Source organism: Microcaecilia unicolor, chromosome 2 (assembly GCF_901765095.1).
Source record: "Microcaecilia unicolor chromosome 2, aMicUni1.1, whole genome shotgun sequence".
Taxonomy (NCBI): Eukaryota; Metazoa; Chordata; class Amphibia; order Gymnophiona; family Siphonopidae; genus Microcaecilia; species Microcaecilia unicolor.
This window is the reverse complement of record NC_044032.1, coordinates 59822709-59894797: the sequence shown is the minus strand read 5'-3', so window position 1 is coordinate 59894797 and position 72089 is coordinate 59822709. Positions and strand designations below refer to the sequence as shown.

At 42.9% G+C, this 72089-nt stretch overlaps 1 long non-coding RNA gene across 1 annotated transcript; it reads left to right on the top strand.

Moving 5' to 3' along the window:
- Window positions 1-44875: 44875 nt before the first annotated feature.
- On the top strand, window positions 44876-45205 carry LOC115462026. The gene is made up of 2 exons (XR_003940786.1): window positions 44876-44965; window positions 45155-45205. It is a non-coding gene; the product is annotated as an uncharacterized LOC115462026 (long non-coding RNA).
- Window positions 45206-72089: the final 26884 nt, after the last annotated feature.

The following is a 72089-nucleotide window of genomic DNA, read 5'->3' as shown; positions in this document are numbered from 1 at the left end:
TATTTATAATTCCTGGGGTATTTACATATTTACACCCTTCTCCAGTTCATTAACCATCCCTTCTGGGTGAACAATCTAAGGGTGTGCCTGCAGCATTGGTGCAGCAAGCTATTTCCACTATGGATCAGACCTCCATGTCTGTCTGCTTTCTCCCAAAGATGTATCTTTCAGGGCTACTGTCTTTGGCTCCGAATAGGATCCTTCCCTGTTCGTGCTCTCAGGCTGGGTTCCACTGCTTCCCACCTGGAGCACTCCACTTCACGGTCAATGCTTGTACAGGCAGAAACCTTCACTTAGTTCAGCCTTGGTTTATTGAGCCCATCCAGGACACCCCTTCTGCTCAAGGGTCCCAGCGGGGATAGAGGCAACCAAAAACCATGTGGTCTGCAGATCAACAACTTTTATTAACTTCAAACTGCAACCCTACTGTCATTCAATAACCAGAAACATTTCCCTCAGCACTTTCCCATAAACACTCCTCTTAGGCTTGGACTTCTCACTCTCCCTTTCCAACTCACTTCCCTCCCCCCAGTGACTCTAGAGAGGGGTTTCTCAACAGTTTAGTAATCTCCATTATAATGGGAGATTACAGTAGCATCTACGAATGAGGAATTACCCCCTGCAACAGAGCTTGCTACATATTTTGAACAGAAAGTAGTCACTAATAGGTCAGGTGTTCCCAAACCAGGAGGCAAATTGAATACTATCTAGAATCAGGGGACCGGCAAAATGACCCAATGCATGCAGATAGATCTTGCACTTTTTCTCTACCATAAACTCTAGAAATCCAAATATGCAAAGTCACATTGCACACTGGATGAATGCCCCAATGCCATAATGACAAAAACACCGAATTGGTTTATAATGCTATTAACAGAAGGCTACTATGAGAAGGCCATTTCCCCCAAAACAAAGGCAGTATAATACTAACATCAATCCCTAAAAATGTCATGATTGGGGAGGAAGTGACATCACGGACCGGGATGGCTGCTTGAACGGGGAGCTCCGTCAGGGCTCTCATGAATGCAAACAAAACCCATGGAATTCAGCAGCACCTTGAGGCGTGGATTGTGGGGGAGAGGTCCCAGAGTTATGCTGCCGAAGAAGGGGCTGGAACGATTCCGTTTCGCACTGGAGCAAAGCAGGAAAGCGCCGGCGGTTGTGGCGGGGCCAGAGCGGAGCGAGGCAAAGATGGCAGCGGCCCCAGCGGCAGTCGAGGAGGAGCATGTCGCTGCAGGCTCAGAGGAAGCCGGCGAGATTACTAATTGCAAAGGACTTAAGTACAAAACATATTACTCATCTAACTTCTTCGTTATAGGCAGCCAAATCTGGAACTCCTTACCAAGATCCATTCGAATGGTCAATGACCATCTACCCTTCCAGAAGCTACTAAAAACTTACCTCTTCAAACAAGCCTACACAAATGACCCGACTTAAGCTATGAGCCCTTCTGCACTATCCAGATCAAACTATTTTTTTTTGTTAAATTTTTACCCCGCGCTTTCCCACTCATGGCAGGCTCAATGCGGCGGGCAATGGAGGGTTAAGTGACTTGCCCAGAGTCATAATGAGCTGCCTGTGCCAGGAATCAAACTCAGTTCCTCAGGACCAAAGTCCACCACCCTAACCACTAGGCCACTCCTCCACTCCAATGAAGGCAAAACCTGGAATTTGCCCCCCTATTTAGCCTTTCTAAGTACATCCCTCCTCATACCTTTCCAATATACTCTCCCATACTAAACAATACGCTAATCCCATAACACACCCCTCTCCCTCTCCCCTACCTCTACCATTCTCCTTCCTTACCCTTCTTACCTACCCACATCTAAACGAACACCTCTTTATTCACTTTATTACAGCTGTATCCATTCTATGTTACTTTTTAAACCTATTGTACCATGTAAGCCGCATTGAACCTGCTAATGAGTGGGAAAGTGCGGGGTATAAGCATTACAAATAAATAAATAAATAAATAAAATAAATAAGGCGGATGTAGTGGGCTGGTTCCAGGACTTGAAGGCCAATCTGGTAGGGGTCCGAAAGGATGTACAGACCGCCCTGAGAAAAATTAGGGCTGAACTCCGCAATCTGGGTGCACGTGTCAGAGAGGTGGAGGAGGGGATGGTGCTCTTCAACAGGACATGGGGAAACTCCATAAAGTAGTGGATACCGATGTGATGGAATTGCAACAAGTTAAGGAGCAGGTGGAAGACCTGGAGAATAGGTTGCGCCGAAATAATATCTGCAAATGAATCACACACATAAGTAACTAAGGGGCCCTTTTACAAATCAGTGGTAAGCCCAATGCGGGCTTACAGCTTGCTCTTTCAGGATTACTGCTGGCCCAACATGGCCGCCGGCAATAGTCCCATTCCGAGTGCACGCCATTTCCAGGGGAAAAAGAAAACCACCGGAAATGGCTTGCACGGTGGTAACCCGCGGTAATCGGGCATTGCCGCATGCTTTAGCTCGAGAGCCCTTAGCGCTACCTCAGTGGGTGGTGGTAAGGGCTCCCTGTTACATGGCCTTGTGATAAGAGTTCTCATACCGCATGGCCATGTGTGCCTGGGGTCTTTTTACCCGTTGCGGTAAAAGTGCCCTGGCGTGTGAGAAAAACAGCCAGCGCAGGGCCCTTTTTCCTGCAGCTTGGCCGCTCAATCTAAATGGTGCCCCTGTACATGAGTAGGTTGCAAGGGGGGTCCATTTAAAATTCAGATTATCCAGAAACATCTTCAACTCACATTAGAATCTTCTAATACTTCTAAATTTAAATTCACACCATCCAATAACAGAGTATAGGATGAGTTCAGAACATTTTTCTTTACTGAAAGAACTCAAACATGAAATTGATTATCTGCTGTTAGTGATCTGTAACACTTAGTTAAAATCGTCCATAGTACCTGAAGATTGGAGGGTGGCAATTTAACTCCGATTTTTAAAAAAGTTTCCAGGGGTGATCCAGGAAATTACAAACCGATAAGCCTGACGTCAGTGCCCAACAAAATAGTGGAAACTATTATAAAGAATAAAATTATGGAACACATAGACAAACATAGTGTAATGGGACAAAGTCAGCATAGATTCAATGAAGCCTTGCCTCACCAATTTGCTTCATTTCTTTGTTGTGAATAAACATATGGAGAAAGGTAAGCCAGTTGATGTAGTCTATCTAGATTTTCAGAAAGCTTTTGACAAAGTTTCTCATGACAGAATCCTGAGAAAATTAAAATGTCATGGGATAGTTGGCAATGTTATGTTGTGGATTAGGAATTGGTTATTGGAAAGAAAACGTGGAGGGGCATAATCGAATGCAAACGCCTATCTCCATGGGCATTTATCTCCGAGAACGGGTCCGTGAAGGGGCGGGCCGAACCGTATTTTCGAAAAAAAGGACGTTTTTGAGCTGGGCGTTTGTTTTTTTTAGCGATAATTGAAACTAAAAACGCCCAGCTCAAAAATGTCCTAATCCGAGCCATTTGGTCATGGGAGGGGACAGGATTGGTAGTACACTGGCCCCCCTGATATGCCAGGACACCAACTGGGCACTCTAGGTCAGTGAGGTGGACTTCAGAAAAAGCTCTCACATGCATAGCTCCCTTACCACAGGAGCTGAGCTCCCAACCCTCCTCCCCCAAAACCAACTACCCACAAATGTACAACACTACCATAGCTCTTAGGGGTGAAGGGGGCACCTACATGTGGGTACAGTGGGTTTTGCAGGCCTCCCATTTACCAGCACAAGTGTTACAGGTGGGGGGGGGGATGGGCCTGGGGTCACCTGGCTGAAGTGCACTGCGGTACCCACTAAAAGTGCTCCAGGGACCTGCATACACGCAGGCCTCTAGGACTTGTTGCTGCTGTATAACATTGGCACACCAGTTGATACCTGAAGACTAATCTCTCCGAAAACGTCCTTTATTGGAATAACCGCTTTTACTCACAGTTAACTGCAGATCAGAGGTTGTGCCCCACTGGCAATGAGTCTCCCTGGTACTGAGATTAGCAGTAGGTCAGAGCTGGCAGAATGCTGTACAATGCCCTCTTTCAGCCACATTCAAGGTAAGAACTAAGTTCTCTAACGTGGCTAACACAGGAAAGGGAACTAAAACTGGCTTACAAAAATGGCCACTACCGCATGGACTACAACAGGAAACACAACAGGGCACACTCTGACCCAGTAGGCAGGGGGAAAAGCACCATGGGAGAAGAGCCTACCAACTACCAACATCGTGAGACTGTAACACAAGCTAATGAAATCACGGAGCCCAATACCTTACACCCACCACAATGCAATGCTGATGTGACCCTGTACTGCACCCGAGAGCCACATCTGACCCAGGGAAAGGCTGTGACAGGATCGAACACATTCTGCTGTCATGGAGGTGGGTACGGCATTTGAGGCTTTCATACAGGCTGGAAAAAAAGTTTTTAAAGTGGTTTTTTTTGGTGGGAGGGGGTTAGTGACCACTGGGGGAGTCCGGGGAGGTCATCCCCGATTCCCTCCAGTGGTCATCTGGGCAGTTGGGGCACTTTTTTGGGACTTGTTCGTGAGAAAAAAGGGTCCAAAAAAAGTGACCCAAAATCGCGGTCAAAACGCCTTTTTTTTTATTATCAGCTATAGACGCCCATCTCTCCTCAGCTGATAACCACGCCCCATCCCGCCTCCACCACGCCTCCGACACACCCCCATCAACTTTATTCGTTTCTGCGATGGAGTGCAGTTGGAAACGCCCAAAATCGGCTTGGGCGCCTTTGCGAGGAAAACGCCCATCTCCCGATTTGGGTCGAAATATAGGCATTTTTCTTTTTCAATTATAAGCTGGATAGTGTAGGATTAAATAGCCATTTTTCTCAATGGAGGAGGGTGAACATTGGAATGCTGCAGGCATCTGAATTGGGACTAGTGCTATTTAAATAATTTGGAAATCAGAATGACAAATGAGGTGATTACATTTATGGATGACACAAAAATTTATGGATGACACAAAAATATTCAAAGTTGTTAAAACACATGTGAACTGTGAAAAATTGCAGGAAGACCTTAGAAAATTGGAAAACTGGGCATTTGAATGGCAGATGAAATTTAATGTGGACGAAAGTAAAGCACATTGGGAAGAATAATCCAAATCATAGTTACCTGATGCTAGGTTCCACCTTAGGAGTCAGCACTCAAGAAAAAGATCTATGTGTCATTGTAGACAGTATACTGAAATCCCCTGCTTGGTATATGGTGGCAGCCAAAAAGCAAACAGGATACTAGAACTTATTAGGAAAGGGTTGGTAAATAAGACCAAGAATATTAGAATGTCACTGTATCACTCCATGGTACTTTTTCACTTTGAGTATTGTGTTCAGATTTGGTCACAATATCTCAAACAATATATAGCAAAATTAGAAAAGGTTCAAGGAAGAGCGACCAAAATCATAAAGGGGGTGGAACTCCTCTCATATAAGGAAAGAGGTTAGGGCTCTTCAGCTTGGAAAAGAGATGGCTGAGGAGGGATGTGACTGAGGTCTTCAAAATCCTGAGTGGCTTAGAATGGGTAAAAGTGAATCAATTTTTTATTCTTCCAAAAAGTACGAAGACTAGGGGACACTCAATGAAGTTACATGGAAATGCTTTTAAAACAAGTAGGAGGAAATATTTTTTCACTCGACTAGTTAAGCTCTGGAACATGTTGCCAGAGGATGTGATAACAGTGGTTAGCGTATCTTGGTTGAAAAGAGGTTTGGACAAGTTCATTGAAGAAAAGTCTGCTATTGAGATAGACATGGGGGAAGTCACTGCTTGTCCTGAGATCAGTAGCATGGAATGTTGCTGCTATCTGGATTTCTTCCAGGTACTTGTGAGCTGGATGGGTCACTGTTGGAAGCAGGATACTGGGCTAGATGGATCATTGGTCTGACCCAGTATGGTTATTCTTATGTAGGTTACTTAAGTGGTGAAAGTTATGACAGTAAAGTGATGGTCCTAACTTTAGCTGCCGAGCTAACAGGGCATTAGCACTAAATATTGACTAATGCCTAGTTTATGTCCAGGTATGGTCTGAGGTGTTTGTTGGACCCCTTTTCTCCCACCTCCAGAATCTACTTTCCCCCTCCCTTTCTCTCCCCTTAATGGATCACAGTACCCAAGCCATAACCCTCCCCCCCCAGTAGATCCCCCAAGGTACAACAGGCAGGAATGATGCCCACACACTCCTGCCCCTTGTGGCTCTGGCCTGAAAATGACTGCCATGACCTCTAGAGGCAGACTTGCTCCTGCCCATTGTAGACCTGGGGATGGGGAGGGAAGAGATCTGGCTGGGGGATCACAATTCCTTCTGAGGGGAGGGAGGGGGGGGGAAGTAGATTTGTTGAGGCAGGAGGGAGGGTACTTTGGAATTGGGGGGGGGGGGGGGTAGGAGGACTTATTTCTTCTTGTGCAGATCCTGGCTGATATTCAGCTGTGGCCTATATAAGTGTCTCATTTGGGTCCCCAATGAATATCAGCCAGGACTCCCATAAGCTCTTACGGACAGCACATACCAAATTAGCCCTGGATATTCAATGCCGGAGCTATGACGTGGCCCGGCATTGAATATCTGGGACTAATTCTGCACCTAGCAATCAGCGTTTAAAAAAATGCTGACTACCACAGGCTGAATATTGACTGGTATATTTTCATTTTGCAAACACAGCCATTAAAATACTGTGTTATTGATAAAAATCAGTAAGCAATATAACTGTGCCATCTGCCTAAACATTTTGAAGAGAGAGAGTGAATGTGTATGTGTCCTGGGGGAGATAAGGCTTGGAATTAAATAAATATATAAATAAATGGTACAGGAAATGATTAAATGCAGCTTTAAACTGATCTCTTTTGTTTGAATATACTATTCATTAGCAGTGTATGGTTTCAGGTGACATCTTGAACAATATGTTGAAATCTTTTGCTCAGTATGCAGTGGCAGCCAAAAAAGCAAAGAGAATGTTAAAAATTACTAGGAAAGAAATAGAAAATAAAATATAATATCCACGCATCACTCTACGGAGAGACTGCACCTTGAGTACTGTGTGCAATTCTGGTCATTGTATCTAAAAAAAGATATAGTGGAAATGGAAAAGGTACAGAGAAGGGCAACCAAAATTATTAAGGGGATAGGACGATTCTCATAGGAGGAAAGTCTAAAAAGATTAGGGCTCTTCAACTTGGAGAAGAGACAGCTGAGGGGAGATATGAAAGAGGTCTATAACATTCTGAATGCACTGGAACAGGCAAATGTGAATCAACTGTTTACTCTTTCAAAAGTGCAAAAACTAGGAGACACTCCTTGAAATGACACAGTAGTACATTTATAGTTTATAGCTTATTTGGATTTCCTAGACTGCTGTCGCTGCTAAAGCAGTATAGAGCGGTGTACAGGTAAAAAAAAAATAGAAACAGGAAAGGAGCTCCAATTAAAAATAGTAAAGTTCAACATTCACAACGTACAGTTTAGACTGATAAGCAAGGAGAACAGTAAAAGAAGGTCTCTAGCTGGTAATCAGTCTGACCCTGCGAAAGCCTGCCTAAAAAGCCAGGCCTTCAGGTTGGCCTTGAAGTTTTAAAGGAAGATTCACTACGAAAGGGAAGCGGAGAAATAGGAGAAAATATTTTTTTCTCTCAATGTTAAGCTCTGGAACTCACTACAGCAGCAAGTGGTAAAATTTAATGTAGCTAGGTTTTAAAAAATGTTTGGACAAATTCCAGGAGAATAATAAGTCCATAAACCGTTATTAAGGTAGGTCTGTGGAAAGTAAGCATAGAATCCTACTTTTTGGGACTTTACCAAGAAATTGTGTCCTGGACTAACCACCTGGAAACAGATTACTGGACTAGATAGACCTTTGGTCTGTCTTAGTAGGACAGCTCTTCAGGCCCGCCGAGGAGGGGGGGGGCAAAATTCCCCAGTCCGGCCTCCAAGGGGGGGCCTGGCGCCGGTCTTTCTCTCTCTCCTGCTCCTCACAGGTCCTGAGTGATTGGGTCCCAACAGGAGCTGGAGAGAGAAAATTCCAGCGCTGGGGCCCGCTGTAGTGCTGCTCTTCACTCGCTTCTACTACCGTGCCGAGTAGCTGCTTTTCCCCCTCAGGCGCATGCTCGATTTTGAAACCGAGCATGCGCGATGAGAGAAAAAAGCAGCTGCAGGGGCAGGGCAGGCATGGACTGAAGAGCAGTGTTGGATTCTTCCGCTGGTGGGGTCTCGGGATCCCCGCCAGCTCCAAGGTACCTCAGTTGCGGTAGCGGCGATCCTGGGGGGGCAGTGATTGGGGGGCAGCTGCCCTGCCCTGGGCCCGACTCTGTCTCTTGGCGGACCTGCAGCTCTTATGTTCTTATACTATGAAACAAGCAGTAAGGTTAAAAAATGTTTTGAAAGATGTTTTCAATTGTGTACATAATGAGAGAATTTTAAAAAGGAGGGACCAAACTCTATTTTCTTAGTTATGAAAAACACTAATAGTACATCTTTGTTGACTTGATATACAACACATATCCACAGAAAATAATACTCCACACAAACTATCATGAATGAGTCATGTATCCATCTATCATGTAAGTCCCATTAATGATATGTTTCTTGTTAGTGTTTCATACGATGGGCAGTCATAGCAAGATTACCCACCCCTTTAACTTTATTACATGCTTATCTACCCTTTCTTCATCTCCTTCCTATGACTGAATTAAAGTTAATTAAGATAGAATTAATTAATAATGGAAAATAGATTTGGATTGTGAATTAAATGTTTTTTTTCTGAAGCCTGATGCTAATGCCAATCACTCTCTGGCTATGAACTGTGTTCTACTAAGACATTATGTTCTTGGAACCAGTGAGGCATTTTGGATAAGTGAGTTGCTGAAGAAAAAGAAATCATTATTAAGTATGAATGTATATTAACCATGCACTGCTAATGTTTTCTGTGATAATTTTCCAAAAAAGGAACAAAACACACAATTGCACTTCCTGTTCCTCAATTCAATTCTAATACATGTAGGAACTACTTGTAGGTGTTCTAATAGTAACGCTTAACAAAATAAATCCTAAATAGGCTACCTCTTGGACTAGCAGTGTCAGTTCTATCCCTAATTCCATGAACTTTTTTGAAGGCTTAGAAATTGGATGGCAAGAGTAGAAAAAGGCAGAAGAGAGAGGAAACAGGAGGACACATCAGTGCCACAATTTAAGAAACATTTCATAAAGGCTTCTTTCACACATAAATGCCTATATAAAATTCCTTGGACACAATAACAAAAAGGTGCATATTTTTATGTGAACTGATTGTAGGCTTAATATTGGGGGGGGGGGGATTGTTTATAACACGAGTGCTTATGCACTTGTACTTATAAACAAGTGCTTATAACAAGTGCTTATAACACAAGTGCTTATGGGAAGTAGGGGCTTGAGGGAGAGGTGCCGAATTGTGGACAGGGAGGAGTGGACTGGGGAATCCGAAAGAGAGAGGGAGAGATGCCCCCCCTCCGAATATGTGTAAAAGTGTTTTTTTTTTTTGATGGGGTGCAGTACTAATTGATAAGAGGCATTATCAAGATGGCCGTTACCTAAGGGTCACTTACTCCGGCGACCCTGGACGGTACCCTGACGACGCTGGGAGTCAGCGGGAAACAGGCCACACAACCCAGGGGGACTGCGGAGACTATGGTATCTGGCAGACTTGAATCCGTCCGCTACCAGGACTCACCTGGAAGGCTGAGAATGCTGCTGAGGTGAGTCTCCCCACATGTGCTCCCCGAGGACGAGTCGCCGAGAGCAGCCGAGATCAGACCGTGGCCTCCTTCTAGCCTCAGATGCATAGCGTTGTCCTACTGGGCACTAGTACCCACTACCTCCGCTGCACATCAGGGGAGTACCGGCCAGCTGAGTGCCGCCAGGCACAGCAGGGCGAGTGAGGGAGCGGCGTGAGGTGACTGGACCATGGAGTCAGCGAGGACCGGAGAGAGGAGCAGCATCAGTGGTGACTCCCGATGTGCAACGTGTGGACCTGATCATCAAAGCGCCCGACCACGGTTCTTGCACTGACCCCGGCAGCGGGAGCTGACGTGATTACCGGGAAAACTGCCGTAATGACCATTGGATTGCTGACTCTCCCAGGGAGGCGGGGATAGAAGGCCACTGACCTGTGGGTTACGAAGCCGCTGCCCCAGTGACCCCGAGTAAAGTGCGACCACAGACGGGATTGGTCGACTACCTATCCCGCATACGCGTGGACCCGATTGCGGGCTATCACCGCGGCATCCAGGAACTTCTGCGCGCCGAATCCAGATCTGGTGGAGGAGCTAAACACGTCTCCCTAATCACCTTGTGGTGCGACGCCACCCAAGCCAGACCTGACAACTGCACGGAGCCACAGAAACTCTACATCAGCAGACCCTATATTTGCTGTTCCCCAGGCAAGCACCGTGTAAAAATCCATCTTAGCCAGAACCTATCCAAGTTAGGTGCTATGATCTCCTACCGACCAGCCCTAAGTGCCCCCACCTACTCCACCAATAAGCCCATCCTGGACCACAACCATTGCCCCGAAGACTATAACCTCCGACTGTGGATACAGCTCTAGATCCGCACGTCTAACTGTGAGTAAACCAATCATCTCAACTAACCAACTCGCTCACCATCACCATAGAACATCTAAACCACTTCAGACCACATAAACACCATTCCATTAATGAAGACAAATAACACAATCATCAAACCCGATTACCCAATAGTCCAAAGCGAACTAACACCAAAATGAAAACCAAAATGAACTCCGCTGAACTGCTCCTAATAATCTACTCCTTATCCTTAATTCAACATACACTGACCACCCTTCGCATAAATATCAACAATATACCCACAATACACATCCTCAACAGACTACCCAGATACAATACACCTCACCAAAAGAACAATAATCAAAATTATGGAAGAATTACTCTACGCGAACAAAATCGACACAAAGGAAAGAAAGGACACAATAATCCCATACCACAAGAGAATAGACAATTAACAAAAATCAGCACATCCCTGAACTCAACTGAACCCTACCAAACAATTCTAATGGGATACATAAACGCCAGATCTGTAGTCAACAAAACAACAATAATAACAGATTGAATCACGACAGAAAACCTTGACTTACTATTTATCAGTGAAACCTGGATCCATGATCACAAGGATCCTATAATTTTAGATCTATGCCCCCCAGGCTACAAAATCACTCACTGGACAAGGAAAGAAAAAAGAGGGAGAGGTATAGCACTCATTCATAGATCCAACTTCACCGTAACAAAAACAGCCGAATCCATAACACCCCAACTTGAAATCGCCTCAGTTAGAATCCATCATACAACCTTACTTGACAACCTAAATGTTATCCTGTTTTACAGCAAAACAGCAAAAGTAGAGGCTGACAAATGCGCAAACCAATAGGGAGATAATCTCAAAAACCAGTTTATTCAGAATATTCATATCAATATCAAGGACCCGACATGGTCCGTGTTTCGGCGCCAATGCGCCTGCCTCAGGGGTCACAATCAACTTTCTCTGAGAAGAAGCTGATAGGCTTGAATTCCTTTATGTATGCAAGTTAATCCTTGTCACATGGTGTTTGCTGATCGGTTGGCTGTTCTTTTGTTCTCTCTGTGGATTAACTTGCATACATAAAGGAATTCAAGCCTATCAGCTTCTTCTCAGAGAAAGTTGACCCCTGAGGCAGGCGCTTTGGCGCCGAAACACGGACCGTGTCGGGTCCTTGATATTGATATGAATATTCTGAATAAACTGGTTTTTGAGATTATCTCCCTATTGGTTTGCGCATTTGTCAGCCTCTACTTTTGCTGTTTTGCTTTGACTTTCCGTGGAGGCTCCTCCTGTCTTCTTGAATTTGATCCTGTTTTACAGACCACCAGGCAACTGGCATGAATCCCAACCATACTTCATGGACTTCATATCGAACACTTGTGTATCTAACTCCAACCTACATATAATAGGGGACATAAACCTACACCTAGAAGACCCTAACTCAACCAATGCACCTGAATGCAAAGATTTCCTCCAACTGTGGAACCTCAACTGGCCAAACGTGCAAGCAACCCATGCCAAAGGACACACGCTCGACCTTAACACACACAAACTGTCCTCAGACTTAAACCTAACACTAACAAATACAAAATGGACAGACGTACCATGGTCAGACAACCACAAATTAAACCTTTCCCTACAATGGCAAAAAAAGGATCATACCACAAGCAGGAACACACAACCTATACCACGAGAGGCCAAATTGACCCTGCAACATTCTGGTAACAGATCTACAAGAACGAATGGATAGCACATACGGACTCGAAACACTATCTCCAAGATTGGGACAATAGATGCAGAAGCATACTAGACAAAATAGTACCATTACAAACAAGAACCTCACAAAGACATAATTCGATACCATGGTTTAATGAAGAACTGAAAAAACTAAAAACACAAGTTAGGAGGCTTGAACGAGCATGGAACAAAATAAAAGATGAACCCACACTCAACGCGTGGAAACAACTGCAAAGAAAATACAAATATGCAATACGACAAACTAAAAGGTCATATTACAAAACCAAAATAGGGCCAGACTACAAAGACACGCATAAATTATTCCAACTCATGAACAAACTAATGGATACCACACCGGTAACCAAAACCAACACAGACACCCCATCAGCAGACAACCTTGCTAAATATGTCAATGAGAAAATTAATAAAATTATGAATCACGTTGCCAACTAATGCCTCTGACCACGAAAAATTCTTGGACTGTTTGGACCCACACCCCAATGAATACCCAGCAGACCGACTCTGGACAAACTTCGCTCTACTAACTGACGTAACCATCTCCCAAGCGATCAACAGGTTCACCAAATCCCATTGCAAACTGAACATATGTCCCAATAACCTAATAAAATCGGCCCCTCAACGCTTTATAGCAGATCTCACGTTACACTTAAACTTCATGCTACAATATGGAATCTTCCCTAAGGATAAAGGAAACATACTACTAACCCCAATACCCAAAGACTCAAAGAAAAAAGCAAATGACATAACCAACTACCACCCGGTAGAATCCATTCCTATGGCAGTCAAACTAATGGAAAGCATGGTAATGAAGCAGCTCACCGACTACTTAAACAAATTCTCAATACTTCATGAATCACAATCAGGATTCCGATCCAATCACAGCACCAAAACAGTACTAATCACTTTACTAACCAAATTCAAACAAGCAATTGCAACTGGCAACAATATACTTCTCCTACAATTTGACATGTGCAGCTCGTTTAAATATCTTAGAATACTTCGGGATCAGAGGAAGCGTACTTAGTTGGATCAAAGGCTTCCTAACAGCAAGAACATACCAAGTGACATCAAATTCGAACACATCAGCACCATGAAAACCTGATTGTGGAGTACCCCAAGGATTACCGCTTTCACCGACCCTTTTCACCCTAATGATGACACCCCTAGCCAAATCATTATCCAACCAAGGCCTCAACCCCTACATCTACGCAGACGACATCACGATTTACATCCCGTTCAAACATGATCTAACAGAAATCACAAATGAAATCAAACACAGTCTCCATATCATGAATTCCTGGGCGGATGCATTTCAATTAAAACTCAACGCAGAAAAAACACAATGTCTCATCCTCTCATCACAATAAAACACATACAAACCCATCACTATAAACACCCCAGACTACACCCTTCCTGTTTCGTATAGCCTGAAAATTCTTAGAGTTACAATTGACCGAAATCTTACACTAGAAAGCCATGCGAAAAATACAACGAAGAAAATGTTCCAATCAATGTGGAAACTCAAAAGACTAAAACCTATCTTCCCAAGAGCAATATTCCGCAGCCTGGTACAATCAATGGTACTAAGTCATGTGGAGGGGCATAATCGAACGCGAACGCCCATCTCCATGGGCGTCTATGTCTGAGAACGGGTAAGTGAAGGGGCGGGACAGACCGTATTTTCGAAAAACATGGTCGCCCATCTTTTTTTTTCGATAATACGGTTTGTGCTCGGCAAATGCACCGGATTTGTGCGGATTTGAGCTGGGCGGTTTTGTTTTTCAGCGATAATGGAAACCGAAGGCGCCCAGCTCAAAAACGAACAAATCCAAGGCATTTGGTTGTGGGAAGGGCCAGGATTTGTAGTGCACTGGTCCCCCTCACATGCCAGGACACCAACCGGGCACCCTAGGGGGCACTTGTAACAATTAAAAAAAAAAGTAAAATACCTCCCAAGTCCACAGCTCCCTTCCTTTGGGTGCTGAGCCCCTCAAATCCCCCCCCCAAATCCCACTGCCCACAACTCTACACCATTACCATAGCCCTTATGGCTGAAGGGGGGCACCTACATGTGGGTACAGTGGGTTTTGGGGGCGGTTTGGAGGGCTCCCATTTACCACCACAAGTGTAATAGGTGGGGGGGGGGGGATGGGTCTGGGTCCACCTGGGTGAAGTCCACTGCACCCAATAACAACTGCTCCAGGGACCTGCATACTGCTGTGATGGAGCTGGGTATGGCATTTGACGGTGGCATACAGGCTAGAAAAAAAAGTTGTTAAAGTTGATTTTTTTTGGTGGGAGGTGGTTCGTGACCACTGGGGGAGTCAGGGGTGGTCATCTCCGATTCCCTCCGGTGGTCATCTGGTCATTTAGGGTACTTGTTTGGGACTTGTTCGTGAAAAAAAGGGTCCAAAAAAAGTGACCTAAATTTGTCCTAAAAACGCCTTTGTTTTTTCGATTATTGGCGCCCAACTCTCCTCGGCCGATAAACACACCCCAGTCCCGCCTTCACCACGCCTCCGACATGCCCCCGTCAACTTTGTTCGTTCCCGCGATGGAGTACAGTTGAAGACGCCCAAAATTGGCTTTTGATTATACGATTTGAGCACCTTTGCGAGATGGGCGCCTATCTCCCGATTTGGGTCGAAATCTGGGCGCCCATCACTTTTGAAAATAAGGCTGTTAGACTACTGCAATGCAGTCTTTTCTGGATGCAAAGAACAAATCATGAAGAAACTCCAAACTGCCCAAAATACAGCAGCTAGACTCATATTTGGAAAAACGAAATATGAGAGCGCCAAACCCCTAAGAGAAAAATTACACTGGCTCCCACTTAAAGAACGCATTGCGGTCAAAATTTGCACCCTGGTTCATAAAATCATTTACGGCGAGGCCCTGGTCTACATGTCAGACCTCATAGACCTATCAACCAGAAACACAAGAAGGTCATCACGCACATTCCTGAATCTCCACTACCCCAGCTGCAAAGGACTGAAATATAAATCAACATATGCATCCAGCTTCTCCTACATAAGCACACAAATATGGAATGCACTACCAAATGTCATAAAAACAATACACGACCTAACAAACTTCCGAGAATCACTAAAAACTCACCTGTTCAAAAAGGCATACCACAATCATCCATCCTAAATACCAAAAACTGAAATTTATACCAGACCTGGACGAAACCAAAGTTCTACACCTGATTGCCTGAACTACTTTGATTCCCCAGTCTCATGTGGCTTGTTTTTGAGATTGATTTTTTTTCCCATGTCGAATTTGATCCTACTTTCTTAAATTTTTGGAGAGTTATTTTGAGCCCTAACAAACAGATGAACAGGCAGACATTCTCTGCCCCCTATATATAATTGCTTTCCAAAATCCATCAGGTTGTAAAGAGGAAAAAGACAAGCAGATCAAATATTTGTTGCTTATCCTCGTCCTTTCTGAAGAAACATATTCTGCAATATGTAGGTAAATATAGGTCTCATATCATCTGGAAGCTCCATAGAGGTTGAGTGAAACACATTTACTACACACTGCATAACACTAAACGTAGAGATGTGTGTGTGTCTTGAATAACAAGATTCTCCCACTTATTGTAAACAAATCCCTTTCCATTCCATAAGGGAGATATTTGAGTTTAGAAAATAACCTTTATTCACTGAAGTTTTGTTTAGCTCCGACTTGAATGAAGATTTATATAGAGGGAATTGGTGTATATCCTTGGATTCCCAACTGGATAGAACATTTTTGGTTCATTATTCACTCTAAGAAACACAAGGGATGTGAAAGCTAGTCCAGGACATATGGCAGATGCAGCACTAAACCTAATATTCCCCTAGGTTTAAGGTACATAGTAGGATTGATTACTTTCTTGTGCCTTTTTGTTGTGGCCTGGACTATATTTAAAAGTAATAGTTTTGCTAGTCTGTAAGATTATCATCCTGTCCTGATATCACTGAATTTTAAGGCCAGAATGACACCCTTACTTGGAGACATGGAGGGTAACTTCATAGCAGGTCACTTAGGTAGGGAATGCACATAATCTAGGTGCCTGCATTTATATACTCCTTGTGCGTGTAAATATGTAGAACTACCAGTTATGCATGTAAGTGTACACTTACCTATTTATTTATTTGTTACATTTGTATCCCACATTTTCCCACCTATTTCTAGGCTCAATGTGGCTTACATAGTACCGGAGAGACCTTTGCAGGCTTCGGTATGATGTGGTAAGATCAAGTTCATGTGGCACAGAAGTCCTGGATTTCAAGCGTGCTGACTTTAGTAAAATGGGGGAATACCTGAGGAAGGAGCTGATGGGCTGGGAGGACGTACAAGAAGTGGAAGGACAGTGGTCCAGGCTGAAGGAAGTAATAAATAGGGCCACAGACCTTTATGTAAGGAGAGTAAATAAAAGCAAGAGAAAAAAGAAAATGATATGGTTCTCCAAGAAAGTGGCTGAGAAAATAAAGGCTAAAGAGTTAGCGTTCCAGAAATATAGAAAATCTCAAGAAGAGGAACACGGGGAGGAATACCGGGTGAAACTGAAAGAAGCCAAGAGAGAGATACGTCTGGCGAAGGCGCAAGCGGAAGAACAAATAGCTAGAAATGTAAGGAGGGGAGACAAAAATTTCTTCAGGTATATTAGTGAAAGGAGAATGACTAAAAAGGGAATTGTGAGACTAAAAGATACAGCAAAACGCTATGTAGAAAATGATGAAGAAAAAGCCAATTTGCTAAATAGATACTTTTGTTCTGTTTTCACTGAAGAAAATCCTGGAGAAGGACCACGAGGGACTGGCAAAAGTATACCTGAGAATGGAGTGGATAGAGCACCGTTCACGGAAGAGAGTGTGTATCAACAACTTGGAAAGCTAAAGGTGGACAAAGCCATGGGACCGGACGGGATCCACCCCAGAATATTGAAGGAGCTCAGAGAGGTTCTGGCGGGTCCTCTTAAAGATTTGTTTAATAAATCTTTGGAGACGGGAGAGGTTCCGAGGGATTGGAGAACGGCGGATGTGGTCCCTCTTCACAAAAGTGGTGATAGGGAAGAAGCTGGAAACTACAGGCCGGTAAGCCTCACTTCGGTTATTGGAAAAGTAATGGAAGCGATGCTGAAGGAAAGGATAGTGAATTTCCTGGAAGCCAATAAGTTGCAAGATCCGAGACAACATGGTTTTACCAGAGGGAAATTGTGCCAAATGAATCTCATTGAATTCTTTGATTGGGTAACTGGAGAATTGAATCATCAACGTGCTATAGACGTAATCTACTTAGATTTTAGCAAAGCTTTTGACACGGTACCCCACAGGAGGCTCTTAAATAAACTCGATGGGCTGAAGATAGGTCCCGAAGTGGTGAACTGGATTAGGAACTGGTTGACGGACAGACGACAGAGGGTGGTGGTAAATGGAGTTCGCTCGGAGGAGGGAAAGGTGAGTAGTGGAGTGCGTCAGGGATCGGTGCTGGGGCCGATTCTGTTCAATATATTTGTGAGTGACATTGCCGAAGGGTTAGAAGGTAAAGTTTGCCTATTTGCGGATGATACTAAGATTTGTACCAGAGTGGACACCCGGGATGGAGTGGAAAGCATGAAAAAGGATCTGAGGAAGCTAGAAGAATGGTCTAAGGTTTGGCAATTAAAATTCAATGCGAAGAAATGCAAAGTGATGCACTTAGGGAGTAGAAACCCAAGAGAGACTTATGTGTTAGGCGGAGAGAGTCTGATAGGTACTGAGGGGAGAGGGATCTTGGGGTGATAGTATCCGAGGATCTGAAGGCAACGAAACAGTGTGACAAGGTGGTGGCTGTAGCAAGAAGGTTGCTAGGCTGTATAGAGAGAGGTGTGATCAGCAGAAGAAAGGAAGTGTTGATGCCCCTGTACAAGTCGTTGGTCAGGCCCTACCTGGAGTATTGTGTTCAGTTTTGGAGGCCTACCTTGCGAAGGATGTTAAAAAAATGGAAGCGGTGCAAAGAAAAGCTACGAGAATGGTACGGGATTTGCGTTCCAAGACGTATGAGAGACTTGCTGTCCTGAACATGTATACCCTGGAGGAAAGGAGGAACAGGGGTGATATGATACAGACTTTCAAATATTTGAAAGGTATTAATCCGCAAACAAATCTTTTCCGGAGATGGGAAGGTGGTAGAATGAGAGGACATGAAATGAGGTTGAAGGGGGGCAGCCTCAGGAAAGATGTCAGGAAGTATTTTTTCACGGAGAGGGTGGTGGATGCTTGGAATGCCCTCCCAAGGGAGGTGGTGGAGATGAAAACGGTAACGGAATTCAAACATGCGTGGGATATGCATAAAGGAATCCTGTGCAGAAAGAATGGATCCTCAGAAGCCTAGCCGAAATTGGGTGGCGGAGCAGGTGGGGGGAAGAGGGGTTGGTGGTTGGGAGGCGAGGATAGTGGAGAGCAGACTTATACGGTCTGTGCCAAAGCCGGTGATGGGAGGTGGGACTGGTGGTTGGGAGGCGGGAAGCACTGCTGCGCAGACTTGTACGGTCTGTGCCCTGAATAAGGCAGGTACAAATCAAGGTAAGGTTTACACATATGTTGTCTTGTTGGGCAGACTGGATGGACCGTGCAGGTCTTTTTTTTTCCGTCATCTACTATGTTATGTTACTATGTTACATTAAGGAATCGGAGAATGGAAGAGTTGTGTTATGTCCATTACGTGCCAGCAAGTGTGAGTGATGGAAGGAGGGGGCAGCAGTGCCTTCTCCTGCAAGGTGGGAGGCCACACTACTTCTCAACCTTCACACGCAAAAACTTACCCATTGAAGGATACAAAATAAAACTTACTTTCTTACCAATTATTATACCAAAATTACCTAGTAACTTAGAAATAAAAAAAGAAAAATATTACAAAGCTGAAATAAGCAAATGCTTCTGTAGCTTACTGCCCCTTATCTGGTTCCAGTGGCAAACAGGTCACTCTATATACAAGGCAGCTTGGTACTCTTATGAGGGACTTTGCCAAAATCTTTCTGAAAATCTAGATACACTACATCAGCTAGCAACCCAACCCATTATCTACATGTCTATGCATGCCTTTAAAAGATTATTTCTTCTACTCCATTCATCATAGGTCTTACTCCAGAATAGATTTTTAAAAATTTCTAACCAGTTAATATCTGTAATTCGTGATACCAGTGTTAAGGTTATAATAATGTCCCACCATGCAGTGATGCAGTTGGTAATATACCGCCCTATTTTCAAAGTGGTTTAAATGGCTCAGAGAGGGCAAACTCAATGAAATTACATAGAAATGCTTTTAAAATAAATAAGAGGAAATATTTCTTCACTCAAAGAATAGTTAAGCTCTGGAACTCATTGCTGGAGGATGTGGTAACAGTGATTAGCATACCTGGGTTTACAAAAGGTTTGGATAAGTTCCAGGAGGAAAAGTCCATAGTCTGTTAATGAGATAGACAAGGAGAAGCCACTGCTTACCCTGGGATTGCTAGCATGGAGTATTGCTGTTAATTGGGGGGTCTTTTTACAAAGGCATGCTAGCGTTTTTAGTACACACTAAAAACAAGCACACACTAAACATTAGAGATGCCCATATATTTCTATGGCCTTCTCTAGCGTTTAGTACGTGCTATTCATTAGTGTGCACTAAAAATGCTAGCGTGCCTTTGTAAAAAAACCCTGGGTTTATTCCATGTACTTGTGACCTGGATTGGCCACTGTTGGAAGCAGGAATCTGGGCTAGATGGACCATTGGTCTAACCCAGTATGGCTATTCTTATGTTCTTCTTCAGGAGCACTTAACTGGTTAGTGCCAACGAATATGCACAGCTATAGTCTAACCCGAAACTAGCTAACTTGAAGGTGACAACCACACAAAGTGGAGGAACACACAGTCCCTATGTACACCTGGAAGAGAGAGTCCAAGGAGTAGGGTAGATAGGCTCCTCCAAAAAACCAAGGGAAAGTCGGCTTAACAGCGTGATCTTTATTGAAACAAAATGAAAGACTCGATACAGCAGCTGGCGTTTTGCTGACAGAAGCTATTGCACGTTCACAGATTTTGGATCAAACTTGCTGATTTAAAGTTGCATGTTATTTTGGACACACTGCCTACCTGTGTTCAACAAACCACATGAAACTCCTGACACAGTCATTTTGACGCTGAAACACAGCTGCCTGTGTCAAGTCTTTCATTTTGTTTCAATAAAGATCACGTTATTAAGCCATCTCCCTTGGTTTTTTTGGAAGAGCCTATCTACCCTACTCCTTGGACTCTCTAAAACTTGAAGGTGATCTAGGAGATGTGTCTACACTTATGCAGTTAAGCGCCAATATTTAACCCTTAACCACATAAGATAACCACATAAATTGGGAAGTCCATCTTTATGTGGTTCATCTTATGCAGTTCAGGGCTGAATATTGCAGTTAACCACAAAAGTTTTAATCAGCAGCATGCAGCCAGATATTCAATACTGGTACCTGGCATAGAATATCCGGGAACACAACTGTTGCTGGATATAGAAATGCTGATAGCTGCCAGCTGATTACTGGCCAGTGACCAGGCCCAGAATGACAGACCAACTTATGGAGATTCAACTTGATACTGTTAGAGGACAAAGTCTATGAAGACCTATTTCAATATAATCAATTGGTGGGATGCCTTTAAGGCCACTTTACGGGGCTGGACTATTAGCTGTTCAATGGGTAAGGCAAAATCTAGGAAGCATGACTTAGAGGAATTGGAAAACAAAATTGGAGGCTTTGAGCATAAGCACAGAGCAACAAATGAGGTCAGGTGTTCCTAGAATTACATCAACTTAAAAACAAATACAACTTCTTAGGTAGCCAGCAGGCAGGGACCTTGCTATTTTCTGCTAAGGCCAGGTATTATTACAATTACAACAAATCTGGTCATATGTTAGCCAAATACTTAAAGGGTGGGCAAAACAGAAATCATATTCAATGTATTACCAGCCAGGAAAAATTATCCCCAACAGCTGGTGTGTATGAGAACGTTTATTTATTTATTTTTTAAAAATAACCTGGACCATTTATTCTCACCAAGAACATAAGTACTGGGACAGACTGAAGGTCCTTCAAGCCCAGCATCCTGTTTCCAACAGGACCAATCCAAGTATCTGGCAAGATCCCAAAACAGTATAATATATTATATGCTGCTTATCCTAGAAATAAGCAGTGGATTTTTCCCAAGTCTATCTTAGCAATGGCTTAGAAACTTTTCTTTTGGGAAGCTAGCCAAACCTTTTTTAAACCCCACTAAGCTACCTGCTTTTACCACATTTTCTGGCAATGAATTCCAGAGTTTATAATTACACGTTGAGTTAAGAAACATTTTCTCTGATTTGTTTTAAATTTACTACTTTGTAGCTTCATTGCATGCCCCTAGTCCTAGAATTTTTGGAAAGAGTAAACAAGCGATTCTCATCTACCAGTTCCACTCTACTCATTATTTTATAGACTTCTATCATTTCTCCCCTCAGTCATCTTTTCTCCAAGCTGAAAAGCCCTAGCCTTTTTAGCCTTTCCTCATAGAGAAGTCGTCCCATCCCCATTATAATTTTCATCGCCCTTCTCTGCACCTCTTCTAATTCCACTATATCTTTTTTGAGATGCGGCGACCAGAATTGAACACAATATTCGAGGTGCGGTCGCACCATGGAGCGATACAAAGGCATTATAACATCCTAATTTTGGTTTTCCATTCCTTTCCTAATAATACCTAACATTCTATTTGCTTTCTTAGCCACCAAATCACACTGAGAAGAGGGTTTCTACTTATCATCAATGATGACACCTAGATCCCTTTCCCAGTTGGTAACTCCTAATGTGGAGCCCTGTATCAATTAGCTATAGTTTAGGTTCCTTTTTCCCACATGCATTACTTTGCACTTGCTCAAATTAAATGTCATCTGCCATTTGGATGCCCAGTCTCCCAGTCTTGTAGGGTCCTCTTGTAATTTTTCACAGTCCTTTTGTGATTTAACAAATTTGATTAATTTAGTGTCATCAGCAAATTTAATTTCCTCACTAGTTACACCTATGTCTAGATCATTTATAAATATGTTAAGAAGCAACGGTCCCAGTACTGACCCCTGGGGAACCCCACTATCTACCCTTCTCCATTGAGAATACTGACCATTTAACCCTACTCTCTATTTTCTATCTTTTAACCAGTTTTTAATCCACAATAGAACACTATCTCTTATTCCATGACTCTCCAATTTCCTCTGGAGCCTTTCATGAGGTACTTTGTCAAATGCTTTTTTGAAAATTCAGTACACAATACTGACCTGCTCACCTTTATCCACACGTTTGTTCACCTCTTCAAAGATATGTAATAGATTGTAGAGGCAAGATATCCCTTCACTAAATCCATGTTGGCTTTGTCTCATTAATCCGTGCTTTTGAATATGCTCTGTAATTTTGTTCTTTATTATTGTCTCTACCATTTTGCCTTGCACTGACGTCAGGCTTATCAGTCTATAAATTCCCGGATCACCTCTGGAACCTTTTTAAAAAATTAACGTTACATTGGCCACCCTCCAGTCTTCTGGTACCAAGCTTGAGTGTCACATGTATGATTATCTCCTAGTTGGTGAGAGGTCATATGTGTGTGCTCGATGCAAAGAGCTTCTAGCTCTCAGCGAACGAGTTCATTCTTTTGAGGCTAGAGTAGCAGAGGGAGTTGCTGAGGGAGACAGAGAGGTATATAGAGGAGGCCTACAGGAATGTTGTAGAGAATTCCCAGCTCCAATCTAGCAGCCCCTGTGCTACCTAGGTAGAGGGAGGTCTTCTAGAAGGAGGGCATCACCCTGGAGCTGGAAGTAATCCTGAAGCAAGGACCAGAGGATGCAATATCTTCTCACACCAAGGATGTGTCTCCAGGAGCTACTGCCAAGGAGGGAAGGGTTAGGATGGCTGTTGTAGTTGGTGATTCAATTATTAGGCATGTAGACAGCTGGGTGGCTGGTGGACATGAGGATCTCCTGGTCACTTGCCTACATGGTGTGAAAGTGGCAGACCTAACGCGTTACCTAGTTAGGATTTTAGTGCTGAGGAGGAGCCGCCTGTCTTGGTACATGTGGGTACCAATGACATAGGAAAATGTGGGAGAGAGGTCCTGGAAGCCAAATTTGGGCTCTTAAGTAAAAAGCTCAAATCCATAACCTCTAGAGTACCATTTTCCAAAGTGTTATCTGTTCCATGCCCAGGGCAGGCCTGAGGCAAAATAAATGGGCCCAGGCCAGTCCAGGCCCACCTTCAGCCCTGGATTTTACTACATCTTTTAATTACCTTTTATTTTAAAAATTTGTAACTGGCTACATCTACCATTCTGAGTGGGTAACAAAAACACCCACATAAGTGTGGAGGAGTGGCCTAGTGGTTAGAGCACTGGTTTTGCAATCCCAAGGTGGCCAGTTCAAATCCTGCTGCTGCTCCTTGTGATCTTGGGCAAGTCACTTAACCCTCCATTGCCTCAGGTACAAACTTGGATTGTGAGCCCTCCAGGGACAGAGAAATATCCAGTGTACCTGAATGTAACTCACCTTGAGCTACTACTGAAAAAGGTGTGAGCAAAATCTACATAAATAAATTGGTAACCAGTGCAACATCTACAGCCCCAATGAGATATACTCAAAATGCCACACCCCTCCAATTGGATCCATCCTGTCATTATTGTACCCTGGTATCCTTCTACCAGGTCTCTAAGATGCATATTATATCTACCTTTTCATTTACTGCTATATATTTTAATTCTCCCATTTTATTTTATAGGCTTCTAGCATCTCTATAAAGACATTTCAAAGTGTACTGTTTTGTATCTACAAGCTGCTCAGCAGTTGACAGGGGTAATTTGGTATCTTTAATCTCTATCTCCTCTTCCCTTAAAGGCCTTTGTTGCAACCTCTTTATCAGGATGCCCTAATTTCCTTGTTTTGATAGTTTCCTTCGAAGATAACTCATTCCCAGCCATGTGCTCCTGAGTGACTGTCTGCTTTCCCTCAGGTTTTTGTTTAAAAGCTGTCCTATCTCCTTTTTATCACAACCAAAACAGTTCAATGTAATAAACAAACTAATAAAAAAGAACTCAGAGATTGAAACATTTAAAATATATGTAATGTAATTATCTTCAACTAAATTTTCCAACTACATTTTTTAAATAAATTAGAAGAACCTGCAGACACTTATATCACCGAATAGTATCCACTGAAAAAGTGGCTTACAAAGGTGAAATCTGAGCTATCTTTCATTGGATACCTCTATAACACCACTTCCTAAAGTGCTCAGTGCTCAAATATTCCCAAAGCAACACAATCGATGTGTCTAAATCAGTGTTTCCCAAGTCGATCCTGGAGTAACCCCTTGCCAGTCAGGTTTTCAGGTTATCCACAATGAATGTGTGAGATTGCTTTGCATATACTGCAATTCATTGTATGCAAATCAATCTCATACATATTCATTGCAGATATACTGAAAACCTGATGTCACGTCTGTGGCCATGACCCCTCTCAGACTCACCTTATTTCCTGTGATCAGCTTCTGAGCTGGCTTCTGTCTGCTTTGTGAGTTAGTTCTGTCTCTGTCTTTGTGTGCTGGCTGCATTAGATTGTCTGTGTGCTGTCACCCATTCCAGATTTCAGCCTAGTCCGGTCCAGATCTTCCAGATTGCCAGACTTGCTTGTTTTGTTTGAACCTGCACAGCACCCTTAGTGTCCTGGTGATTGCTGCAGCTGAGTCTCAGTTGCTGCTGGGTTTATTAGCCATTTTGAAACCTTTCTGCTTTGCCTTTGCATTGCGTCTAAGGCCCTGGTATGTTGGTGCTTGCTGCACTTCTGCCCAGTCCAGTTTATAGTTTGTATTCTTGCCTGATTCTAGCTTAGTCTTTGTGTAGCTTTGTGTCCTGTTCTGCTTGTTTTCTGTATTGCTTGTTTCCCACTCTTGCTCTTGTTTGTATGTCTGTGTCTAGTACTAGGTTGTCTGTGTTTTTTCCCCTGTTTCAGTGGCTGCTTGCAGCTTTCAGATCTGTCCCTTGTCTGTCTGAGAGTCCTCGTCTAGTTTTCTGCCTAGATTCTCTTCCTTGCACTGCGGTCCCTGTTTATTCCTTTCCCCTCTGACCCTCAGTCCTGGTTCAGCCTAGTGGGTATCCAGTCCTGCCCTGTCCAGTAAGTCTTGCCGGCCACCTGCAGTCAGAAGCTCAACTTCTGGTGAAAAGTGGCCAAGTGCAGGTGAAGTTTAAGGGTACCTGCTCTGCTTTAGTCCTGCCTGTTTCAACTCCAGTCCGGAGTTCCAGTCCTGTTCTGCCTGTGGGGTGGTTTTGCCTGTCACTGCCGCTCCTCGGCAGTGGCCCAAGGGCTCACAAACCCTTTTCCAGCTTTGAAAACATGACACCTGACTGGCAAGGGGTTACTCCAGGACCAACTTGAGAAACACTGGTCTAAATAATATTTAACCAAAAACTCCCTATTTTTCTTCAAAGTTAAACAGTCGAAGAGTTGAAGTAAATTGCTAGTACCTCTCTTTGGTAGAACTTAGCGCTAGACCAGAATCAAGCAAAGCATCAATAAGACTTTTGACTTGTAAATGTCCCCCTTGGAAGGTCAAGAGGGACATTTACAAGTCAAAAGTCTTATTTTTTTCAATCTCTGTGTCTATTTTTATTTTAAATCAAGTTTGCTTCTTGCACTGAACTCTTTTAATTATGGTAGTCAGTGATTGTTAAGTAATTGAACATTTTTAGATATGTCTATCTCCTTTTAAAACATTAGTGCCAGCAGCCTTCATTCAACTCAGTTCAATTGAAACCCATCTTTTCAGAATAGGCTCCTTCCCCAAAATGTTGCCCAGTTTCTAACAATTTTGAACAATAAAAGACACAGGAAAACTTGTATATGTGTTAATTAATAAAAAAAAAAGTAGAGGAAAAGACCTCATAAAAACTGGTACAGATAATACTACCATAACATGGACTCTGAGTGTTACCACTTCAGGCTGTAACCAGTGAAAAAGTAATCATAGGTCTAAAAAAAACCTGCACAAAATTGTCACTCTCTTTAATTATGTCAAAGAATAAGCTATGTGCAGATATGTAAATCAACTTTGTTTCTCTGTGATAATGCTTGCCAATGCACAGAGGTGTCACAACGCTAGAGCAATGTGGCTCATGATTCAACAGTATGGAGGATCCCATCTTCAAACATTGAGGCAATCTTTAAACTCACAACGCAATGTATTGGATCCACCTGAAGTCAGCTAAGATCCCAACGGGGACCCGTTTTGCAATGGCTTCTTCTGGAGACCTGGCCGTAATATCGCTGTTGCCGTGCAATAATTCTGTTTACACAACAGCAATATCACAGGGTTTAGCTTGCTCATAGTATGGTGAAACAATTTTGATTTATTAGTTTTATTCCAATTTCTAACAAATCTAAATCTCTCTTCCCTGGTCCATCGTCTCATCTACTCAATGAGACACTGGAGCTCTTTCTGCCTTTTGGGTCCTGTGAATGGAATGGAGAGTATTTCTGAGAATTTTAGATTGGAGGCTGGTTTCCAAAAGCCATTTACCTGGACAAATGGACTACTTGGAAGTTCTCACTCCCCATGTGCGTGAAAGTGCAGGTTCTTTTGCGTTTGTGTAGCTGTTAGCATTATTGCTTTGCTTTAACTGCATCTACTGTTTGCTGCATTCCCCCTCCTTCAAAGCTGCCACCCTCAGTCTTGTCTAATGGTTGGGCCAAGCCTTTCCATCTAGTACAAATGTCACATTTTTAAGCAATTATGGTGTGTAGGAAATAGCAGCAGATTTTTTTCCAATGAAGAAACTGCCGTAGGTGAATTAGAGAAGCTGTAGTGGACATTAGTTTAAACCTGCCCGGTAAAATCTTTGCACCTTTTTTCCAGATGTGTATTATATCATCATGGTAATCATTTTTGTGTATTCATAAAAAAATAATAAAGAGGGAGGGGATAGTAAAATATGGCAGAAAATAAAATTTATAGCCGAGAGCAGAGGCAGAATTTATTGGCCGTGTATACTCCATGTACATGATAAGGCTGAGATTTACAGTACTTAAGCTGATAGCAAAATACATACCATGCTTACATATCCACAGGTTTGTCCTCTCAAAATATTTCTCTGCATTTTTCTACATACACCATTTTCATGGAATCAGCTCCTTGGCCATGAAATTGCACGTTTCTCAAATGATTAATGAGTGTGTATAATTTATTTAAATCTCTCACCTCCTTTAGGTTTTAGTTGCTTAAATTTGGAATATTAATTTCAAAGTGAATGTTCCAAATAAGGAGTGAATCAGTAAAATGGAGGCAGTTAGGTACTCCTTCTTCATAGCTGAATGACGATGAATATAAAATTAGAATAAATTACAGCAATATCATAAATATCTCACTCTGTCCATCCTCCCAATATAGATATCAGATCTTTATTCTTTTCAATTTGATGGCTTAATGTACTAACTCCACTCTTTCTCTAGTACAAGATTCAAAATAATGTGAATTCCAACAACATTAACTCTAGAACTAAAAATCAGAAAACCTTTAGAAGAGACATGCCAGAGATAAGAAACAGAGGGGTCGTTTTATTAAGGTGCACTGAAAAAATGGCCTGCGGTAGTGTAGATGTGTGTTTTGGGCACATGCAGAATTATTTTTTAGCGCACCTACAAAAAAATGCCGTTTTAAAAATTTTGCCGACAATGGACGTGCAGCAAAATGAAAATTGCCATGCGCCCTTTTTGGGTCTGAGACCTTATCGCAAGCCATTGACCTAGCGGTAAGGTCTCATGTGGTAACCGGGTGGTAGTGGTATACACGCGTCAAATTTCACTTGACATGCGTAGCTGCCGTGCATCTGAAAATAAAAAATATTTTTCAGATGTGCGTAGTGGATGTGTACCAAAATTGAAATTACTGCAAGGGCCACGCACGAGGTAACTGGGTGGTAACTCCAATTTGGCACACGTTGGGTACGCGTAGGCACCTATGTGGCTTAGTAAAAGGGTCCCAGAGGCATTTTGGAGCATATCAAATAAAACTCATGTGAAAACAATGTGCCTTGCATGTGCTAAATTTAATGTGCCTGTTAAAATGCCACTTAATGAACAATGCAATATTAGTTAGCTTGTGCACAGTAAAACATACTCCTGCCAATATTCAGCCTGTGGGAGGCAGGCCAGTTAAGTCCCGCAATCGGCGCTGAGCCCTTATATACAATGCTGTTCTATTTCCGGTGACTGGCATTGAATATCCATTTTTTCAGCCAGTTTAAACTTAACTGGCCAAGATAATGTTTAGTGCTGGCCAGTTATGTTTATAGCAGCCAAAGATAGGACTGTTATTTAGGTGGTCCTATTTGGTTGCTAAACTTAGCCAGTGATGCGCTGAATATTCACAGCTAGCTGGTTATATTGCATAATACAGCCAATTAACTGTTATCCCTTGGATTCTATATAGCTTGTCTAGAGATCTGCACTGAAATCCAAGCGTATTCTGTAACAACACGCGTAACTTAATTGGCTTAACAAACCAATCAGCATTGTTAACAGAACTTAACAAGCAATAATGAGCATTAATTGGCAATAATTAAGATTTACATGTATAACTCCCTAAGCATATTCTGTAATGCACTGCGCCTAAATTTAATGCAAGCAGGCAAAAAGAGATGTGGTTATAGGCAGGGAAATGGGCATATTGTGGGCATTTCAAAATTTACGCACATTGTTATAGAATATGGCTCTCTGCGCCTCTATGCACCGGGATTTATGCCACGTTTTTGTTGGTATAAATGGAAACGCATAGTTTTAGGTGCTAGGATATCAACTAAGCATATTCTATATACTGCGCCTAAATCTAGGTGCTGCTTATAGAATATGCTTAGGCACAAATACTTTCTGTGTGGATTTTGTAGGTGCCATATGTAGAATCTGGCCCTATGTGCTAAGTGGTAATATTCAGCAGAGATAACTGGCTATCTCCCGCTGAATAATAGCGCTTAGCCAGTTAAATGCTATTTAACAGGCTAAGAGCCATTGCTGGCCAATTAAATAGCACTGAATATCATCTGGACTCTTTATAGCATGTTCACGTTATTATTGTGCACGGAAATCAGACGTGCATTGGCTATATTATCATGACCAGCAGCAGAAACTGAGCATGCTCAGTTATCTTTTCCTCCTGGTTCGTCATGATTGCTACTTAAAGTGTATAAGTCTGCTTGGCAGATTTTTTTTTTTGTCAGTGTTGAGAGCTGAAGCACAGTTACTAGATTCCAAGAGAGCAGTGGCGTAGCTGGGTGGGGTGCAAGGGGAGTGACCGCTTCCCCAAACAGTCTTTCAACAGTGCCAATGCCTATATTTCACAAGGTCAGTTGCACCTATGTAGTCTGCACATGTGTACGTGCCTACACAGTCCACTCTCTGCTTCCCCTGAAGTCACAACCTGGCTACGCTTCTGCAAGAGAGGAGATGAAAGGAGAGCAGAAAACTGACACAGTAAGAGTCTGAGATGTACTGCTAAAGTACCATAAGGCTGCCACTAGAGGGTGTTGCAACCATTTTGAAGGGACAGTCACAATGGGCAGGAGTGAGTGGACATTGCTCCTGCCTGTTCCCTGCTAGACCACCAGGAATCAGGCAGGTGGACCTAGAGGATCTTTGGTGGGGGGGGGGGGGGGATTCTTGATGTTCCAAAGGGAGGGAGGGATTATTGGCACACTTCAAGCCTGTTGCCGGAAGTTATGTGGGTGCTGGCTGATACTCAGTGCCTGCACCTGCATAGCTAAGCAAACACAGTTAGGACCGCTTTTATACGCTCCTATATGCCCTGCTTAGCTACTAATCTGCAGTCAAGATAGGCCTTAGTTCGCCCTTACATGGGTCTTTCCTAGAAGCAGAGAAACATGACGGCAGATAAGGGCTTTATGGCCCATCCTGTCTGCCCATCTTCTGTAAACACTAACTCTTTCTTTTCCTAAGGGATCCCATGTGTTTGTCCCACACTTTCTTAAATTCTGACAAAGCCCTCGTCTCCACGACCTCCACCGGGAGGCCATTCCACGCTTCCACCATCCTTTCCATGAACAAATACTTTCTTAGATTCCTCCTAAGCCTATTTCTTCTTAACTTCATCATATGCTCCCTCATTCCAGAGTTCATTTGAAAAAGGCTCACTTCCTGTACATTAATGCCCCTGAGATATTTAAACATCTCTATCATATCTCCTCTCTCCCTCCTGTCTTCCTGCATATACATGTTGAGGTTCATAAGCCTGTCCCTATATGTTTTATGTCTAAGACCGCTTACCAATTTTGTAGCCATCCTCTGGACCAACTCCATCCTGTTTATATCTTTCCGTAGGTGCGTTCTCCAAAATTGACTTATATACAAGGGCACTATTACCTCTTTGTTTCTGCTGGTCATCCTTCTCCTTATGCATCCAAGCATCCTTCTGGCTATGAACATTGCTTTTTCTACCTGTTTGGAAACTTTAAGATCATCAGACACAATCACCTCCAAGTCCCACTCTCCCTTTGCACACAGAAGCACTTCACCCCCTATATTGTACCATTCCCTCGGATTCTTGTGACCCAAGTGCATGACCCTACATTTTTTAGCATTAAATCTTAGTTGCCAAATATTGGATCATTCTTCAAGCTTCGCTATGTCCTTCCTCATGTCATCCATACCCTCTGGGGTGTTCACCCTTTTGCAGAGTTTGGTATCATCCGCAAACAGCCAAACTTACCAGACAGCCCTTCTGTAATATCACTCAGAAAGATGTTAAAAAGAGCTGGCCCTAGGACTGATCTCTGCGGAACTCCACTGATAACATCCCTATCTTCAGAGCAAGCTCCATTTACCAGTACCCTCTGCCTCCTTCCGTTCAACCAATTTTTAACCCAGACAGTTACTCTAGGTCCCATACTAAGGGTACTCGGTTAATTTATGAGTCGCCTCTGCAGAACCGTGTCAAAGACTTTGCTGAAATCTAAGTACACCACATCTAGTGCCTCTCCCACGTCCAACTGTTTGGTCACCCAGTTGAGGAAATCAATCAGATTTGTCTGACATGAATTGCCTTTAGTGAAGCCATGGCACCTTGGGTCTTGCATTCCATTCAGTTTGAGAAACCACACAATCCTCCACTTTAGAAGCATTTCCATTAGTTTACTCATCACTAGGGCTGCCGAGGGGGGGGGGAGCAGGGGGAGGAGCAGGGGGAGGAGCAGGGGGAGGCAAAATTCTCCGGGCCCAAGCCTCCAAGGGGGGCCCGGGCCGGCACTGAGGTCTCTCTCTTTCTCTCTCTCTCTCTCTCTCTCCTTCTCTCTCCTGGTCCTGACGGGACCCAGGTGATTGTGTCCCAACAGGAGCAGGAGAGAGAAAACTCCAGTGCCGGGCTCCCCTTGGAGGCTGGGGAGGACCTGGAGGAGCAGACACAGCAGGCTGGTGGGGGTTCCCCCTCAGGCCCCACTGGCAGAAGAGATCTTCCTCCAGTGCTACTCTTCTTCACTCTATTGACTTGCCTGTTTTCCCCTCAAGCTGTGCATACTTGGTTTTGAAACCGAGCATGTGCAACGTGAGAGAAAAAGCAGCTGCAGGAGCAGGCCATGCGGCAGAGTGAAGAAGAGCAGCGCTGGAGGAAGGCTCTTCTGCTGATGGGGTATTGGGATCCCTGCCAGCCAAGGTATTAACAGTTGTGGTGGGCAGGGGATGGCAGCGATCCTGAGGGGGGCTGCATCAGTGGTGTTGTCAATCCTGGGGGGGGGGGGGCAGTGGCAGCGGCAACAATGATCCTTGGGGGGGGCGTGGCCCTTCCCCAGGCCTGGCTCAGTCTCTCGGCAGCCCTGCTCACCATCAAGGTCAGACTGACAGGTCTGTAATTCCCAACCTCCTTCTTACTTCTGCTCTTGTACAGAGGGACCATATCCGCCCTTCTCCAGTCCTCCGGGACCACTCTGGACTCTAAGGAAGCATAGAAGAAGTCAGTTAGTGGAGCCGCTAGAACTTCTCCAAGTTCCTTGAGAACTCCTGGATGTATCCTATCAGGGCCTATTGCTTTGCTTACTTTTAGTTTAGCTAGCTCCTCAAAAACACAGTCCTCTAAGAACGGGTCTTGGTCTACCATCCATCCTTGCACTTGCTTTCTGCGGTCCTACCCCCAGCCTTTCATTCGTGAACACAAAAAAGAAATACTTGTTATGTAGTTTGACTTTATCCTTATCGACTTCCATATATTCCTCCCCCTCAGCTTTGAAACTCACAGTGCTATTATGTGGCACTTCCTCCTGTTACTTTATCTGAAAAACACCTTATCCCCCAATTTTACTGTATTAGCTAAGGCCATTTTATCATAGATATAACGATTTCTGGGGTGATTCCAAGATGGCGCTGTGAATAGATGCACCTGTGTTTGCTCCTGGAGGCTGCTGTGTTTGTGAGTTTCTCTCGGTGCCTCTGTAGCCTCGTCAACGATGGGGAAGTGGGGGGGAAGGTAAAGGAATTTCCCTCGGTTCCTGTGACCTCCTCGACGATGAAACAAACAACCCTGCAATTTCCCAGGCAGCAACCGGGTCCTCAGGGAACTTCGACCCCCACTGCAGCTCTCGGCCCTTCGGAGTCGATTGAGAGTGGAAACGGGGCTTCCTTGAGACCTGTGGAGCGAATTGCACCTCCCCAGCCTGGAAGAGAGTTGCTGGCTGTTCAAACAGAGACAGACGCCGAAGTGGCTCAGCTGGTCCTGTCTGAGGGTGTGACTGCAGCAACGGAGATAGATTCTCAACTTCGGGAAACATTACTACAACAGGCTTCAAAGGTATTGCCTCAAGCTATTGTTTCCAAGTTAGCTCGTGCTGATAGTCTATCTCAATCTCCTCCTGTGGCTAGTGGAGTGATTAGACCAGCAATTGTGACGTTGGAGTCACTATGGGACATGGTTTACAATATCCAAACCTCTATGCAAACTACTTTAAAGCAGAATTCTTCTGATATTGAAGTTCTTTCTGAGGCTGCCCTGCTTCAAGCACAAGTGACTGCACAGCAAACCCAGAAATTGGAATGTGTGGATATCAAAATTTAAGAAATGGGATCTATAGAAACAGCTTTGGTTAAAGACAATAATTTCCTACATAAACGACTTGAATACCTTGAAAATCAGACTAAAAGACTTAACCTTAGGTTTCTTAATTTTCCCAAATCACCATTAATTTCTCCTTTGGAGATGGTTAAAAAATATTTGGTGGACATCCTGGGAATGGACAAGGACTCACTCCCTCCCATTACACGGGCTTATTACATCGGGAGTACTGGAGTGGTGGTAGGAAAACCCCCCCCCGTAATAGGGGAGGGAATGAATCTTACCTCATTCCTAGAAAGCTCGTTAGAAATAGTTACTCAGAGGTCAACTCTGCTTGCCACTTTCGCGTTGGAGCCTGATAGGAATGCCGTACTACGGCTTTCGTTGAGACACTTAGAAAATCTGTTTTTGGGCTCAAAGGTCCGTATCTTTCCAGATCTCTCACGGCCTACACAGATGAGACGAAGGGCCTTTTTGGAACTTCGCCCCAGGGTGGTGGCATTGGGAGCAAATTTTGTTTTGCGATTTCCTTGTTTTTGTAATGTGATGCTTGAGGGTAAACATGTTCAGTTTATAGATCCAAAACAGTTGAAAGAGTTTATTGATGCAAGAGTTGATGTGAATATAGTAAACCTCCCCTAATTAGCAGGCTGGGGTCTGAACCAGAGGAAGCATCTATTGATTATTAATTTTTGTATTTTTTTTCTTTTTTAATTTCCTTAATCTTGGAATCAAATTTCTTTAACTTGTGGACAAATGGGCTGTAAAGATATATACTTATCATTTTTGTTTCCTAATGTTAAAAAATGCCGATTGCATATTCACTTTATGTGGTGATATATTGGAAAATTTAAATAAATAAATAAATAAAAAGATATAAAGATTTCTATTTTTTTGCATTCATGTTTCCATTAGCATGTGGCCATTTTTAAAATAATTACTGTGTGGCCACTTACTGCCACCCTGCACCCAGCTCAGTAAAATAAAACTTTTATTTGTGGCCCTGGTTTGGGTGCTGGCCAAAAGAGCTAGCTGGTCGCCAGAACTGTGTGGTAAGATTAGGGTTATACAAGTATTTTAAATTGATTTGTATCACATAAAATGAAACTGAATCCATCTAAATCTGAGGCTTTGTGCCTTACAAAGACTGTTTTCCCCTTGTTCAAATCATGTATTCTGGTAATCTCAATTATCCTTATTCTGCAGATTTCATCTCTTTTAATTTAATTTAATTTAACATTTATAACCCTCATTACCAACAAGTTCTAAGCAGTTTACAATCAACAATGAGTTATCAAAAGATTAGCTTACATTAAATAGTAATAACTTACAGTAGAACTATTCAGTATACAGTAAACAATATTATATTACATCATATTAACGAGCATAATTGTTTATGTAAGATCATATTTAATATGAAACTTGATAGTCTTTGGAACCCTTAGTCTATAATGTAGACTCTTCGCCATTTTTATCGGGACAAGTTTAGGTTCCGTATGAGTGTTCTGCTAGGTTTAGCAGGTGGTTTCGTGTTTCATCTCCCGTGTCTTGTGTAGATGTGGGGCTAGTTTTCCTGAGGTTGAGCCCATAGTGTTTCTGGAATAACCAAGTTTTAACTGAGCGTCTGAAATGTAGATAGTCTGTTATTAATCTTATGTCTGAGCAAGATTTGGTCCTCTCACCCAGATTTGTATGCCAGGGCCTTGTCTACATTGATTCATAGACTAGGTTGTTATAACTATTGTTGGCTGGGTGACATTATATTTATTTAAATTGGTTTCAACTAGTACTAAACACTGCTGTGAAATTGTTGTGTAATGAGAGGAGATCAGACCATGTTACGTACTCTTGTTTTGAAGGAGCAGCATTGACTGCCCATCAGATGAAGAAAAATGTTTAAAATTTTATTTTTGGTCTATTATATATTTCATTCCAGGATGCTGGTTTATGTCATCTCAGTCCTTACACCATAAAACCCACCACGGACTTTACAGTTTTAGCAAGCTCAGTGGGTCTTTTACTAAAGATTAGCTCAAGTTATCTGCAACAGGGCACATAGGAATAAAATGGGCCCTGCTGCAGATAACTCGAATTAATCTTTAGTAAAAGACCCCCTCATTTATTAAGTATCTCATCTCAGAAGGTCTGAGGTTTGATTTTTCTTGGACAGCCTGCTTGAGGGGGTCTTTTACTAAAGCTTAGCTCCAGTTATCTGTAGCAGAGTCCATTTTATTCCTATGGGACCTGATGCAGATAATTCAAGATAAGCTTTAGTAAAAACCTCCTTAGTTTTTATTGGCTCCAATTACCTTTGAGCTGAAAGCTGTTTAAATTCAAGCAGGGATTAGACACTTGGTTGTTGAATGATTGTTTTGGGGAAGCAGTTGAGACTGTTGGTGGATTCTAGGTGAACATGTTTAGCAGTTTTTGTTTTGGAGATTGGGATAGTTTTAGTTCATTTTCAGACTTTGCTTATTTAGTTTAGGGCTGGTCTTTCCTGTCTTGTGTCCCAGATTATGTATATTTTTAGGAACTATTTATTGTCGTGTTCTTCTAATCCTTCATTTTAAGTTGTACTCATATGTCATTGTTATTGCTGTGTTTTTTTTTAATCATTACAATAATTTGATTTCTGGATTGTAAACCATCATGTTTAAAGTAAGTTTTCGAATGCTACTAGAACAAATCTGAGATCCTTATCCTTTAGTTTTAATTGTTATTACAGAGCAGGGATCATAAAACTGAAATGAGTTAACCATTACACAGTTCAATAGAGCTTCCTAGTTACCCAGTTCCATGAGGGTGATTTTAAGCCAGTCCTGAATTTTCGACAACGTCATCCTAGTGTATTATTGGAGCCGCAGCAATGATTTCAATGGTTAGAATCAGGGACAACAAATCCCAACTTGCTTTGGGATGCAAGTTTAAAACCAGGTCTGGCCAAGAAGTTCCTTTTCTGGTACTGGGCAACTTGCAGCTCTGGTTCAGGGTTTTTGTAACTTAGATCAAAAATCATTTATTTTTGCTAGGCCCAATCTCTACTTTTAAAGGCTATGGTATGCATGCTGCATGCAATGATTACTGAAGGGAATATAAATGAATTATTATAGAAACCCTTTATTTCATCTAGTTTTTGAGAATATAATAAAACAAATGACTGTTACAAGTTCTCCAGCTGTATATATTTGCATAAAGTCTTGTGCTAGGATTAATAAAAGAATGGAACATATAACATTACTTGTAATATCTCAGAGTGGGGGAAGGATGAAAAATCATTAATTATTTGTAATGGGATCTTTAATTATAAGAAAGAACATAATCATTACTGTGAAATGATGTACTGCTTCCATCAGCTTTATGTACCAACGTTCTGTCTGATTACTTTCTCTATTATATGTGCAAAATTAATTATTGGATACTAATTGGATAAAATTGTAATCTAAAACACCAAAGAAAATAAAAAGAAAAAATCAGAACTTTGGCATAAGAACTTAAGAAATGTCATGCTGGTTTAGACCAAATGTTCACTGAGCCCAGCACTTCTGTCTCTGACAAAGGCCAATCCAGGTTAGTAAGGCATACCTGGCATGATCTCAAAGAATAGGTCCATTCCTGGTTGCTCACCCTCAGAGATAAGTGGAGCCTTTCCCCATACACTTAATAATAGTTTATGGATTTCTTCTCCAGGAACTTGTTTCAACCTCCTTTGTAAACTCAGTTCTGATATGTGCATTGAAAACATGACACAAATGCTCCAAACTGATTGTTCAGACAGCTCAGAATACAGCGGCCAGACTCATCTTCGGAAAACCAAAATACGAAAGTGCAGCACCACTACGCAAGAAACTACACTGGCTCCCACTTAAGGAACGTGTCACCTTTAAAATATGCACATTAGTGCATAAAATCATTCACGGTGAAGCCCCAGCATACATGTCCGACTTGGTAGACCTGCCACCCAGAAACGCCAAAAAATCATCCAGAACTTTCCTCAACCTCCACTTCCCTAAGTGCAAAGGCATAAAATATAAAGGACTACACGCTTCAACCTTCTCCTACAAGAGCACGCAACTCTGGAACGCACTACCACGCAGCCTGAGAGCGGTCTACGAGTTGACAGACTTCCGCAAACGATTGAAGACCCATCTCTTTGACAAAACATACCGCAAGGAGCAAAACATATAAATCCCATACACATCATAACAATGCCTCAAGATATTACCCCACGTACTCCACGTCCCCGTACTCTCCCATTCAATATCTACCCACAGATAAAAAATTGTCTACCCCATCACTCACTTGCTATTATTCGATCAGCGTAGCAACTCCCCCACACCACATCCTTTAGTTTCCACGCCCCTAAGGCGACTGATCTGATCTTGTCATCCTTAATCTGCTCACAATGTAACCCATAATCGAATTGTAATGTAATGTAAGAAACTGTATTCCCATCATTTACAATGTATTGTAAGCCACACTAAGCCCGCAAATAGGTGGGAAAATGTGGGATACAAATGCAACTAAATAAAATAAATAAATAAATTAAAAAGGGGGTGGGGGAGGGGGAAGAAAAGTATTTGGTTGATTTGTTTAAACTTTATTACCTGTTGGGTTCATGGAGTGTGCCCTGTGTCTTAGTATTATTTCAAAGGGTAGAAAACCATGCTCTCTATATTGCTGCTGCTGCTGCTGCTACTACTACTACTATTTATCATTTCAATAGCACTATTAGATGTACCCATTTCATCCCACTCATGATTTTATAGACCTCAACCTTATCCACTCTCAACTATCTTTTTCCAAGCTGAGAGTTCTGTTATACAGTATCTCTCTTGAGATGGGGGTGACCAAAACTGCACACAATACTCTAGGTGCAGTGGATCATAAGGGCAATCTCTATTTTTTTCTCTCCATCCCTTTCCAAATAATTCCTAGTATTCTATTTACTTTTTTGTTTACATGGTGACTTGTTGCTTTTTGGTTTGTGTCAGTTTGATCTATTATGGGACTCATTTTCAAAACAGAAAAATGTCTAAAAAAACAGCAATTTAGTAGACCCTGAGCTATATAAGGCCATTATATTATCATTTAAAGAAATGAACCCTCAAAAACTCCAAGGGTAGACAATCAAAATAAACTCAACCCTCAATTAGAGTCCAATATTATCATAGGTTTCTATGTGCACCTGGAAAAAAGGGAAGTTGCAAAATACTCCACAATTTGTTATGGTGCTTGTGATTGATGGATTGCTCTGTAGAGCATCTTTTTGTTCTTGTCACCATCTTGAATCCACTTTTCAGAGTGAGTTCTTCCTCCTGATGCAGCAGTATTTGTGAAACAAACCCTTATAGGGATGTTCCGCGAGTACTGTATCTGCATCTTTTGCCTCATAGAAAGAAGTGGTTCTTAGTTTGAACCAGTTGAAGTCTTCACAGGGAAGCAAAGCTGTATGTCGGAGGCACTTGGAAGATAAGTGATGGAATACAGTCTTTTTTCTTCAGCTCTCTTTTTTTGAATTTTTGTTTGTTTCGTTTTTTGTGGACTTCGAGCTAAATGAGTTTTATATATATATATATATATATATATATGTGTGTGTGTCGACTGACTAGCAAAGAAGAACAAAAATCCTCCACAGCAAAGTCACAAGAAAAGCACACACAGCGGGGGTGACACCAAGGATGATGCAGAATAAAAACGTCCAATGTACTGAAACAGTTCACCTCAGAGACTTCATTCACAGTATAATGGACTCAGTAAAATGGACTTGACACGAATCGTGTTTCGGCCACCAAGGCCTGCCTCAGGAGTCCCTGTGAGTTGTAAGATTGCATCTGCACAACTCTGTAGATGTGTCAATAGAACCTAAAGAAGTCTAAATAGAATGACGCTGTCAAAAAGGTTGCGACTCTGTTTTTTTGGCTAGTCATTTTTTCTTCATTGTGGAGTTTTTTGTGACTTCCCTTTTTTCCAGGTGCACATAGAAACCTATGATAGTATTGGACTCTAATTGAGGGTTGAGCTTGTCTTATAAGATTTGATTACCTATTCTTTGAGTTTTTGAAGTTTTATTTCTTTAAATTATAGCATAATGGCCTTATATAGCTCAGGGTCCACTAAACTGATGTTTAGCGAATGAAATATTTTTATGGTTGATATTCTTGAATTTGCTTCCTCATTTTGTGTATGTATGTATTTGAGAAAAATTCAAACATGCATGGGATAAACATAAAGGAATCCTGTTCAGAAGGAATGGATCCTAAGGAGCTTAGCTGAGATTGGGTGGCAGAGCCGGTGGCGGGAGGCGGGGATGGTGCTGGGCAGACTTATACGGTCTATGCCAGAGCCGGTGGTGGGAGGCGGGACTGGTGGTTGGGAGGTGGGGATGGTGTTGGGCAGACTTATACGGTCTGTGCCAGAACCGGTGGTGGGAGGCGGGGCTGGTGGTTGGGAGGCGGGGATAATGCTGGGCAGACTTATACGGTCTGTACCCTGAAAAGGACAGGTACAAATCAAGGTAAGGTATACACAAAAAGTAGCACATATGAGTTTATCTTGTTGGGCAGACTGGATGGACCGTGCAGGTCTTTTTCTGCCGTCATCTACTATGTTACTATGTTATTGAGGACATGGCTCAAGCATGGCCTATGAGTGCCGTTGCCGCTGTCCAGTCCGGGCAAAGACTGGAGGTGATTTTAAGATATGGGGGAGGGAGGGAATTGCTAGATCTTAATGGGACTGGCCCACGAAAGGGGGTGGGGGAAGAAGGGAAAGAAATGCAGATACACCCCCTGTTGAAAATTCTTGGCTATGCAACTGATTTAACAGCTGGGAAAGACCCAAGTTAAGGCACACTGCGGCCACTTTTTACAGCAGCTTAGTAAAAGGACCCCTATAGGTTGTATTTGTATGCACGGTAGTAGTTGTGTGTTGGGGGTGGGGAAAATGGGAAGAAGGGGGATCTGAGGGACCCCCTCCTTAATTTCTACCATAGGTCCCAACATGCCTAATACTGGCTTTGTGGACATTGATAGGCAATCTGGCTGCTCCTCCATAGAAAATCAACAATCATCATAAGTAACATGAAGAATCTTGAAATTATAGAAATTTCCAAACAGTATTCTGACCTTCTAAAATTAATCTTTCCTGTAAGAGAGAGGGGTTGCAGTGGGGATATTAATGATCTATTTGTAAAGAATAATGAGGGAGTCAAAAGGTGTACTTGTTTGTGGTGAACTTGCATTTATTTGATAAATTAACTTGTCCGACTGATTAGTGCTGTACGGTTAAAATTAGGATCCCCTTGTTCAAGCATTTTCAAGATATGCATAGAATCAGCTCAAAGCTTACTCTATTTGTTTAATCAGCCCAGAAATTTTAAGCTATGAGTTTGAACTGACCTACTTATAGATAATAGGGACATCAAGAATGCAGAAAGATGTTGGTTACTGTGTGCGTGTGTGGAGCAGAAGGGGGTGTGAGATAATGCCAACTGGTTTCCCCAATATGCTTTTCTGTGAAATCAGATAAAAAGAAATATTAGCAACACATAAGTAGATCCAGAAGAAGACATGGAGACAATTTCATATTACTTGTAGATTTGCAAAGTTGACAGGTACATTTTATCTGCAGACTTTACACCAATTTCCAGAGTGAAGTACTTACATTCGCTTTGGAAGCTGCGTAAAGAAAATGCCCACTTCCTTTTTTGTGTATCTATTTTTCTGACCAAAACTACAAGCATGCTTTTAGAATTCAAAAGTAGGTTAGTTATTTCAATCCTAGAACTAACCTGCTCCCATGATCTATTACATAAGCAAACTAATGTACATGTATCATGGAACTAATGACACAAATAGGGGCATTTTTGATATAACGTCTAAGTCCGACTTTTTTTTGTTGTTGTTGAAAATACTGTTTTGAACAAGGTTTTGTGCTTTGGATGTTTTGTTTTTTTGTCCATTTAAAACAAAACAAACAAACAAAAAAAACAACAACAAGTGCAAAACATAAAGATTCATGCCATTGGGATGCAGGAGCAACCAGCATTTTTAGTAGACTGGTCTCTAAGATATTCCAGGAAAGCAATGGGGCAACCTAGAGGGCACTTCTGTGCACTTCATAAAAATGCTCCCAGGTACACATCTCACCTTTTCTCCTTTATCTTGTCCCCTGAGCCCTCCAAAACCCACTACCCCCCTCTGTACACCACTACATAGCACTTATGGGTGAGAGGGGCACGTATATATGGGTACAGTAGGGTTTTGGTGACTTTGTGAGGGGTCCCAGTTTCCACCACAAGTGTGACAGGTAGTAAGTCCCCCACTCCATAGTGCACTGCACTACACTACACTACTCCAGGGACCTGCATGCTACACTAATAGCCCTGACTGTAACATCTGATGCTGTCCACAGAAGCAGGTAAGTCATATTTTTATTCACATTTTTGGGGGGTGGGAGGGGGGTCATTGCTACTACTACTACTACTACTTGACATTTCTTGGATGGGAGAGACTGGGGAGGGGGTTCTCGGATGGGAGAAGGGGACGGGTGGGGAGAGGACTGGGGTTCTTGAATGGGAGAAGGGGATTGAGGTGGGGAGGGGGTTCAAGGATGGGAGAAGGGGATGGGGAGGGAGTTCTTGGATGCTTGAAGGGGACGGGTGGAGAGGGGACTGGGGTTTTTGGATCGGAGAGACTGGGGAGGGGGTTCTCGGATGGGAGAAGGGACGGGTGGGGAGAGGACTGGGGTTCTTGAATGGGAGAAGGGGACTGAGGTGGGGAGGGGGTTCAAGGATGGGAGAAGGGGATGGGGAGGGGGTTCTTGGATGGGAGAGACTGGGGAAGGGGTTCTCAGATGGGAGAAGGGGACGGGTGGGGAGGAGACTGGGTTCTTGGATGGGAGAAGGGGACTGAGGTGGAGAGGGGGTTCTTGGATGGTTGAAGGGGACGGGTGGGGAGGGGACTGGGGTTCTTGGATGGGAGAAGGGGACTGGGTCTGAGAAGAGGCAATATGGGAAAATGGGGGCCATGCCTGGGGCTGGTGGGAAAATGGGGTATGCGTGGGTCAGGTGGGAGAATGGTTCTGAAAAGGGGAGCCCTAATACAAGGCATGTGGATGAAAGGGGCTGGAACTGGGGGCTGAAAAGGAGGTTAGGTGGGATAAGAGGCTGGAGACTGAAAAGGGGCAGGGGCTGAAACTGGGGACTGGGGGCTGAAAAGGGGACAGGGAGAAGTGGCTGGGGGGCTGAAGCTCGGGACTGGTGGGAGAAAAGGGCTGGGGCTGAAATGGGGGACTGGTGGGATAGTGGGGCTGGAACTGGGGGCTGAAAAAAGGGGCGGAGAGAGGGGCAGATCCTGGATGGGGAGCAAGAGGGAGGGCAAACCCTGGATGGATGGGAGAGGGAGGGCAAATGGTGGATTGAAGGAGCAGAGAGAAAGGGCAGACAGTGGATGGAAGAGATAGAAAGGGCAGACAGTGAATGGATGGGGGAGAGAGAGAGGGCAGACAGGGGCATATGGTGGATGGAAGGGGCAGAGATAGAGGGCAGATGTGGATGGAAGGAGCAGGAAGAGAGGGCAGACATTGGATGGAGGGGACAGCAGTGAGGGCAGACACTGGATGGCAGAGAGAGACCGAAGACAGATGCTGGATGGAAGGAAGACAGTGAAAAGAAGATGAGGAAAGCAGAAACCAGAGACAACAAACTGTAAATAAAATATATATTTAAATTTTTTTGCTTTAGGATAAAGTAGTATTGTAGATATGTTAATAAATGTTTATAATAGAACATGCAAACAAGGTAATCTTTTTATTGGACTAATTTTAATACATTTTGGCTAACTTTCGGAGAACAAAACCCCCTTCCTCAGGTCAGGATAGGATACTGTAACAGTACTATACTGTATTGACCTGAGGAAGGATGTTTTGGCCTCTGAAAGTTAAATATATTAGTTCAATAAAATGGTATTTTATTTTCTAAATTTGTTTTATTTCTATTTGTTAATTTGTAAAGTGGTGATTGGTATTTGTTAGTTTTTTTTCAAATTTACATCTGCTGTCTTTATATTTTGCACAGTACTAGGGGACATTTTCTGTTTCTGTGGTGTTGCATTGTATGCAGAGTCTGGCATCTTGGGGTTTCATTTTATTTTTTGTCTAAATAGAAAGTTTATGATTACTTATTCTATAGTGGATTAGGGTGTATCTGTGTTTGTGAAAAAGACATGGCTTTCAGTTGGCACTGACTGCAGGATCAACAAGCCCTGGAGCTGGGGCCTTGGAGCTCGGAGGGAGGGGTGGCGGGCCCTGGAGCTAGGGTGAGGGCGGAGTTAGGGTGGGGGCAGGGCTAGGGTGGGGCCCCACCAAATTGGTCTGCATAGGGTCCCGCACTTGCTAAGACCGGCCCTGCCTGTGTGTTTGACCCTGCCTGTTCCTGGACATCTCTTGATTTCTGCCTGCCTAAAGACTCTGGTTAGTTTATGGATTACCCTTGTTTGCCGCCTGCCTAGAGACTTTGCCTGGACCTGATTACTGCTTTTGTTAGCCACTTGTCTAGAGACTTTGCCTGGACCTGATTACTACTTTTGTTAGCCACTTGTCTAGAGACTTTGCCTGGACCTGATTACTGCTTTTGGTAGCCACCTGCCTAGAGACTTTGCCTGGATGTGATTGTTTGCTGCCTACTATTAAAGTCTCTTCTAGTTATCCTGTGGTTCCTGCCTGTTATGTTCAACCTTGCTTTTTGCTTGGGTGATTTGCCTGCTGCTGCTGCTCCTCGGCAGTGGTCCAAGGGCTCACAAACCTAGTTGCCGCGTTGAGAACGTGACACCTTAACATGCCCCCTTGAGATTTGAATGCACTGCAGAAGAACAGCATAGAAAAATAGGTTTTGAAAATACTGATTTGGACGTTTTTGTGAGAAAGGCATGGTTTATAGCATATGCGTTGTGCTGTTCATGTGACTAAAATTTAGCCCTAGCCATTTACACCAATGAAAAACTGGTGTAAATGCCCACACCTAATTTTAGGCATGGAATGGGTTATTCTGTACACTGCGCTTAAATTTTAGGAATGTCTGTGACCTGCCCATGTTCCTTCCGTGGCCATGCCCACTTTTGAGATCCACATGGTAGAATGTACGCAGACTATTTTACAGAATATGCATAGCGAGTAGTGTGTGTATGTCAGACTTATGAGTTCTTGCAGCAAGTAGAGCGCTGTTGAGCCCGGTACTCGGACCAAGTTCTGCTTGGCGGCCGGACAATCCCGGGTTTCACCAGTGCTGACCGCCATTCCCCAGAGGTTGAGCCCCTAGGTGTGGGTGGCCTGCAGGACTTACGAGACGAAGCTGGAGAACGGGGTGGTGGACGTATCGGCCAGGCAAGAGAGTGATCCAGGTACAGGCAAAGGCAAGAGAGTAATCCAGGTACAGGCAAAGTCAGTAGGCAGGCAGCAGGCAAGAGAGTAATCTAGGTACAAGCAAAGTCAGTAGGAAGGCAGCAGGTCAAGAGAGTAATCCAGGTACAGGCAATGTCAGTAGGCAGGCAGCAAGCAAGAGAGTAATCCAGGCACAGGTAGAGTCAATAGGCAGGCAGCAGGCAAGACAGTAATCCAGGCACAGGTAAAGTCAATAGGCAGGCGGCAGGCAAGAGAGTAATCCAGGTACAGGCAAAGTCAATAGGTAGGCAGCAGGCAAGAGAGTGATCCAGGTACAGGCAAAGTCAGGAACGAGGGACAAGTAGACAAGAAGCAAACTGCTGAGCAAGTAACACCTACCAAAGTAGAAGCCAAAGCATGGAATCCAGGAAGAGCTCAGCTGATAAAGTGCTGGCGTCTGCATCAGCAGGGAGAAGGAGCATAGCCATAGGACAAGAGCAGGGGAAGGAGGAACTGGAAGACCAATAGGAGAGAAGCAAGGGAAGCCAGGCAGAGAGAGAGAGAGAGAGAGAGAGAGAGAGAGAGAGAGAGAGAGAGAGAGAGAGAGAGAGAGAGAGAGCAGACACAGGTGCATGGAAGCAAAGCAATTAAGGAGCATGCAAACCCTGCTCTCTGAACAAACCCAGAGAAGAACTACACACACATGGCTCAGGGCAGTGCCAGTCAAGTGTGCGTGTCGACGGGACCCCGCGCAGCCCAAGGATGCTGCTTGCGTTGAGGTAGGGGACATGACAGTGTAAATTCTAATTAGTGCCAATAATTGTCGTTATCCAATTTTCGGTGCTGATTGGCTTGTTAAGCAATTGAGTTGCACACACAAATCAGAATAGCACTATATAGAATCTGCAGGTTAGTGGATTTTGGTGGCTCCGTTTTTGACTGTATAATTTGCCCTTGGAAAATAAAGCACAGAAAGCTGAAAATACTATCTGCCCATGAATGTTTTCCTTCTGCAACCTACACATTCTCCCAAGAACAGCTCTTCTAAATGTGGCTAAAAGTGTGTGCAACAATAGAAATGAATTTTTAGCTATATTCAGTGAGGGCAATTTTGAAATGGCTAATTCATATGGGAAATTATCACTTTTCGCTTGCTTTAACAGCTTCAAAATTGTCTTTAAAATAGACATTTTCTTGCTACATGGAAGGTTACAAAAAAGTACTAATCACATTACTTATTTATTTAAATGTATTTTGGGCCATGTTTACTAAAAAGCATCTGCCCTTCATTTGCCACACAGGTACACATATATCACATAGGTCCATGTTATATCCCAGGGGTTCCCAAACTTTTTAGGTTCATGGCACCCTTAGTGTCCGAGCAATTTTTTGTTGCACCCCCCCCCCCCCCGGCCACATGAGTCTTCACCCCCCCCCCCGGCCACATGGGTCTCCAACCCTCCGCCAACCACATGGGTCTCTGCACCCCTCCAGCCAAGCCACATAGTTCTCCCTTTCCCTGCAGCCCCCTCTTCCCAGAAAGTCTAGCACACCATTCCATGCAGCCTGTCTCCTCTCATAAATCCAGCACACCTCTGCCTTCCCCAAATCCAGCATCGCTCACTACTTTTCTTCCTGCAGGTCCAGGATCACTGCCACTTCCTTCTTCTTTCCCCGCTGCTGCTGCAGTGCTTGCATCTTACATTTTTGGGTCATCCTTGATTCACACAGGCAGGCAATCCAGGGCCTTCCCAGTCTGCCGTGTCTGGCCCTCTCTGATGCAACTTCCTGTTGCGAGGACCAGACGCGACAGAGGGAAGTCCCCTTAGTGCCTGTGTGAATAGCAGATGGCCCGAAAATGTAAGCTGCAAGCACTGCAGCGGTGGCAGGGAAAGAAGCAGGAAGCGGCAGATGCCTGTCCTGCAGGAGGCGAAAGTAGGAGTGATGCTGGATTGTGGGCTGTGGGAGGAAAGTCAAGATTTGCCGTGGCATCCCTGAGAGTTTGCTGTGGCGCACCAGGGTGCCACGGCACACAGTTTGGGAAATGCTGTAATATTGTACCTGCACTATCTGTCTGGGCAAGTAACATGGGCCTTAGTACACACCTATACACCTACCCCCAAATTCTATAAATGGCACCTAAAGTTGGGTGCACAAATATGCACCCAATTGTAGAATAGGATCAGTTACACGCATAGCATAATTAGCTAATTGGTGCTAAATTGGCACTTAATTGGAGATAAGTACCAAGAAGTCGCCCTAACAAACACTAATTAACAATTGCATGCATAACTGACTTACACTCTTATTCTGTAAATTGAGCACCTAACTTTTCTCATGCACAACTTCAAAGGGGGCATGGCCAAGGGAGGAGCATGGTCAGGTCAGGAGCATTCTAAGAATTTCTGTGCATGACAGTAGTTAGGTACAAGCATTTACACCAGACTACATGGAACTGCCTTTATAGAATTCACACTGCCTAACTTTGGGCACCATTTATAGAATCTACCCCTTACAGGATAATTCTACAACTGTGTGCCTAGATATAGGTGCTCAGAAAGCACCTGATAGGCACATATTACACAGCAGCTGTATCAAAGGTCTTACTAAAATCCAAGTAGACTACATCCAGTGCATGTCCACTATCTAATTCTCTGGTCAATAAGTCAAAGAAATCGATCAAAATCATTTGGCACAATTTTCCTTTGGTGAAATCATGTTGCCTCGTTGGATTCCAGGAAACTCGTTATCCTTTCCTTGAACAGCACCTCCATTACCTTTCCAACCACTGAAGTAAGGCTTACCAGCCTATAGTTTCCCATTTCTTCTTTGTCTCCACTTTTGCGAAGAGGGACCACATCTGCTCTTCTCCAATCCTGTGGAACCACTCCCGTCTCCAAGGATTTATTAAATCCTGTGCAGGAGGAATGGATCCTCAGAAGCTTAGCTGAAATTGGGTGGCGGAGCAGTTGGGGGGAAGAGGGGGTGGTGGTTGGGAGGCGAGGATAGGGGAGGGCAGACTTATACGGTCTGTACCAGAGCCGGTGATGGGAGGCGGGACTGGTGGTTGGGAGGCGGGAAATACTGCTGGGCAGACTTATATGGTCTGTGCCCTGAAAAGGACAGGTACAAATTCAAGGTAAGGTATACACATATGATTTTGTCATGGGCAGACTGGATGGACCATGCAGGTCTTTATCTGCCGTCATCTACTATGTTACTATGTAAATCTTTAAGGGAACTCACAGAAACATCTAGGAGCTCCCTCAGGATTCTGGGATGGATCTCATCTGGCCCTGTGACTTTGTCCATTTTCAGGCGCCTACTTTTCTTTATAGAATACTAGCGTAACAGGGTATTTACATACCTGTATGCTCTTTAGCTGTGAGAACTTAAGGAAACCATAGAGTTGGTGCTAAGTGCGTACACCCAAAGTGCTGGTGATATACATGTAACTCACTCCCCTGTTTATTAAGCTGTACCTCAGCCTCCAAATTCTAGCAACCCTAGAAAATAAAGGATAATCAGGTTGTCCTAGTTAACCCACTTCCTTCACTCTCTTTTATTGTTGTCCTGCTTATGCAACACTTATAACTCTCATTCAACCACTTTCAGCCAGTCTTTATTCAGCAGTTAAATCACTAATCACTAACTCAAGTAGAGCATATCTGATAGAAATAGAAAAATACTTGAATTCCCTGACTTATAGGTTCCAACATTTCAAAATGATTGGAGGGGGGGCATGCCAAACACAATACATATGACCCCTCCTGGACAAAATGATGGCGCTTGCTCAATATTGGGGTGCTCAGCACCTACTGGTACCCACAGAGCTGGCTCTTATACCCTGATTGTCTCTATCAGGCACAACTCAGAACTGTTTCTCCAACAATCTGCAATTCTACTGTCTCCAGTACTGAAGCCACTGTTCTGAAGAACTTATCTGAGCTTCAGACACAATGCACCTCAATACAGTTTTCCTCTTCCTTTCTGGCAGAGATCAGCTTCATAAAATGAACTTCTCTGTCAAGTGTTTGCTAGCTTTATAAAATAAACTTCTCTGTCAAGTGTTTGCTAGACTTTTCATCCAAAATGCTCACAGTTCACAAGTCTCCCTCTAAAGAAAGGCATGGAAATTTATTTTTTATTTTTTTTTACTTTCCACAACAGCACTGGTACTGATCCGAATTTTAACTCTCTTTAGCAAGGTTTCAGTTTACTTTCTCTTATGCAGCCACTTGCTCCTCAGTATATCAGTTTCTAAAATCAAAATCAATGTCTCACAACTGCATTTCTATCACATGCCTCAAATGCTCCTGCTGTAGCAATTTCTTAAATATAATTATTTCTTACTTTTTCAGGCATTCAGTCACTCCAGTCAAGTCCCATGGGTGTTCTCTGTTTAACTGGTTCTCTCCCAACTGAAAGGAATTGCTTCTTTTTCTTCTGTCACTTTCAGTGCTCATAAGGTAGCCCAGCACTCCTCTGCTGGCCAAAATGCACACAATAGCTTTCATGCACAGCTTTGTGATCCACAAGCAATTTCTTGTCCCCCACCCTCCCACCCCTACAGCTTTTTGCAGCAAAAAATTCCACGCTCAGCTTTGCTCTCCCAGGTAGAACTTAATTCAGGCACAGCACTAAACTCCCAGCCCCTGAGTGTAGTCTGAGTTCAGCATAGCTCTCCAGCTGTGCTGAACCTTTACTTCATTATTCAGCTACAGTCTCCGTCATCACTGCTGCAGCTTTCTTCATGTGTTGATGGGGTTTGGGTCCCTCTGGCATGCTGCAGCTTTCTTTGCAATGGTCATAGCATCCATCTTTTTCTTGTGCGGGCTGAAATTAGTTATTCTCTAGCACACTAAATGTCATGCCACTATGGGACGTTTCACTTTTTTGGGTGTCATGGTGATCAGGGTCCCCATGACATTGACTTTTAGATGTCTGTTTGTGCTGCTTATCTTTAGATGGTGGGGCCACACTTCTCTGCCACTCCACAGCTTCTAATTTCATCTCCTCTCCTACTGATTTTCTGTACACATAGACCTGTGTGTGAGTATTGGGAATGAAAGAGATAATAGAGGGCTAAGAGTGGGCGATAATGATATTACACAGGAAATTTATCAACTGCCCTTGGCTGTTAAGGGAAGTAGTTATAGAGAAGAGCTAGTAAAAGAACTGGGTAGATCAAAAGGCACGTTCTATTGTGTTTCTATAAATGCTAGATCTGTGGTTAATAATTGACATATATTAAATAATATCATAAGGGGGGGAAAACAGCTTGATTAAGGGGTGTAGTTACTAAAGTGCACTAAAGGGATAAAACAAAATTCTCACCTGAAACAGATGTTTTCTGTAGACAGTAAGATTGATAAGGCATACAAATGAGTGACATCATCCGTTGGTGCTGGGATGGAACTGCTATCCCAGAATTTAGAACTTAGTGCAAAGTTTTGAACATATGTGACTCATACTATACACAGTGGTCTCCTCAGCCCTTCAGTTAGTTCCAAAGTTTAAAATATTCAGGTAACTTTCACGGAGGTAGAAGAGATTTTGTGCTTTATCAATCCTGTTGACTTTGGAAATCATCTGTTACAGATGAACAACATTGCGTCAACAAGTATAATTGAGTCAGGCACACAAGTGAGTGATTCCAAAGCTTAGAATAGCTCAGTCTTAAATTGTCTTAGTCTTTTGAGCAGCCCATACAGTTGAATGCAAGAATTACTGGCGTATAGGGACAGACTGGCCAGCATTTCTGGGATAAGCAGTATAAAATGTTTTGTACATTTTTGGGATCTTGCCAGGTATTTGTGACCTGGATTGGCCACTGTTGGAAACAGGATGCTGGGCTCGATGGACCTTTGGTCTTTCCCAGTATGGCAATACTTATGTACTTATTGATTGACCAAAGACACTGTCCTGTGCTGAAGCCTGGTCAAAATAATAATACACAGTGAAAGTATGGAGAGAAGACCATACAGCTGTTTTGCAAAAGGTGTTTAGTAAGGCAAACGTTAGGAGGGCCACTGTGGCTGCAGTAGCTCTAATCTGATGAGACTTGACCTTTAAAATGAGAGGAATATTCACTTGTTCATAGCAGAATCTACTATAATAAAACTCACCCTCAACATTCTGAAGACAACATTCTGAAGTCACTCAGTCACTCACTGAAGGGTTCATGGATTCATGGTGGTGAAGCCAGAACACTGACCATGTCTCTCTGCCCCGCCCTCGCATGACGGACCAATCAGAAAAAACACCCTCAACATTCTGAAACACAAAGGACCATCACAACACCGTTCCCAGGCAACACTAGGCAACGTAAGACGGACTAATCAGAGGAAACTACGTGACAATAAGGGAGGAGCATTCCCCAGCAGAATGGCTCATTATCTGTGCAGCACGGAGAGCACAGAACCACCGCTGGAACGAGAGAAGAATATTCCTGCTGTGGGTATGTGCAAAAATAGACCAGGGGAGAGGGGGGGAGGGAAATTTTTAAATGCCTAATGCCAGTACTGAAGAGTGCCAGAAGGCCTATAGCACAGACTATATTTGGGATCGCTTGACATGGAGTCAGAGGAGCCGGAAAACAACGTGCCCGTCACCATCTGGGACAAGGACAAGCTGCGGCCCAGCTGGAAGGATTACCCGCGACCCAGCCAGCAGCAAACAGCGACCAAGGAAGGGGGAGGAGTAGGGAAACACGCGGAGCGTGTTTCCCTACTCCTTCCCTGCCTAGGAATCGCTGGAGACTGGCTGCCAAACTAACGAAACAACTGCACACCGACGCACCACCTCCATCATTAGAAAGGCATCCACTCTTTCTTCAACAGAAATGCAAACTAATAATACAAAACAAACAAAGAATACATGGTTTCTCAGGCGGCTGCAAGTAACTCCCCACCCCCTTCCTCTTCCCCTTTTGCCGAAGCGGCCAAGGACGTGCCCAACCATCCCCAGCCTCAGGCAAGCTGTCTCCCACCTCGGGGATTCCCCGAGCACCCGGAAAAAGACGGTGCTGATTCCTGCAGCGCATAAATGTTCCAGCATTCCCCTGCAGCTGGCCTGAAATGGACCAAACATACCGGATCACCCCCCGATGGCCCGAGACCGTGCTCTTCTCCCTTCCGCCAACTTAAAACAACAATCCCCATCCTCAGGCAAGCCGTCACCCACCTCCAGGATGCCCAGAACCCCAGCCCAATGGAAAAAGATGGCGCTGCTTCCAACAGCACATTTCTCTTCCAGCATTCCCCTACAGCAGCTCTGAAACGGCCAAAAAATACCAACAGACAAAGAACGTGCTCCTCAACCTTCCGCCCATCTAAAACAACACTGCTGCCTCAGCACAACACAAAAAAAAAAACCATGCAAAAAAAAAACAACACTCAACAAAGGCTGACACCCCCTACAACCACATTTACATTTCACCAACAGAAAGACCCCCCTCCACAAACCTCCTTGACAAAACCACACACACACAATACAACAGAAACACACCCTCAAAGCCACACACCAATCCAACCCACTTTGCCAGCACAGCACAGCACATCCCCCAACCCCCAAGCACAAAACAAAACAAAACAAAAAAAGACACACATCAACAACCTGCACACACACCGCACCCTCACACACACACAAAATAACTCTGTGACACATACACACAAAAAAAACCACATGCTAGCGCCCGTTTCATTGGTTTCAGAAACGGGCCTTTTTTACTAGTTGTATATAAGAAGCCAGACAGTTTGTTAGAGTTCTTTTTGCATATGTCATACCAGTTCTGTTAGGGTTGAATGAGATGAAAAGCTGAGTAATTTTTCAGAACGATTCAGTTCTTTTTAAGTAAGAGGCCATTTGCAGTCTAGTATTTGGTAAGAGCTTGATATACCACCCTTAGCTGGATATCAGAGTGGTTTACTACTGGCAGCTAAAATAGAGTAGAAAGAGCAGAGAGAAGGAGAATGAAAGAATAGAGTCCATCGAGTCCAGGAACTTTACTACTCTTTAATTTGTCAAATTGCCCCTTTATATCTTCAAGGTCTACTGAAATTTGTTTCAGTTCCTCTGACTCACCACTATTGAATACCATATCTGGCACTGATATCTCCCCCACATCTTCCTCAGTGAAGATTGAAGCAAAAATTTCATTTAGTCTTGCCTCTATGGCCATGTCTTCTGAGTTTCCCTTTTACCCCTCAGTCATCTAATTGTCCAACTGATTCTTTTACCAGGCTTCTTCCTTCTAATATATCTAAAACAAGTTTTTATTATATGTTTTTGCCTCTAAGGCAATCTTCTTTTCAAATTCTCTCTTTGCCTTCCTTATCATTATGTTATTTCCTATTATCTTCATTTGGATCCTTCTTTCATTTTCTGAAGGATGTTCCTTCAGCTCGCATATTGGATTTCCTGTGTTTACTTATTCCAGTTTTAAATCAAATTGGATCATGTTATGATCAATCACTGATATTAAGTGGCCCAAGCCCCATTACCTACTCCACTAGATCATGCACTCCACTAAGGACTAGGTCTAGAATTGTTCATCCTCTTGTTAGTTCCTGAACCAGCTGCTGCATAAAGCATTCCTTGTCTAGGAACTTTACCTCTCTAGCATTCTCTGATGTTACATTTACCTAGTTAATATCATGTAATGTGATTCATTCTCCCCTTCCTTATGGCATCAGAGCAGTTCAAAATATCCAGTGATATGTCAAACATAAATCAGGATGAGACAACTGGTGACTAACCCATTGCTCCCTTATCTGTGGATTTACAAATAATATAGGGGGGGGGGGGGGGTTCAATATTCAGCAGGTGTGGTAACTATATTAATGTAAATGCATGAATAGCAGCCTAAAATGGGTTGTTTAAATTGCTAAATAGTACAATATGATCCATATATTTGTGGGCTAAGGTAGGAGAGGAGTGAGGGCAAGCTATAAAATTATGGGCCAATATTTAACCCACTGTGTTAAGTGGCTTGAAATCCACTCAGAGCCACAGGCTGAACTAACCATGGTATTCAATGCCAGGGCATGTGTAGCTCCCAGTATTGAATATCCGGGTAGAAGCAAAGAAACATAGAAAAATCAAGACAGATAAAGACCATATCCAGTCTGCCTATCAATGCCATCTACTATCCCTTCTTCTTCTTTGGTGATCCAATGTACTTATCACAAGCATTTTTGAATTCAGATACAGTTTTCATCTCCACCACCTCCACATGGAGGCTGTTCCATGAATTTGTCACCCTTTCCATGAAGACGTATTTCTTCAGGTAACTTATGAGTCTGTCCCCTTCAGGTCCATCCTATACCCCTTCATTCCAGAGTTTCATTTCAACTAAAAGGCACTCGCCTCCTATGTTTTTTTGCCACAGAGGTACTTTTCTATCATAACTTCCCCCTACCACCTTTTTTCCAAAGTATACATATTGAGATCTTTAAGTCTGTCCTCATACACTTTATGATGAAGACTGCTGATCATTTTAGTGGCTGCTCTCTGGACTGACTCCATCCTGTTTATATTATTTTGAAGGGGTGGACTCCAGACTTGTACACAATATTCTAAATGAGGTCACACCAGAGCCTTATACAGGGGCTTCATCACCTCTTCTTTCTTACTGGCCATTTATCTTCTTAAGCACTCAAGCATCCTTTTAGCTTTCTCAATCACCTTTTCTACCTGTTTGGCCACCTTAAGATCATCATATACAACCACACTCAAGTCCTGCTCCTCTTTTGTACACAAAAGTTTTTCATCCCTTAAACTGTACCATGAAAAATGAAGTTGCAGAACTATTGTTAGCAATATGTAATTTATCTTTAAAATCAAATGTGGTACCGGAAGATTGGAGGGTGGCCAATGTAACACCAATTTTTTTTACAGAGGTTCCAGAGATGAATCAGGAAATTATAGACCGGTGAGACTGACGTCAGTGCCAGGCAAAATGGTAGAGACAATTATAAAGAACAAAATTACAGAGCATATTCAAAAGCATGGATTAATGAGACAAAGCCAAAATGGATTTAGTGATGGGAAAAAATGCCTCACCAATCTATTACATTTCTTTGAAGGGGTGAACAAACATGTGGATGGTCGATATTGTGTATCTGGATTTTCAAAAGGCATTTGACAAAGTACCTCATGAAAGACTCCAGAGGAAACTGGAGAATCATGGGATAGGAGGAAGTGTTCCATTTTGGATTAAAAACTGGTTAATAGATAGAAAACAGAGAGTAGGGTTAAATGGTCAGTATTCTCAATGGAGAAGGGTAGATAGTGGGGTTCCCCAGGGGTCTGTGCTGGGACCACTACTTTTCAACATATTTGTAAATGATCTAGAGATAGGAGTAACTAGTGAGGTAATTAAATTTGCTGACGACACAAAGTTATTCAAAGTTGTTAAAACGCAAGAGGATTGTGAAAAATTACAAGAGGAACTTACAAGACTGGGCGTCTAAATGACAGATGATGTTTAATGTGAGCAAGTGCAAAGTGATGCATGTGGGAAAGAGGAACCCGAACTATATCTACGTAATGCAAGGTTCCACGTTAGGAGTCACCGACCAAGAAAGGGATCTCGGTGTCGTTGATGATACATTGAAATCCTCTGCTCAGTGTGCTGCGGTGGCTAAGAAAGCAAATAGAATGTTTGGTATAATTAGGAAAGGAATGGAAAACAAAAGTGAGGACGTTATAATGCCTTTGTATCGGTCTGTGGTGCAACCGCACCTCGAATATTGTGTTCAATTCTGGTGACCGCATCTCAAAAAAGATATTGTGGAACTAGAAAAGGTACAGAGAAGGGTGATGAAAATGATAAAAGGGTTGGGATAACTTTCCTATGAGGAAAGCCTGAAGCATCTGGGGCTCTTCAGCTTGGAGAAAAGACTGCTGAGGAGAGGAGATATGATAGAGGTCTATAAAATAATGAGTGAAGTGGAACAGGTAGACGTGAATCACTTGTTTACTCATTCTAAAAATACTAGGACTAGGGGGCACACAATGAAGCTACAAAGTAGTAAATTTAAAACAAATTGGAGAAAATATTTCTTCACTCAACATGTAATTAAACTCTGGAATTCGTTGCCAGAGAATGTAGTAGAAGCAATTAGCTCAGATGGGTTTTAAAAAGGTTTGGATAGCTTACTAAAAGAAAAGTCCATAAGCCATTATTAAAATAGACTTGAGGAAAATTTCTAGGATAAGCAGCATAAAAATGTATTGTACTGTCTTGGGATCTTACCAGGTATTTTGTGACCTGGATTGGCCACTGTTGGAAACAGGATGCTGGGCTTGATGGACCTTCGGTCTGTCCTGGTATGGCAATACTTATGTATATTTTGCCATATTGGCTATTTCCTTTTTCAGCCTTCTTGCTGTCCTAACTGTATGCACTTACTTACTTAGCTGGTTAGTAGACCAAATATTGCTGCTAAGTGGCTAAGTTGTGTTACAAGTTATACAGGCTGCAACACTAAATACACAGATTAAATTGAAAAACTGGCCCTGGCATTTAACTTAAAGTCAGTCTTCTGGCTGAATACTGACTTCTAGCTGTACAGTTCTAAATTTCAGCCATACTTGGCCTGTAGCATGACATTTTTTCCAGTTGACCATCCCTATAGTTAACTCTTTTAAACTGAATTTCATTTTATTATTTTCTCAAGGTTTCCAAAAAGTTGCTTTACATGGAGGGGCATAATGGAACAGAAACGCCTATCTCCATGGGCGTTAATCTCCGAGAACGGGTCCGTGAAGGGGCGGGGCGGATCGTATTTTTTAAAAGAAAAAGACGCCCATGTTTTATTCGTCAAGGTGTGAGCTGGGCGATTTTGCTTTTCAGCGATAATGGAAAATGAAATCGCCCAGCTCAAAAACGAATAAATCCAAGGCATTTGTTCGTGGGAGGGGCCAGGATTCATAGTGCACTGGTCCCCCTCACATGGCAGGACACCAACCGGGCACCCTAGGGGGCACTTTTACAAAAAACAAATAAAAGGTAAAAGAGCTCCCAGGTGCATAGCACCCTTCCCTTGGGTGTTGAGCCCCCCAAATCCCCCTCAAAACCCACTGCCACAAGTCTACATCATTACTATAGCCCTAAGAGGTGAAGGGGGGCACCTACATGTGGGTACAGTGGGTTTGGGGGGGGTTGGACGACTAATAGCATTAAGCAGCACAATTGTAACAGGTAGGGGGGGGGATGGGCCTGGGTCCACCTGCCTGACGTCCACTGCACCCCCTAACAACTGCTCCAGGGACCTGCATACTGCTGCTTGGGAGGAGGGTATGACATTTGAGGGTGAAAGTAAAAAGTTGTGAAACATCATTTGTTGTGGTGGGAGGGGGTTAGTGACCACTGGGGGAGTCAGGGGAGGTCATCCCCGACTCCCTCTGGGGGTCATCTGGTAATTTAGGGCACTTTTGGGGGCCTTATTCGTAAAAAAACAGGGTCCAGGAAAAGTGTCCTAAATTCTAGCTCAAAACTGTTCCATTATCGGCGAAGGGCGCCCATCTCTGTTCGCCCGATAACCACGCCCCAGATCCTCCTTCGACACGCCTTCGACACGCCCCCGTCCACTTTGTCCGCATCCGCGACGGAGTGCAGTTGAAAGCGACCCAAATTCGGCTTTTGATTATACCGCGTTATTCGTTTTTGTGAGATAAACGCCCATCTCCCGATTTAGGTCGGAACTTGGGCGTTATTCTCGTTCGATTATAAGCAGGATAGTAACATAGTAGATGACGGCAGAAAAAGACCTGCACGGTCCATCCAGTCTGCCCAACAAGGTAACTCATATTTGCTGCTTTTTGTGTATACCCTACTTTGATTTGTACCTGTGCTCTTCGGGGCACAGACCATATAAGTCTGCCCAGCACTATCCCCGCCTCCCAACCACCAGCCCCTCCTCCCAACCACCGGTTCTGGCACAGACCGTATAAGTCTGCCCAGCACTATCCTCACCTCCCAACCACCAGCCCTGCCTCCCAACCACCGGCTCTGGCACAGACCGTACAAGTCTGTCCAGCACTATCCCTGCCTCCCAACCACCAGTCCTGCTGCCCACCACCGGCTCTGGCACAGACCGTATAAGTCTGCCTAGCCCTATCCCTGCCTTCCAACGACCAGCCCCGCCTCCCGATCTTGACTAAGCTCCTGAGGATCCATTCCTTCGGCACAGGATTCCTTTATGCTTATCCCAGGCATTTTTGAATTCCGTTACCGTTTTCATTTCCACCACCTCCCGTGGGAGGGCATTCCAAGCATCCACTACTCTCTCCGTTTAAAAATACTTCCTGACATTTTTCTTGAGTCTGCCCCCCTTCAATCTCATTTCATGTCCTCTCGTTCTACCACCGTCCCATCTCCGGAAAAGGTTCGTTTGCGGATTAATACCTTTCAAATATTTGAACGTCTGTATCATGTCACCCCTGTTTCTCCTTTCCTCCAGAGTATACATGTTTAGTTCAGCAAGTCTCTCCTCATACGTCTTGTAACGCAAATCCCATACCATTCTCGTAGCTTTTCTTTGCACCGCTTCAATTCTTTTTACATCCTTAACAAGATACGGCCTCCAAAACTGAACACAATACTCCAGGTGGGGCCTCACCAACGACTTATACAGAGGCATCAACACCCCCTTTCTTCTGCTGGTCACACCTCTCTTTATACAGCCTAACAACCTTCTAGCTACGGCCACCGCCTTGTCACACTGTTTTGTCGCCTTCAAATCCTCAGATACTATCACCCCAAGATCCCTCTCTCCGTCCGTACCTATCAGACTCTCCCCGCCTAACACATACGTCTCCCGTGGATTTCTACTTCCTAAGTGCATCACTTTGCATTTCTTCGCATTGAATTTTAATTGCCAAACCTTAGACCATTCTTCTAGCTTCTGTAGGTCCTTTTTCATGTTTTCCACTCCCTCCGGGGTGTCCACTCATTTGTTTAAGTCCTTCATTTTCTCTTGCTTAGTGTTAGAAATGTTTTTTCTAAACTTATAGTTGCAGGCCATTAAAAAGGCATAAAGTTGAACTTATAATTTATATATATAGTGTTTTGAAAAAAAAAAAGTGATGAGCTCTTTTTTTTCTGCCAGGAACCTTAAAGGGGGAAGGAAATAAGAGAGACATATTTGACATATGGTAGTCTTATGTTTACTCTGTACTCATCATCTGAAGCCTCTTGTAAACACATTTTGATACAAGGTGAAACATTCACATACTAATTATGCAAGTTCTTTACATCAACCAATTCATTCTCTGTGCTTGCAGCATCCTGTGCACTTGACACATTCACCTACTACTGTTTTCCACCTGTCACTAATCACACGGCAACGTTAAACTATTTTTTTTCTGAGCCTGTTTTAGAAATGATTGATGAAAGCATCTTTTCTTTCTGTTTGGTTTTTAATTTTTCCTTTTTTTATTCTGAAGCAACTTACCTTGACTTTAAATTACCTTCATTTCACTGTAGAAAGGAGAATCTCAAAAAGTTATTTTTAACAATTGCTATGTACTGTTTCTGCAAAACTCTTATTCAGTTAAATATCACATATAGAGTTAGACATTCCACTGCAGTAACATGATCATGGCAACTCCAGTCGCCCCCTTGGACACCCTGCAAGGTCAAAGATAATGATTTTTATGGTTAAACATGCATTCCATATATAGTTTTTGGCAGCAGCTGTGTCCGTGTGAAAATGACACTTGAGAGAGATCTTCTGCACCTGTTTTCTGAGGATAAGAGGCTGAAGCACAACAAGACGTGGCTGGTCCAGAGCCCTAGCTTCTACTTTATAGACGCAACAAGACTCATTTGTTACTATTCAAACTCTGTACATTGGTCACTGTATTTATGCACAGATAGATATGTGAAGGATGTGATCCAACCATAATCAATGCATAATCAAAGATGAAGAGTAAGATGAGGATGTCATGAAGTTTTAAGTTTTCAGTGCCCTGTAATGGCAGTAGATAATTGAGTTTGTTTTTCATATATTCCAAGATGGCCACTTAGTCCAGGCTCTCTTGGGCTGATGTCATCAGGATTTTGCAAACTAAATGTACGTGCACCCATCTCTATCGCCTGTCGAGTCTCAACATGGATCCCCGAATCTGTCGGTACATCATATTCAGTTCTCTTATCTGAGCTGAGGAATGCTGGAAACCGAGATGCCCTCACCGCATAATTGCCCCAGGACCAAGCTTACCTGACTTGACCCGATGCAAAGAATTTGGCACTATGGTGTGCTGTTTCTTTCCCCCTTCGAAAGCTACAACAAACCAGACCCGCACTTTGTCCATCGAAGATTGATTGAAGCCACAGTGACACACTTTTGTCTTCCCATACTAGAACAGAGGCGAGCAGAAGACTGGACTCCCTAGATATGTGGTGGCTCTTGGGCCTGGTAGGTAGTGACTCTAGTAGTTGACTCCCTGCGGTGACAGGTGCTCTACAGTCGGGAACTCCCCTAACTTGCAATTGTGTCCCATCTGGGGTGTGCAATCAGCACAGAGGTGCTTAGAGTTCATCAACCGAAATGCCCCATGTGCTGCCTAGTGTGAATGTAGCTCTGCTTTGTTCTCAGACTGATTAGAACGTGGTCTAATTGAGCTGCATGAACTCCCATAAAAGAACGGCAGCCCAGCCAAGTCACTATCATTCTCAGTTATCCCCTAACCCATAAAACCTCCCTCTAAGCTGCTTCACAAACTGAACCCCAAATAGAGCTAATCATGAGCTCTACCCCAAATAAAGCTGCATGACCGCCCCATGGAAGAATGGAGCCAGAAAATCTAATACAGTGATTCTCCAACCTACAAATACCATCCTCCGAGTTACAAGCGACTCCAATGGAACAACTCATGGTCCCTATCAACCCCACGGCACTGAGAAAGGTTTGACAATGAGCAGCCCTAAAGTACAGAGAAAGGTTTCTCAACAGACCCCCCATTGCACCCACAGCTCCAAAGTGGCACCAACTATGGAAGAATAGGAGAGGAACAGGCTGGTTTCCCACAGAATTGACAACCACCCTCCAGGTGAACTCAAATCATGCCTCAGAAGGAGCTAGATGAACACAGAATAGGATGTATTGGACCGAGTCATAGAGCAAAGTGATGACACAACCTGCACCTACACCATTGCATCGTGCCTGGGGAAAGCACAGGTTGATGGTGCCCAAAGGCCTCAACGACCACTACAGATCACCAGTATCCAAGTATGAAAGTCCTAATGAGGTACACAACTTACCTCCTTCTTATAATATGGCTACTTCAAACCCCATCATGGTCCTTCGGCCAATAATTCCACATTCCTATTCTGCACACAACTGGCCACAGACTATGACAAAGCCCTGACATATACAATTTGGCCTCCCTAGCCACAGGACCCCTAGACCTATTTAACCCAATAACCACTCATGCACCAACACATAGCATAGAACCAAAGCACAACCACAAAAACCAGAGAATCACCAAAAGGCTACTAAAATACATAAAATGTGACACAACTTCAAATGACTAAAACACCATCACCTTAGTCCCAATCCCAATGGCCTTCATTAACGCAAGATTGATCGCAAACAAATCCACACACATAAAAGACTAGATCAAAGATGAAAGCCTAGGTATCATCATGATCATAGAAACCTGGCTGAAAAGCAGTGATGATCCAATAATAAATGAATTGTGCCGACCGGGCTACAAAATCTTCACCTGACCAGAGGCACAAAAAAAGGCAAGGTGTTGCAATTATATACAAGTCCTTCTTCAACATCAACCTAGAGTCCAAACATGCCACTCCCGTCCTAGAAATCCTAGCTTGCACAATTAGTGATACCTCTCTGAAGGGCCAACTCTGCCTTTTAGCACTCTACTGCCCACCTGGAAGCTGGCCCAGTGCCCATGAAGACTTCATGGAATTCATCTCCACATCATTCACATTCCACCCTAATGCCAGGAATTAGTAAGATTCTTAATCATCTCCAAAATATTTTTTTTTGTTTAAATCCAATGTATCTTCCAAATATAATACCTAGTGAACGAATACATTTGGACGACCAAATCAGACCATGCGGCAAAATCATGTCAGGAGTCACATGTACATTAAGTGGCAATACCTCAGTTTTTTGCTTATTAATTTTATAACCAGAGTTTAGAATAGGCAAAGATAAGTTGAAATAAGGCTGTAAGGGATTCATTAGGATTTGATAAGAAGAGCATTACGTCATCAGCGTACTCAGAGATTTTCACCTCCAAATGTCCAATAGAAATACCAGATATATCTATATTATCTCTAATTGCTATAAGGAAGGGCTCTAGAGCTATATTCAATAGAAAAGGAGACAGAGGGCAACCTTGCCTAGTGCCTCTTTCTAGTTGAATAGGATCTGATCAGTTATTATTTATTACAATTCGAGCAGTTGGATTACTCTTCATTACTTTAACTTGACTTACAAAGAGATCTGGAGCACCAAACCATTCAAAAACCTTAAATAAAAACTGCCATTCTATTCTATCAAAAGCCTTTTCCACATCTATGGAAAGAGCTATAATTGGGAGTGAATGGGATTTGGCTAAAATGGAGATCTCATGAAAAAGTCATGAATTATCTGAAATGAGGTGATGGGGCATAAAACCCACTTGATTTGGATGGATAATAATTCCAATAATTTTAGTGAGCCTGTTAGATAATATTTTTGCATAGATCTTATAATCTGTATTAAGAAGAGAAATTGGTCTATAATTGGAAATTAAAGTATGATCTTTTTCAGGTTTTGGGAGGACTGTAATAATGGCTTCAGCAAATCTATTATTAATATTCGGATTCATTTCTAAAGATTGAAAGTAAGATAGTAAATGAGGCAACACATCTTTAAGAAATATTTGATAGAATTCACAATAAATGGCATCAGGCCCTGGGGATTTTTTAGTTTTCAATTGAGAAACTGCTCATTGGAGTTCCTTTGAGGTAATGGGAGACAACATATGTTTGATGTCATTTACCTTCCATTTGTTACTTGAAAGTGTCTGCAAAAAGGAATCCAAGTCTATTGAGTCACATAAAAATTCTGATTTATATAAAGCAGTATAGAAAGAATGAAATGCCTCTAGAATATCTTTCGAAGAAGACAAAACTTTATTCTTATCGTTGATTATTGGAATTTGTGTTTTAAGCCTTTTACGCTTCAAGAAATTAGCCAAAGAAGACCCTATTTGATCCATTTCAAAGTACATAGAATGTTTCTGTATAAAAAGAGCCTCACCAGCTCTTTGGCTCCAGATCTTATTATATTCATATTTGTTTTTAATGAGGGAGTTAAATATCTCTGGATCCTGATCCATCTGATATTTATGTTCTAATTCTTTGATGAGAATCTCCAGTTCATTTAATTGTTTATTCTTGACTTTGTATTGATGCGAGGAGATAGAAATAAACTCTCCATGTAAGGCTGCTTTATAAGCCTCCCGATTTACTATTGCATTACTATCAGATGGATCATTATGCTGAAAGAAATTCTTTTTAAATTCTGAGATTCATTTTACTTAAGCATCAAGTGAGAGTAATTGAGAATTTAGTCTCCACTGGGAAGACCCAAGAGGATTGGGTGAATTTAAACATAAAGAAAAGGAAGTTGCCGCATGGTCTGAGAGAGTAATAGGTTCTATATGGACTTTAAGAACGCTCCTGAGGAAGTTATTAGAAATAAGAAAAAAGTCAATACATGAGAAACTGTGATGTGGAGCAGAAAAAAGGTGATTCCCTGCCAGAGGGTGAGAATTGTCTCCATGGGTCAGAAAGATGATAAGCATCCATCAATGACTGCAAGGTGATTCTAGCTTTCGGGACATGATAACAAGCGTTGGATTGTCTATCCAACCAAGAGTCCAAAGGCATATTGAAGTCACCTGCAATTATTAAAGGAAGAGGTTCACATTCTGTAATTTTGTTTGCTATGGTGTGAAAAAAGGAGGGACAATCCTGATCAGGCGCATATTAATTTAACTAAAGGAATTCTTGCTGTAATAGAGAAACCTTGGCCAAAACCCATCTTCCTTCATTATCTGAAAACTGATACTTAAACTGACCATTTAGGTTTTTTGTGGAGAAGAATTGAAACATCATTTATTTTTTTTCCTTTGTGAGGGTGAACTAACTTAGGTTAATCCAATTAGTGTTTTTAGTAAAAAATACTACTTCAGGAAGATGGGTTTCTTGTAAAAAAATCACAAGGGCATTCCTTTTTTTAATGCCAGCTAGTGCTGTAGTGAGGGCGGCTGACACCCAGGGTTGGTCGCCGCTATGCACCCCCCCCCGGTGCAGCACGGCGCACCCCCCCCTCGGCGTACATTCTTATCACTGGCATAGGAAAGGGGACGGGTAGGAGGGCCGCTCTGCCCCGAGTGCACGTCGCTGGGAGCTGCGTCGGCTCCGCTGGGTCCCTGCTCTCTGTGCCCCGGAACAGGAAGTAACCTGTTCCGGGGCAGAGAGAGCAGGAAACCAGCGGAGCCGACAACCCCCCAGTGGCGTGCACCCAGGGCGGAACGCCCCACCGCCCCCCCTTCTTACGCCACTGATGCCAGCATGACCTTCTTCCTTTTAACAGGATGCCTAAGACCATCAATATTCCAAGAAACAAATTTAAAAGAGAACAATTGAGACATTATCAAGATATGGAAAAATCTATAACATATGCATTGGAAAGATGGCACAATTAGTGTGATGAAACAAAGAAATAACATATACCTTGTCCTGGCAGACATGTAAATATATAAATGCAATCTATATTACTTTTGAAGCAAATTAATACAAGAACGAAAAGAGTTAAGCCTATGTGTAAAAACCTAACAGCAAAAGAGCTAAGAGCTTGGCTGATGAGAATGAAAGATGGGGGGAGAAGTGCATGTGTGAGAAGAGAATGACGCGGTGAAAAAATAATATGCATGGAAACTCCCATAATAAAACATATAGAGAGAAATAAGATCAGTAATAGCTCCATTATTATGGATTAATACTGTTAAAGTTAAAGAAACCTGTGTATGAAAATAGAGAATCCGACCGAATGTTGTTAAAAAAAAACATAAGAGAGAATCAGTCAGCCATTCTGTAGGAGATTCTTTGATCCAAATAATTTTGCAGATCATCAGGAGTGTTAAACGTTTTTGTTACGTTGTGCAAAGTAACAGCCATTTTCTCCGGGTATTGCAATCCATAACGCACACCAAGATCTTTTAATCGAGGTCTAAGCTGGAGAAACTGCTTTCTCTTGATTGCTGAAGTCTTGGCCGGATCCGGAACAAACAAAATTTTTGACCCTCATGCAGTATAGAAGGCATGGATTTAGCAGTCAAAAGAATAGACAGGGCCTGTGGAAATATTAATAACTTTGCCATGATTGGCCTGGGAAATTTACTATTCAATTTAGGCCTTTTAGACATTCTGTGAGCTCGTTCGAAATCGAGCGAAGAGTCCAAAGATAATTTTAGTACCGCTGGAATCCAAGATTTGAGAAAAGCAATAATGTCTTTTCCTTCAGCTCCCTCGGCTAAGCCCAAAATTCTTATATTATTTCTTCTGCTTCGGTTTGCTAAATCCTCTAAATGTTTTTCCAGATGAGTAATCTTGTCAGCCATTGTAGCAGAGAAATGATTCAAATTTTGAGCCGTTTGATTTATTTTCTCTTCAGCCTGAGCCAGTCTGTCCTGAAAATCTGTTACAGCTGAGGATAAATTTGCTAGATCTATTTTTAGGATACAAGTAATATCGTAGTGTTTCATCGTTAAGTCCCTGAGAGCCCATAACTCCTCAATTATTATATCAGAGGAAGAGGCAGTTTGAAGCACCATTTTTTCTGGTGTTGGCGGATCACACTTAGATCGTTTTGAAGCCATCGAAGAGGAAGGACCATCCATCTTTTGAGATTTAATGTGAGGCATTGTACTTAAAGTAAGTTTACCAGTGAGAAAAAAATTGAATAGATGGCTATTACCACAATTTTCTTAATCAAGGGAGCAAGCTCTGCGTTTATACCTCCGTCTCCTACGCTTGCCTCTCGCGAGCCCCTTCTTACATTAATTTCAATCGCGCTTCAGACCTGGCTACAGCATGGAGACATCATTGATATCCCTCATAAGCTGGCTACCTATAAAAGCCAGAATGAACTTTAAACCCAATATACTGGTATTTTCCATATTACAGGGATTAGCACCAGCTTCATGTATAATCTTATTGACCTTCCACTGAAAAATGCTCTGAAAGGCGCCAGGAACTTTGTCCTTCTTCAATTCCCCAACTGCAGAGGAGTGACCTACAAATCCATTTTCAGCTTAGGGTTCCCCTTTCTTGCAACCAAACTCTGGAATGCACTTCCAAGTGACAAAAGATGGTCGTCTGACTATCTTTCCTTCAGGAAACCTCTTTACAAAATTTCTGCTAGAGAATGGATAATCAACCAGATTCTATTCATCACTCCCTCCATCACTTATTCTTCTCCCTGCCCTCCTCCTCTCTTCGAGCAATCCTACCCCACCTACAAAACCTAAGTATGATGCAATCGAGCCAGCTATGATATGCAGATTTATTTGCATGATCAGAGCATTATTGGTAAATAATAAAACTTCCATGTTTCATGATTATTTGAATAATAGATCACCAGATGTGCTGTGTGTTATTCCATTATTATACTACTTCTGTGTACATCTGTATGCTGCACTTTGAACATATAAGTGAGATTAAATACAAATGCTACCAACATTAAAGAATGACAATATGGATGCAGCAGCTCAAAGGACTGTTTGCTTTGTTTTGAATGTACAGTGATGATGTCTGCGCAGGGGAGGGGAGAGACAAACCTCTGTGGATTAAACTTTTTTGACTTCACGTGTCTCCTCAATCTAACCTCACTGGGCTGCAACCCTGCACAAGCTGCTGCCAGCTTCCTTCCTCCTTCCGGGCCGGTACTACGGTGGCCTGAAGAAACCACGAGCTGCGACCCTCACACTTGCGACAGGCAAAACAAAAAACAGCATGAAACCATGCGTGGGGCTGTAACCCTGCATGGCCACTGCTGGCTTCCTTCCTCCTCCCTCCTCTCAGGATGTAACTTCTTGTTTTGGAGAGGAAGGAGGAAGCAAGCCGGCAGTGGTGTGCACTGGGCTAAGGCTCCGTGTATAGTTTCATACTGTTTTTTGTTTTTCCACTGTGAACATTGGAGAGGAAGAGAGCAAGTGAGATGCCCAAGCCAAAGGGCAGCTGGACACCGATGCCACCAAGAGGGGACCTGAGCCACTCCAGCCCAAATTTTGGGAGCCGGTTGTTGAAGTTTAACAACCGGCTCCCAAAATTCTTTGAAAAATAACAAACAGTTCTGGCGAGCCGGTGCAAGCTGGTTCCAGCACACCACTGGGTGGAGGTATGCTAATTCCTGTAAGCAGTGTTTTTTTCCAAATTTGAAAGTGATCTAAATTGACCCTCATATGAAGATGTTTGCTCAATACATTGCCCATCTGGAGTAATAAACAGAAATCTTTCACCTTCAGTTGATCTTTTAATTGATAGGAACATTGATGCAAATTTCGCTATCATTATAGGAGATTTTACTTTATGTATAGATACAGTACTTTGCTTTCTATGATAAACATTTTACAGGCTGTAAGTTATAGCATGAACAAGGACATACACTTAAATTTTTTCCCCTAAGGCTGCTGAGCGAAAAGGATTATCCGAATGCGCAACTGAGCAGGTGCCTTGGTCAGACAATTATCTAATTATACTGAATTTATGAATCTTTATAATGTTTGCGCCTTTTCTAAAGCAGATACAATATAGAAATGCTACCACATAGGTATTGAAAGTTAACTTGACAGGTAAATGGTTGTGATTAATGTAATCTTCTGGTAAATTGAGTTTGGAAACTTCCTCTGGGGATTACTAGACTGCCTTCACTCCACCAGGACCTGTGACAAGAGGAGGTGTTCTGGACAGGCCCACTAGCCTAAGGCTGAATAAAGAGGAATGCTCAGGGTGGGTAGAAAGGGTTAACCTAGCCCAGGAGCAGAACAGGAAACAGCCTGTTGGAAATGCACCTCTGGAGGAAGGACAGATAGGGAGGTCTGATCCTGAGTGGGTCTGGCAGCTGGATAAAGCCCAAAGGGACAGCTTACCACAGTAAAAGCAGCAAGAGCAGTCTTGAATTGTTCTGCCTGAAAGGATGGCTATTGAAAGACTGGTAGAAGTTTAAATATGTAAATATCCTAGGATTTGTAAAGAGACTATTAATTTGATTGGCACATTTGGATAATCCTAGGAGTGGCGTAGTGGTTAGGGTGGTGGACTTTGGGGAACTGAGTTCAATTCCCACTTCAGGCACAGGCAGCTCCTTGTGACTCTGGGCAAGTCACTTAACCCTCCATTGTCCCATGTAAGCCGCATTGAGCTTGCCATGAGTGGGAAAGTGCGGGGTACAAATGTAACAAAAAAAAAACCTCTTTCAGCAAATTGAATTTTTTGATACAGATTGAACTGTTTATTGAAGCAACGTATGAAGTTTGGTTGTCTGCCTGTTGCAGCTGTCTAGTAATGTCTGTTCCAATAAAATACAAATTCTGGAGTGGAGAGTTTCTTTGGAGTGAGTGTGAAGTTATTTTGCTCTCATACTGAGAAAGAAATAAAGTAAAAGTGGGGGTTATAACCCTACGACTTACCAGGATCAAGCCTGGCCCTGGCCTGCACCCAGCTCAGCAGTAGAAATAAAACTTTTCTGGTGCTTGACTCGAAGATCTAGCTGGTGTCCGAAACTTTTGTGGGGAGACTAGGGCTGCATTAGTTATTAGTGATTTGGTTACTGATATTGTGCATTCTTCACTGTCTGTAGGTGTTTTTAATGAATACATAAACAAACCTTTATTTATTTTTAAAAAAGAAACAAACCTAGATCCATTTTATCTGATTAATAATTGTCCTGTTTAGTTTTTGGCAAATGTTATTGAAAGGTAGTTCTACAACAGCTACACTCTGATCACACTCTGGGCAGCGTAATAGCCTTTAAACCCTTGGGATATCGGGAGGAGGGTTTAAAGGCTATTACGCTGCCCAGAGTGTGATCAACCCCTTGAGAAAGCCGCGTTGAGCGAAACAGGCACCTGTCGTGGTGTAACCTGCACCTGGAAATTTAAGCTAAGTTAAATTTAATATTCAATACCAATATTGAGACAGCTGAACCCGATTTATTCAACATGGAAGTTCCCTGTATTCATATGAATGTTAAGCGCTTGAAGATAGTAAAGACATACCTCCATGCTCTAACATTAAGAGTAAGAAGTAGAAAAATAAAAAAAAGTAAAAAATCAAACAAAAATTAAATGATATATATAACACATTGGTAAGAGGGAGGGAAACATCAATGATGAGAACTGTCGCAAAATAGAGGGACACCGGCAGTGGTGAATGGTGAATAAAATCCCAGGCGACTAGATGAGACGTTCCCTTAACACAAGGTGCACATGTTTGTTTTTCTACTAGTTTATGTATTGCTATTTCTGGTATAAGCAGCATAACATTTTTGGCATCTTTGGTCTGCCCAGTATGGCAATACTTATGTAGGAGTGTTGTGAAGGAGGCCTTTTATATATTACATACATTTTTTTGTCTCTGGAAAATATTAGCATGGTATTGCAGGCCTTAGTATCAGGAGTAGATTATGACAATGTCTTGTATTTCGGCCTGTCTAATACATTATTTGCAGCACTTCAAGTGGTACAGAATGCTGACACTTTGTTATTGAGTGAGACACATCACTGGGATCACATAATACCTGTCCTATATGAATTGCGTTGGCAACTGATTCAATGGAGAATGAAAAACTAGTTATCTGGGTATAGAAAAACCCTGTGGTGGCCAACTTTTAAGAAAAGTGCTGACTGCTATGGGTTTAATATTACCCTCAATTATTAACATTAATCGACAAGACTCTACAAATCCCTCAATGTATTAGTATGGTACTCAAAATCTGTAGCACCCATCAGGGGTGGACTGACAGTAAGCCACTCCCTGCTGCCCCACTGCTGTCCCACCGCCCCCCTCACGCACATCACAGCCCTCTGCAAGTGGTTGTACCTTGAAGGACCCTAGTGGTCTAGGGGCTTCTTTGGGGGCAGCTAGTGTGCTCGGGGCCTGCGCTGGTGTGTTTTCACAGTGGCTGCTGAGACTTCCTGCAGCAGTCTCGACAGCCATTTTTAAAACACACCGGCGTAGATCCCGGGCGCACTACTGGCAGTGGGCAGGAACAAGTGGGATTCTTTCCTGCCTGGCTGCCCCTGAAGAAGCCACTAGACCACCAGGGCCTTTCAAGGTAGGATCACCAGTGACGGCGGGCATCCGGATACAGCCTCTGGGCCCTCAGACACTTCCTAGTTACCCAAATGGTCAGTCCGCCCCTGGAACACATCCTCTGCAAACCCTACACTCAAAAAAATCTAAATTTGCTTGGTGGTCTATCAGTCCAATTGCTGCATTTAGTAGAAAACCATACATGAGTCTTTTCATCTCCTGGCTCAATCTTATGGAATTGAATTCCATTATAACTATTCAGGGAATCTAATTATTTATAATTTAATTTATATTATATTTTAGAACAAAGTTAACGGCCATCTATTTTAGCCAAGCTTTTGTGTAGGAGGATGATCTAGCCTCAGCCTCAGTAGTATTAGGTTTAATTATCTATCTTATAGGAAGGAGCTAAAGGCTCTCTTAGGCAGGCATTTGAGTGATAAATGATTTGGCTCAAATATCAGGGCTTTTCTATTTTATGTTTTGCCTGGCAGCTTCTAAGGCATTCTCTTTTGTGGTGCTACAACAATTATTAAAATGGACAACTATTGTGATGCAGCTAAATTCATTATTCTGCATCTTGTAACCTAAAAAATAAAAGGGAAAGTAACAACCAGGGCCAGCCCTGCCACTAGGCAGACAACATGTGGTATATTTTCAAAGCACTTAGACTAACAAAGTTATGTGGAGGGGCATTTTCGATATGATGTCTAAGTCGGAATTTGGATGTTTTGCACTAAACGTCTCAAATCTGAATAACAAAAGTAACCATTTTTGAAAAAGCAAAACATACATAAGAACATAAGAGTAGCCATACTGGGTCAGACCAATGGTCCATCTAGCCCAGTATCCTATTTTCAACAGTGGCCAAGCCAGGTCACAAGTATTTGACAGAAACCCAAATCGTGGCAAAATTCCATGCTGAAAATCCCAGGGCAAGTAGCTGCTTCCCATGTCTGTCTCAATAGCAGACTTGGACTTTTCCTCCAGGAACTTGTCCAAACCTTTTTTTAAACCCAGGTATGCAAACCACTGCTACCACATCCTCTGGCAAAGAGTTCCAGAGCTTAACTATTTGTTGAGTGAAAAAAAATATTTTCTTCTATTTGTTTTAAAAGTATTTCCATGTAACTTCCTCGAGTGTCCCCTAGCCTTTGTACTTTTGGAACGAGTAAAAAAATTGATTTACCTCTACTAGGTCTACACTCAGGATTTTGTAGACCTCAATCATATCTCCCCTCATCCATCTCTTTTCCAAGCCGAAGAGCCCTAATCTCTTTAGCCTTTCATCATACGAGAGGAGTTCCATCCCCTTTATCATTTTGATCGCTCTTCTTTGAACCTTTTCTAATTCTGCTATATCTTTTCTGAGATTTGGCGACCAGAACTGAATGCAATACTCAAAGTGTGGTTGCACCATGCAATACAGAGACATTATAGTATTTTCAGGTTTATTCACCATCCCTGTCCTAATAATTCCTAGCATCCTGTTTGCTTTTTTTGGCTGCCGCTGCATACTGAACAGAAGATTCCAGCGTATTATCTACAGTGACACCTAGATCTTTTTCTTGACTACTGACCCCAAGGTGGACCCTAGCATCAGGTAACTGTGATTCAGATTATTCTTTGGAATGTGCATCACCTTGCCTTTGTCCACATTAAATTTCATCTGCCATTTGGATGCACATTCTTCCAATTTCCTGAGGTCTTTCTGCAATATTTCAGAGTCCGCTCATGTTTTAAGAACCTTGAATAGTTTTGTGTCATCTGCAAATTTAATCACCTCACTCATCGTTTCGATTTCCATATCATTTATAAATATGTTAAACAGCACCAGTCCCAGTACAGATCCCTGCAGCACTCCACTGTTCATCCCTCTGCATTGAAAGAAATGACCATTTA